The sequence below is a fragment of the Syngnathus scovelli genome, chromosome 3, assembly GCF_024217435.2.
Source record: "Syngnathus scovelli strain Florida chromosome 3, RoL_Ssco_1.2, whole genome shotgun sequence".
Lineage (NCBI taxonomy): Eukaryota > Metazoa > Chordata > Actinopteri > Syngnathiformes > Syngnathidae > Syngnathus > Syngnathus scovelli.
The window spans coordinates 9,697,767-9,766,886 of NC_090849.1; the positions used below are offsets into that span (position 1 = coordinate 9,697,767).

General features: G+C 43.8%; 1 protein-coding gene and 1 long non-coding RNA gene across 4 annotated transcripts; one reads left to right on the forward strand and one right to left on the reverse strand.

The window, feature by feature from the left end:
• The first annotated feature begins 30,551 nt into the window (after nt 1-30,551).
• On the forward strand, nt 30,552-44,916 carry LOC125965774 (uncharacterized). The gene is made up of 2 exons (XR_011086646.1): nt 30,552-30,815; nt 44,001-44,916. It is a non-coding gene; the product is annotated as an uncharacterized lncRNA (long non-coding RNA).
• lhx2b (LIM homeobox 2b) lies at nt 43,380-53,578 on the reverse strand. 3 transcript variants are annotated; one of them, XM_049716478.2, is made up of 6 exons: nt 52,923-53,576; nt 52,446-52,608; nt 51,329-51,531; nt 50,206-50,576; nt 47,494-47,699; nt 43,380-44,336 (listed from the first exon to the last, which is right to left on the reverse strand). In XM_049716478.2, exons 2-6 carry the CDS (start codon nt 52,563-52,565, stop codon nt 44,046-44,048), a joined length of 1,191 nt encoding a protein of 396 aa, XP_049572435.1. In that variant the 5' UTR covers nt 52,566-52,608; nt 52,923-53,576; the 3' UTR covers nt 43,380-44,045. The 3 variants fall into 3 exon arrangements, with proteins under 3 accessions (XP_049572435.1, XP_049572434.1, XP_049572433.1); XM_049716477.2 differs by having other exon boundaries at nt 50,206-50,573; nt 52,446-53,578; XM_049716476.2 differs by having other exon boundaries at nt 52,446-53,576.
• Between the last annotated feature and the right edge of the window lie 15,542 nt (nt 53,579-69,120).

The window sequence follows — 69,120 nt, forward strand, 5'->3', positions numbered from 1 at the left end:
ATTGTCAATTTCTCCACATGCCAAAAACACACAAAGAAACCGAAATTTCGTTCCCCCCTATCCCACGGTAACAAGACATGGCTCACAACAGACAAACAAGTAAACAAGTATAACAAAAGCGTGCTGAATAAATAATGAATAAATAACACAACAATAATAAATAAATAAGAGGAGCAGAAAAAAAAAGGAGCAAGTGCGCGTACAGTGCCGCATGCTACGCAGAAGGGGGTAGCGAGTTCAGGGCCCTAACAGCCTGGAGAAAGAAGCTGTTGGCGAGTCTGGTGGTGCGGGAGCGCAGGCTCCTGTACCTCTTCCCAGAGGGCAGAAGGTCAAACAAAGAGTGAGCCGGGTGACTCACATCTCTGGCAATCGAGGTTGCCTTGCGGGCGAGATGGGAGGTGTAAATGCCCTTCAGGGAGGGGAGCGAAGCACCAATAATCTTACCAGCCGTATTCACTATGCGCTGCAGGGCCTTCAAGTTCTGTTCAGTGCAGTTACCACCCCAGACAGCGATGCAACTGGTGAGGACGCTCTCAATGGTGCCACGGTAGAATGTAGACAGGACTGCCTGAGGAGCACATGCACGCCTGAGCTTCCGCAGGAAGTACAGGCGGCGCTGAGCTTTCTTTGCCAGTGACGAGGTGTTTGCGGACCAGGAGAGGTCCTCACTGATGTGCACCCCCAGGAACTTGGTGCAGCTCACCCTCTCCACCACAGCACCGTCGATGATCAGCGGCAGGTGTGTTGTGTGACCCTTCCGGAAGTCAACAATGATTTCCTTGGTCTTATTGACGTTCAGCAGGAGGTTGTTGTCCCTGCACCACGTGGTCAGAAGGTCAACTTCCGACCTGTACCGAGTCTCGTCGCCCTTCGTGATGAGACCCACCAGAGTCGAGTCGTCAGCAAACTTCACGATGCGGTTGTCGCTGTAGGTCGCAGTGCAGTCATGCGTCAGCAGGGTGAAGAGCAATGGAATCCGTTCTCCCCCCCCCCACCATTGACCCTTTCCAGTTTGCGTACCGTGCCAAACGGTCCTCTGAGGATGCCATCTGCTCTGCCCTCCACTCGGCCCTCACCCACCTGGAGAGAAAGGACTCATGTGAGATTGCTGTTTGTGGACTTCAGCTCTGCCTTCAACACCATTGTGCCGCAGTGACTCATCTGCAAACTCGACGAGCTGGGCCTCAGTACCTCCCTCTGCAACTGGCTACTGGACTTACTCTGTCAGAGGCCTCAGGTGGTGCGTGTTGGCGACAAAATCTCCACCAGCATCACGCTGAGCAGGGGGGCCCCCCAGGGCTGCGTGCTCAGTCCATTGCTCTTCACCCTGCTGACGCATGACTGCACTGCGACCTACAGCGACAACCGCATAGTGAAGTTTGCTGACGACACGACTCTGGTGGGTCTCATAACGAACGGCGACGAGACTCGGTACAGGTCGGAAGTTGACCTTCTGACCACGTTGTGCAGGGACAACAACCTCCTGCTGAACGTAAACAAGACCAAGGAAATCGTTGTTGACTTCCGGAAGGGTCACACAAAACACCTGCCGCTGATCATCGACGGTGCTGTCGAAGTTCCTGGGGGTGCACATCAGTGAGGACCTCTCCTGGTCCGCTAACACCGGGTCACTGGCAAAGAAAGCTCAGCGCCGCCTGTACTTCCTGCGGAAACTCAGGCCTGCAAGTGCTCCTCCGGCGGTCATGACTACATTCTACCGTGGCACCATTGAGAGCGTCTGAGTGGAAGCTCAGGCGTGCATGTGCTCCTCAGGCAGTCCTGTCTACATTCTACCGTGGCACCATTGAGAGCGTCCTCACCAGTTGCATCGCTGTCTGGGGTGGTAGCTGCACTGAACAGAACTTGAAGGCCCTGCAGCGTATAGTGAATACGGCTGGTAAGGTTATTGGTGCTTCACTCCCCTCCCTGAAGGACATTTACACCTCCCATCTCACCCGCAAGGCGACCACGATTGTGAGTGATGTGAGTCACCCCGCTCACTCTTTGTTTGATCTTCTGCCCTCTGGGAAGAGGTACAGGAGCCTGCACTCCCGCCCCACCAGACTCACCGACAGCTTCATACTCCAGGCTGTTAGGATCCTGAACTCTCTTCCCCCTTCTGCGTAGCGTCCTTATTTGTTTATTTATTACCGTATTTGCCGGTGTACAGGTCGACTCGGTGTATAAGTCGACCCCCTAAAATTCGACGGAAATTTACGATTTTATGATATATCCTTTGTATAAGTCGAGCTCAATTGTTGCATTATATTAAACTTCAAAATTCAATATGCGAAATTTATTGACGAAATGTGTTCAAATTCCGGTAGGCCGTGCGCATGCGGCTGTTTATAAGCACCGCGGAGGAGATCGCGGCCGGCGAGCTTGCGCACGCCGCCCGGCACCAACGGGAGGCCGGAAATAGCTCCAAGCCGAGCGGATCGGCACTTTATAAGCACCGCGGAGGAGATCGCGGCGCCTCATTCGACTTCCAGCGGCCGGCGAGCTCGCGCACCCGCCCGGCACATCCGGGAGGCCGTGCGCACTCGCCAAGTGGCCGAAAATAGCCCCCGCCGAGCGGATCGGCTGTTTATAAGCACCGCGGAGGAGATCGCGGCGCCTCATTCGACTTCCAGCGGCCGGCGAGCTCGCGCACCCGCCCGGCACATCCGGGAGGCCGTGCGCACGCGCCAAGTGGCCGAAAATAGCCCCCGCCGAGCGGATCGGCTGTTTATAAGCACCGCGGAGGAGATCGCGGCGCCTCATTCGACTTCCAGCGGCCGGCGAGCTCGCGCACCCGCCCGGCACATCCGGGAGGCCGTGCGCACGCGCCAAGTGGCCGAAAATAGCCCCCGCCGAGCGGATCGGCTGTTTATAAGCACCGCGGAGGAGATCGCGGCGCCTCATTCGACTTCCAGCGGCCGGCGAGCTCGCGCACCCGCCCGGCACATCCGGGAGGCCGTGCGCACGCGCCAAGTGGCCGAAAATAGCCCCCGCCGAGCGGATCGGCTGTTTATAAGCACCGCGGAGGAGTTCGCGGCGCCTCATTGGACTTCCAGCGGGCCGCGCACTCGCGCACGCCGCCCGGCACATCCGGGAGGCCGTGCGCACGCGCGAAGTGGCCGAAAATAGCCCCCGCCGAGCGGATCGGCTGTTTATAAGCACCGCGGAGGAGATCGCTTAGCCTCATTCGACTTCCAGCGGGCCGCGCACTCGCGCACGCCGCCCGGTTCAAATTTTCTAAGTGCAACGCACAATGAGATGCATGAGAAACGGCCTTGGTTACCATCACATTTGAAGCGATGAATACGAAGTTAAATTTTATGACTCGGTGTATAAGTCGAGGTCGATTTTTTTCGGTCGATTTTGGATCGAAAAAGGTCGACCAATACACCGGCAAATACGGTATTTATTCATCACTCTTATTTATTCATTGATTGTGCCTTCTTGTTTTATTTTTCTTGTGTTGTTTACTTGTACGTACATTGTGAACTATGTCTTGTCACCGTGGGATAGTGGGAACGTAATTTTGATCTCTTTGTGTGTCTTGGCATGTGAAGAAATTGACAATAAAGCAGAGTTTGACTTTGACTTTGATAATATGAATTGGGATATCAGTGTGATTAATATTAAATTATTATTATTATTAGTAGTAGTAGTAGTAATTTGTCCGTAGGTTTGATTGTATATGTGAATGGTTGTCCGTCTATATGTGCCCAGCGATTGGCGACTGGTTCAAGATGTACTACTACTGCTAAAAGACCACTGGGATAGGCTCCAGCACGCCTGCAACATTTGTGAGAATAGGAGGTACGGGAGATTAACGAATGAATGAACTAATGAATGAACGAACAAACAAACGAATGAGTGAGTGACTGAATGAATGAAATTATTTTATGAATAGGGAATCTGTGGCAAAATTTAATTGAGTTTAATGATAATTGTGACAACTATCATAATCACCCAAAACACTCAGTTTGTACAAAGGCATGTACTTAATCTTAAGTACTGGAATTATACACGGTTATACAATCGCAAATGAATGAAACTGTAGGCGTAGTTGTCATCTTAGGTTTGCTGTTGCCCCAAATGTCTGTCTTGAACGATTTTCATTTTTGCTATTGTTAAATTTTCATTGAATCACTAGTCCAAGACTTGGTCTTAATGAGAGTAGCGTCAGAGATAGCCTTTTCTCTGAAATTGTTTCTCGTGATTGAGTAAGAAGAATCGTGGGGAGGCCACAATTTAACGAGCTGACAGAGTGGTTCAAAACTGGAACAAGTACCCTGTGTGGTGCTTGTGCTCAATAGCTCCAGAAAGGATATTGCCCCCAACTACTGTGAGAGAGGCTCTCCTGAGTCAAGTGACTTTGATGAGTTGCCCCGAGAGCCCAAAGATTCTCTAGCATGGGAATGTCAGATGGAGGTCCTTGTGATGTGAGGAGAGGGTTTGAGCGCAGCCTTTTGTTCATAGTCCCTCTTCCGGCATGCCAAAGACCTACATCATCCCAAATCACTGCTTACAGGATGCTACAACCAACTTCTTCTAGCCTGTTTCAAATGGAATTGTCTTTAGTTCCTCAAAGTCTGTTTATGTTTTCTGCCTGGTTATTTTTGTATTTGTATTATTTTATGTATTGAATTGTATTGATATATAAAAATACAACTGTATTACCGTGGTGGTGGTGGTAGTAGTATAATACAAAGTAGAAACCTCTACAAAACCATTTTACAAACATTTTATATTTCCTAACAAAAGATGAATGAATTTCAGCCTCTCTTGTTTGTAAACCACTTTTTTTTTTTTTTTTTGCTGAGTGAACAGAGAATACACCGCTGAAATCACACTCAGTAAACATGTGCATCATTATCCATTCATCAGGATGTATTGGTTGTTTACTGTGGCCCCATTTCCAGAGAGCCAAAAACCAAGCCCAGTAGAGAGCGAACCCATGAACAAAGGCTTTTCTTCTCCACCCGCTTGGGCATCAGGGATGCTCCCCACTCAGCCGGCACAGAGTCTTTCACCAAGCTTTTGGCCGCTCATGAGTGACAGTTGAATCACCAAGAACCTTTTCTCAAGTATAGGAATTTGTTTATTACATGGTAAAATGTGTTTGAATTAATTAATTTGCAAAAATGCTTTATCAATGTTTTAGAGTGGATTATATATAAACAGTAATTAATCAGGCGCTTCATTTTAGTGACAGTTTACATATGTATTGATAATATGTGTATCTCACAAGATCGACCAATGCACGTCTTGTTTTTGTTCTGATCATTACAAACTATTTGTGTTGTGTGCTCTATTAAACCATTATAGACTACATCCAGCCCTCTTCTTTTATAGCATGGAACACCATCACATCTAGATAGCACAGTGGTTCATGAACATATTTAAAACATAAGGTTAAGGGTTAGGGTAACTCTAACCTAAGCTGAGGTGAAGTTTTACAGTGTGTGAATGAGTGTGGTTGTATGGAGTGCCCAGTCCAGCTGCTTTGCTGGGAGGTCTGCCTATTGTTTGAGCCACATAAAGGCAGGACAAGCTGGGAACAAGGCTTTTCAGCTGGGCTCGCCTCAGCTGCGTTCAGAATCCTTATACTCATGGACCATGTCATTGAAACATCAAGACAAGTAGTGTGATGCTCTTTGTAACACAAAGCTGTTAGAACCACAGAGGAATCTATGCTCACATGTGCATTTCTTCATAATGAAGCAATGAGTAATAATCTGTCATTTACATTCATCAAATTCAGGGACATTTCAGTTTGTTTCTTACATAAGACGGACCCGACTATAAACCGCACGTGCACAAGAGTTTTTTACAAAGAAAGACAGTACATAGAAAGCCTTTTTAACGTTTTAATAACATACTTGAACATGTCTTTCTAAACATTGCCTGTGACGCAGCAGTAGTACCGCAGCAACGCGGAAGTGTGCACGCTAATTATTAGCAAAGAAAGACTGGACACAGAAAGTTTTTTTAAAGCTTTAATAACATACCTTAACATTTATTTCCAAACACTGCCTGTGACGCGGCAGTAATACCGCAGCAACACGGAAGTAACACAGCAAAGTCACAGACGCGGCGGTAACACAGCAGCAACACGGTAGCACAGCACTAACAGGGCTGGTTAAAAAAAAAAAAAACATACCAGTAAAAGTAAAAAAAGAGCCGTCTTCATCTTCCTCCTGTGGACTGAAACCATCGAAGTCTTCCTCCTTAGTGTCCGATTGGAATAGCGTTAGATATCCTTCGCCTCACACTTTCTCAGTCTCTCTTTCGTCGTCGGTTTTATGCATTTCTTCGAGTGTGAAGAGGGTTTGTTCATGCTAATCTTATTCATGCACGAAGCGCTAAGTTACATTAAACTAGCAAGCGACACGTATAGCTTAAAAGCGGCATTGTATGCATTTCTTCTGTCCCCCATAATGACGGTTTGTGTATAAAAGCTTCCTGTCTTTGTGTGAATGCGAGTGTGTGCGTGATGCGCGAGACGATCACGTCTTCTTCGGCGCATTATCTCTTCTTCGTCTGTCTCGCTCTTGCTTCCTGCTAGAGCGCCCCTTGGAAACCGGAGGCCGTAAAAATCCATAAGTACGCTCCAGAGTAGACATAAGATAATGTCATCAACATCGACTGCCTTTGGCTTAAAAGCGGCATCATATGTATTTCTTTTGTCCTCCATGATGACAGTTTGTGTATAAAGGCTTCCTTTCAGTAATGTCCGACTTGATCGCGTTCTGCGTGATGCGCGAAATGTAAACACAAACTAGCGCGTCTTCTTCGGCGCATTATCTCTTCTTCGCCTGTCTCGCTCTTGCTTCCTGCTAGAGCGCCCCCTGGAGACCGGAGGCCGTAAAAAATCCACAAGTACGCCGCGCCGCCGTTTAAAGTTCAAAGTAACCTTCTGAATAAAATGCATTAAAAGTTCACATTCATTACAACTTGTTTTTGGTGATCAAAATTTCAGAAGAATTGAATTTAAATGCTGATTGATTGGGTTTTAATACAATGCAGATGGTCCAAACAGTGCCACTGCTTTGTGTAATCTCTGAGTGATATGGCAGAGTAAGAGAAAGGGTTTAGAGCACAGGTGTCAAACTCAAGGCCCGGGGGCCAGATACGGCCCGCCACATCATTCTATGTGGCCCGCGAAGACAAATTGTGCATCAGATTCGTGTGTCATTACTAGAATTGCAAATTGTCTTCACTTTTAATATCTTTTTTTAAAAATATTTGACCAGTTTTTACTCGTCTGATTTGAAAACGAGTTATTTGTCAGTTTGTTTTGTAGCTTTTACTGTATATAATAGTGTTAAGAGTATAAGTGATCAAGTCATCACAAAAATCACGAAAACAAATTGTATGTAAGCTGCACCTGACTATAAGCCGCAGGGTCCAAAATTATGGAAAAAAGTCACGGTTTATAGTCCGGAAATTGTTGAGTTGTTAGATGTGAAAGCCTTTGACAATCAATTGCATGTTTCTGTGTGCAAAGAATTTCCCATGTCACAGAAATATAATGGAAACTTCCTACAACTACATGCAGAGTGCAATTTCAAGTTCAAAATTGCAATTTCAAGAAATTTACCAACAATCTTTTCTGGAATTGACTCAACCTGCGATGTGGCAAAACTGAAACTGTTCCATCCAGGCCTATGTCAATTTCTGGTATTGTGGCCATTTTATTATTTCTCCTTATTGACATCACAGATATTGTTTTGTATGGCATCGCAATAAATTTATAATAAAGAATACAGAGTTCAACTATAGTCTTATGAAATACATGATGCAGCAGACTTGCAAGTTATCCTGCATTTACCGTAGTCACAACTAACATTGGTGATGAAAGAAAATTACTTCAAATCATGAACTAAGAAACAATATGTATATATTCTTCAATGATACTGCATAAAATGTTAGAAATTAATAGATAGGAGTTCCGTTAGTCAGCACAGAAAGAGTCACTGTGCCACTCTCATCTGTGGCCTTATTTTTATAGCATGTGCATATTCTCCCTGTGCTTGGACGAGTTTTCTCTGTGAACTTCGTCCCACATTTAAAAATATGTGCAACATTTATTGAACACAAGTGTGAATGTGAGTGTGAGGAGTTTCAACTTCAAATTTTGTAGGGACTGCTGAAGATAGAATCTTTGTGGGTCTCGGCCACATGAAAAAGGGGTTCAGGTATTCATAATAGTACAACTAATCCAATCTCCTCAATCTCTATTAATATCATGTCAGAACAACATCAGACCCTCAGAACTATCACGTCTCCGTTCCTCGGTGGCGCCGATCACCACATGGAGTAGAGCATCTCCACACCTTCTCCTCGTCGCCTCGTGTCACATTGCATGTTTGTTGCCATGGTGTCCGTTCGCGTCTCTGTCCCACGTCTGTGCACTCGCCCCACTTATGTTCTAGCCGTAATCATTGTAATCGCTGTCACTTGCCCCTTGTTAACCAGCTTGTATTTAGTCCTGTCCGCATGTCACTCCCTGTCGGATCGTCCTGTTTGCCCTCCCTGTTTGTCCTGCCTGTTTTCCCTGTTCACTCCGTCTGCGTTTCCCACATCTGGTTTGCGTCCGTTTCTGCTGCACGTACGTTGCCATGTTCTCGTGCCTGTTTGTTCCCCTCATCATGTCCTCCATCACCCCTTTCCCTTTAATAAACCCTGGTTCAAGCTGCATTTGGTCGCCCTGCTCCATTGCGCACGTGACAAGAATGTGACCTGGTCCTCTCTCTCATCCTTCTGAGTACTGTGAATGCTCCACAGCATGTCCAGTTTATTAATGACATCTGATTTCTTGAATCCCACATCTTTCTCTGTGCATTCAATAGATGTTGGGCTGCCCCTAAGCTAAAAAAACATTTCATGCCCGGCTCAAGTCTAACGGGAAGCACAGTGGTGGGGCATATCTGGCGTTTACTTTCTTTTGGTATTTTACTTGACTAGAGGAAATAAGAGGGTGTTTGCGCAATCGTGTGCCATTGTACGATGGAACATAGCCGACCCCCGAGTAATTGAAGCAGCTCTCTTCACTCTCTTTAAAATCAGGACGGTTGAGGCACACACAGTGCTTGACACTGGGCCAGTAGAAATTGAGGCGCTGCATGAGATCAGAGCATGCAAAATGTGTTGCGACAGACTGCAAGATCTGCTCTTGAAGTTAACATAGTCAGCTGTGAATGAGACGTGATCAATTGGATACTGTCTTGCACCCCTAATCGTATATCCACGTGAAACACTCAAATAGTCCCGGGTCCCAAGTTTGAGACCCCTGGCCTTATGTCGACTGAGTAAAGCTTCAGCTCACCGTTACCCTAATCAAGGACTCTACATATAACAATGTATTCAGGTGAATTAGTGATGGGTTTTCAAAGACAAAATATGGTTGTTAGCATCAGTTGTACAGTTAAGAGGTGTTTGACATAAACTGTAATAGCTATTTTAAGTCACGCAGAATGTCACAGAAATCTGTATATGGAAATGGAGGGGGGGGGGGGGGAGAGTTTGTCCCATATGGTGTGTCATTTGGTTTCTGAAGTCACAACTGCTTAGGTGATTCATGTGGCTTGTATCCCATGGCCTGCTTTCTGACCTGAATGTACAAACACAATGGATCAGCATGCCGCTAATAACGGGATCCTATGCTTGTGGCCTTTACATTTTGCAGGGAATAAAGTTCAGGTGTCAGTAGTTCAACTGATTTATAATGGTGAAGAGGCTGTGATTAAGTGCTGGTGTCATAGGATTCCTCACCACTCATTTGGGGAATCAAGTAGTTTGTATCCAAACAAGATAAACGACCCGCTGGCTGCTTGTAACCTTTCTTATGTGGACTTTCCCTCCAATCATGTGCCACTGCTCCCTGGCTTCATGACTAACTTTATTTATAACAAGGCCCTTTCGGCACGCATGGGTTGCCTATTTTGTGCATGTGTTGCATCTGTAATTTTAACTGTGGAATCACCGCTCATTTTCTTAATTTATTGTATTTGTACGGAACACAATGTACGCTAAAGCTCGTTCTACAGAACCAAATAATTAATGAAAAAACAATAGGTAGACTGACTGTGGGATACTCTGCAAAGGTTGCACTTATAGTTTTGCATTTGTAAAAAAAATATTTTAGTGGGAGCAGTCCTGTAAATTCCCCTCCGTGAGTCGTCACCTTATCGTGGTGGAGGCGTTCGCGTCCCCCTATGATCCTAGGAGCCATGTTCGGGGGCTTCATGCCCCTGGTAGGGTCACCCATGGCAAACGGGTCCTAGGTGAGGGGCCAGACAAAGCACGGCTCACAGAAGCCCCTTATTATGACTAAAATAAATGGACTTCGTTTTCCCTCGCCCGGATGCGGGTCACCGAGGCCCCCCTCTGGAGCCAGGCCTGGAGGCGGGGCTCGAAGGCGAGCGTCTGGTGGCCAGGCCCTTCGCCCATGGGGCCCGGCCGGGCACAGCCCGAAAAGGAAACGTGGGTCCCCCTTCCCATGGGCTCAGCACCTGTGGGAGGGGCCAAAGGGGTCGGGTGCAGTGTGAGTTGGGCGGCGGCCAAAGGCAGGGACCTTGGCGGTCTGATCCCCGGCTGCAGAAGCTGGCTCTTGGGACATGGAATGTCATCTCTCTGACTGGAAAGGAGCCCGAGCTGGTGTGCGAGGCAGAAAAGTTCCGACTAGATATAGTCGGACTCGCCTCCACGCACAGTTTGGGTTCCGGTACAAGCCCTCTCGAGAAGGGCTGGACTCTCTTCCACTCTGGAGTTGCCCACGGTGAGAGGCGTCGAGCAGGTGTGGGTATACTTATCGCCCCCCGGCTGGGCGCCTGCACATTGGGGTTCACCCCGGTGAACGAGAGTGTTGCCTCCCTCCGCCTTCGGGTGGGGGGACGGGTCCTGACTGTTGTTTGTGTCTATGTACCAAACGGCAGCTCAGAGTACCCACCCTTCTTGGGGTCTCTGGAGGAAGTGCTGGAGAGTGCGTGATTGGGAGGAACGGGCCTCCCGATCTGAACCCGAGCGGTGTTCTATTATTGGACTTCTGTGCTCGACACGGATTTTCAATAATGAACACCATGTTCAAACATAAGGGTGTCCATGTGTGTGTGCACTTGGCACCAGGACACCCTAGGCCGCAGTTCAATGATCGACTTTGTAGTTGTGTCATCGGATTTGCGGTCGCATGTTTTGGACACTCGGGTGAAGAGAGGGGCGGCGCTGTCAACTGATCACCACCTGGTGGTGGGTTGGCTCCGATGGTGGGGGAAGATGCCGGTCCGACCTGGCAGACCCAAACGCTCTGTGAGGGTCTGCTGGGAACATCTGGCGGTATCCCCTGTCAGGAAGAGCTTCAACTCCCACCTCCGGCAGAGCTTTTCCCACGTCCCGGGGGAGGCGGGGGACATTGTGTCCGAGTGGACCATGTTCCGCGCCTCCATTGTTGAGGCGGCCGACCGGAGCTGTGGCCATAAGGTCGTTGGTGCCTGTCGTGGCGGCAATCCCCGAACCCACTGGTGGACACCGGCGGTAAGGGATGCCGTCAAGCTGAAGAAGGAGTCCTATCGGGCCGTTTTGGCCTGCGGGACTCCGGAGGCAGCTGACAGGTATCGGATGGCCAAGCGGAACGCGGCTTCAGCGGTTGCTGAGGCAAAAACCCGGGCGTGGGAGGAGTTTGGCGAGGCCATGGAAAATGACTTCCGGATGGCTTCAAGGAAATTCTGGTCCACCATCCGGCGTCTCAGGAGGGGGAAGCAGTGCAACGTCAACACTGTTTACAGTGGAGATGGCGTGCTGCTGACCTCGACTCGGGACGTTGTGAGTCGGTGGGATCCAGGAGGAGCAGTGTCGCTTTCGTCCTGGCCGTGGAACAGTGGACCAGCTCTACACCCTCAGCAGGATCCTCGAGGGTGCGTGGGAGTTCGCCTAACAAGTCCACATGTGTTTCGTGGACTTGGAGAAGGCGTTCGATCGTGTCCCTCGGGAGGTTCTGTGGAGGGTGCTTCGGGAGTACGGGGTGCCGAGCCAACTGATAAGGGCGGTTCGGTCCCTGTATCACCGATAACAGAGTTTGGTCCGCATTTCCGGCAGTAAGTGGGATTCGTTCCCAGTGAGGGTTGGACTCCGCCAAGGCTGCCCTTTGTCACCGATTCTGTTCATAACTTTTACGGACAGAATTTCTAGGCGCAGCCGAGGCATTGAGGGGGTCCGGTTTGGGGACCTCAGCATCGCGTCTGTTGGCTTCTTCAGGCCGTGATCTCCAGCTCTCACTGGAGCGGTTCGCAGCCGAGTGTGAAGCGGTCGGGATGAGGGTCAGCACCTCCAAATCCGAGTCCATGGTCCTCGATCAGAAAAGGGTGGAATGCCCTCTTTGGATCGGGGATGAGATCCTGCCCCAAGTGGAGAGTTTAAGTATCTTGGGGTCTTGTTCACGAGTGAGGGGAGGATGGAGCGTGAGATCGACAGGCGGATCGGTACAGCGTCGGCAGTAATGCGGACTCTGTACCGGTCCGTAGTGGTAAAGAGAGAGTTGAGCCAAAAGGCAAAGCTCTCAATTTACCGGTCGATTTACGCTCCTACCCTCACCTATGGTCACGAGCTATGGGTCGTGACCAAAAGAACTAGATCCCGGATACAAGCGGCCGGAATGAGTTTTCTCCGCAGGATGTCCAGGCTCTCCCTTAGAGATAGGGTGAGAAGCTCGGTCATCCGGAAGAGACTCGGAGTGGAGTCGCTACTCCTCCACATTGAGAGGAGCCAGATGAGGTGGCCCGGGCATCTCATTCGGTTGCCTCCTGGACGCCTCCCTAGGGAGGTGTTCTGGGCATGTCCCACCGGTAGGAGACCCCGGGGACGACCCAGGACGCGCTAGAGAGACTATGTCTCTCAGCTAGCCTAGGAACCCCTTGGGGTCCCCCGGGATGAGCTGGATGAAGTGGCTGGGGAGAGGGAAGTGTGGGAGTCCCTCCTGAAGCTGCTGCCCCCGCGACCCGTCCCCGGATAAGCGGAAGAAGATGGATGGACTGTCCTGTAAATTGTCTGTAGTATGTTAGTGCATTCACAGCATTGGTGCATCTACCAGCTCAGTGGCCTAGTAGTAGAGTGTCCGCCCTGAGACTGGAAGGTTGTGGGTTCAAACCACAGCCGGGTCATACCAAAGACTATAAAAATGGGACCCATTGCCTCCCTGCTTGGCACTCAGCATTAAGGGTTGGAATTGGGGGTTTAGATCACCAAATGATTCCCGAGCACGGCACCGCTGCTGCTCACTGCTCCCCTCTCCCCCAGGGGATGGATCAAAATCACATGGGGATGGGTTAAATGCAGAGGACATATTTCACCACACCCAGATGTGTGTGACGATGATCATTGGGACTTTAACTTTATTCAATCAACCGTATTATTGTTTGAAATCGTATCCAGTTAATTACTCTAATTATGATTACTTATTAAAGTATTTGATTGACTTACTGGTGTCAGTAAAACATTGTCATTTTTTTTGAGCCAATAAAATATAGTGATTACATGTTTGTTTAATTTTAAATCATTGACAATATTTTGACTACATTATTTTCATTAATTATTATTATTATTTCTTTTCCAAATGTTTTTGTTTTTTTATTGGTATTGTTGCTTTTATTATATTGCTATTTTATATTCACCATCACCATAATCATCATCGTTATCATTAATGATAAAGACAAAAGGCAAGTATAAGTTCTGTTTCAAAATTTGTTTTTTATTCAACAGTGTTTGTCTAAGTTAAGAGTGACTTCAATTATACAGTAGGTCCAATGAAGAACACTGTTTCAACAGAGCCAACAGCTGAAACCTGTGTTTTTGTGTACGTGAGCATGTGATTCTATCTGTTTCATGTATCTTAATGTACGTACGTGTTAATTGCAACCTCACATATAGCAGTACTGCCATACACTACTGTTCTGTCTGATCATTTCTTTATAAAATTTGAAATTTTAGTTCCTTGTCAAAGACAAGAGAGCAATCTGTCACGTCTCGTCCCCAACTGCTCCACTATGTGTCTGTTGTCTTGGTTTCTGTCTGTGTGCTCGCCCCTCCCCTCCTGTGTGTCCATGATCAGTGTGATTATTCCCACCTGCCTCTCGTTACCTGTCATGTATATAAGTCCTGTCTGCCCCTCACTTCCTGTCGGATCATTGGTTGCTGTCGTGTCGTCTTCATGTCTTTTTGGTTCCTGTCGGTTTCAAGTATGTTTTGGTTGGAAGGTCATGTTGTTTTGTTAAGTCATGTCAGTTTACCGAGTCCGTATTTTGAGTTCCGCCAATAAACCTTGGTCCAAGCTGCACTTGGTCGTCCTGCTCCATGCTCCACCCGATCGTGACACAATCAGAATTTTAGCAGCCGTAATTTTAACTCCACGACTGCAACTGCGCTATCTGAGTTACTGTCACCGGCAACCGCCATGTTTCCCGCATACAGCGGCTCTATTGATAATCTTACAAATGAATTCAATGCGACATTATTAAAAGCCATCGGCTCTGTGGCACCGCTACGTCTGAAAACTCGCCGTAGATGGCCAACTCCGTGGTTCACAGATGAAACACGTACGCTTAAACAATTATGTAGAAACCATGAGCGCAGATGGCGTTTAACCAAACTTGGGGTTTTCCATCAGGCATGGAAGGACAGCCTCCTGAAATATAAAGATGCGCTTATTTTAGCAAAAACTCGTTATTTTTCGCAAGTCATTAATCTCAATAAAAACAATCCTAAATACCTATTTGATACAGTGGCAAAGCTAACTCTGCGCCAGCCGACGCCCGATAGCTCCTTCCACTCAGCTGACGAGTTTATGAAATGTTTTGCTCAAAAGATTGAGTCCATTAGGGACGAGATCAAGAATACCATTCCAATCGCTCCGCCGGTTACTAGCGCTGGGGATCATGCAATAACCCTCTCAAATTTTAAAAGCGTGTCCCTTGAAATGCTTACAAAATTGGTTAGTGCGGCTAAACAAACATGTTTACTCAACCCGCTTCCAGCCAAACTACTTAAAGAATTATTTCCAATTTTAGGACCGTCCGTCTTAAATATAATCAATCTGTCTGTTTCCTCTGGGATAGTGCCAACAGCCTTTAAAACCGCTATTATCAAACCGCTACTTAAGCGAGCAAATCTTGACCCGGGCTGTCTCAGTAATTATAGGCCAGTTTCAAACCTCCCATTCATAGCAAAACTTCTTGAAAAAGTAGTAGAGCAGCAGCTTATTGATTACATGGTCGCTAATAATCGATATGACTCTTTTCAGTCTGGTTTTAGAGCTAATCATTCCACAGAGACAGCACTTGCTAAAGTGACTAATGGTCTCCTCATAGCTATGGATTCAAATACGTCGTCTGTATTGTTACTACTCGATCTTAGTGCTGCCTTTGACACTGTAGACTTCGATATTTTATTAGGGCGTCTTAAAAGTTGTGTTGGTATCTCAGGGTCAGCACTCAGCTGGTTCAATTCCTATCTATCAGACAGGACGCACCGAGTGGTCCATGGCAATACATCCTCTGAGCTCTATAATGTTACGTGTGGTGTCCCACAGGGATCGGTACTCGGACCGATTTTATTTAATATTTATATGATTCCGCTTGGGGACATAATACGTAAATATAATATTAGTTTTCAATGCTACGCGGATGACACCCAATTATAAATGCCGTTATCGATGACAGATCCGCGGGACTGTTGTAATCTCGAGGCGTGCCTCGCAGAGATCAAGCAATGGATGTCTCTCAACTTCCTTCGTCTTAACCCAGATAAAACTGAGATGTTGATAATTGGTCCTACTCATTATCAACACTTATTTAAGGAAACCACTATAACTATGGATAACCGTACTATCACTCAGAGTGATACGGTAACTAATCTCGGGGTAATATTTGACCAAACGCTCTCCTTTCAAAAACACATTAAGAATATAACCAGGATTGCGTTTTTTTCACCTTCGTAATATTGCTAAGATTCGTCTTATCCTCTCGACCGAGGATGCGGAAACTATTATACATGCGTTCGTCACGTCTACTATAATGTATTATTCTCTGGTCTTCTTAAGTCCAGTATCAAAAGTCTACAGTTAGTGCAAAATGCCGCTGCGAGGCTGCTCTCACGGTCAAGAAAATTTTATCACATTACCCCAATATTAGCCAAATTACATTGGCTCCCCGTCTATTTAAGATGTGACTTCAAGGTTCTTCTACTAACCTATAAATCACTGCATGGCTTTGCGCCTTCATATCTCGTCGACCTAGTCATTCCTTATGTTCCGTCTCGTAACCTTCGTTCGCAAAACGCTAGTGTTTTAGTTACACCGAGGGCCAAGAAAATGTCTGCAGGGTCTAGAGCATTCTCTATTCGGGCTCCAGAGCTTTGGAATGCCCTACCAATGGATATTAGAACTACTACCTCAGTAGAAACATTTAAGACACGTTTAAAGACACATTTCTATGAGATGGCCTTTAACTAACTTGTAGTGGCCAATTTGGCCGGAGTTTGTTTTGTTCTCTCTGCCCACCCCCTCCCTGGCTGGGGAGGGGGTTAGGTGGCTCAAAAGCTGATAGCGGCTCGCTGGATTCTCGGGGACCAATTCAAGATGAAGAAAATGCACCTCAACCTCCTTGAAGACACTGCCAGGACAATCGAGGGCACCTCCGACATCCATTTTTTCATTGATTTTCATATTATGTATTACTTGTGCCCTCTCTGCATCCATTACAACCTGGTGATCCTGAAAGGGGGATCCTTCCATCTGTGGTCCCTTCTCAAGGTTTCTCATTTTCCCCTGGCAGGTTTTTTTTTTAGTTTTTCCTTGCCCTTTTGGGAGCTTAAGATCAGGGGATGCTTTGAGAATAATTGTCAATTTTGGCTATGTGAAGCCCTTTGAGACTGTTTGTGATTTAGGGCTATACAAGTAAACTTGACTTGACTTGACTTGAATTATATTAATTTCCTAACCCCTGACCTCACCCTAGTAAAAACAATGGGTTTCCTTGGAGAAAAACTAGAAAATGTGTGTGTGTGTGTGCGTGCGTGCGTGCGTGCGTGCGTGCGTGCGTGCGTGCGTGCGTGCGTGCGTGCGTATGTGCATGTGTGTCTGTGTTCTCAACGCATGACTATTGTGTTTTTGGTTTTATTAGATGATCAACAAATTCACAAAAACTTAATTCAAACGTCCCACTGAATGAGTTTGAAAAGTTAAGGAAAACCCTAATTGTATATTTTCAACTACAAAATCTCCATTTTTTTTTCTCAAAAATTTCACAAAAATGGCTAAATAAATGTGTTGTCTTTGTTGTAGTTGTGTCAATTATGGCGGAAGCATTATCAAAGTCAAAGCCAAAGTCAGCTTTATTGTCAATTTCTTCACATGCTAAAGACACACAAAGAAACCGAAATTTTGTTCCCCGCTATCCCACGGTGACAGGACATGGCACACAATAGACAATCAAGTAAACAACAGCGTGCTGAATAAATAATGATAAATAACACAACAAATAAATAAGAGGAGCAAAAAGGAGCAAGTGAGCGTACAGCAGACATTCCAGAAAATAGCGCAAAAGTGTAGCACGCTACGCAGAAGGGGGTAGCGAGTTCAGGGTCCTAACAACCTGGAGAATGAAGCTGTTGGCGAGTCTGGTGGTGCGGGAGCGCAGGCTCCTGTACCTCTTCCCAGAGGGCAGAAGGTCAAACAAAGAGTGAGCTGGGTGACTCACATCACTCACAATCGCGGTTGCCTTGCGGGTGAGATGGGAGGTGTAAATGTCCTTCAGGGAGGGGAGCGAAGCACCAATAATCTTACCAGCCGTATTCACTATGCGCTGCAGGGCCTTCAAGTTCTGGTCAATGCAGCTACCACCCCAGACAGCGATGCAACTGGAGAGGACGCTCTCAATAGTGCCACGGTAGAATGTAGACAGGACTACCTGAGGAGCACATGCACGCCTGAGTTTCCGCAGGAAGTACAGGCGGCGCTGAGCTGTCTTTGCCAGTGACGCGGTGTTTGCCGACCAGGAGAGGTCCTCACTGATGTGCACCCCCAGGAACTTGGTGCTGCTCACCCTCTCCACCACAGCACCGTCGATGATCAGCGGCAGGTGTTTTGCTTGACCCTTCCGGAAGTCAACAACGATTTCCTTGGTCTTGTTGACGTTCAGCAGGAGGTTGTTGTCCCTGCACCACGTGGTCAGAAGGTCAACCTCCGACCTGTACCGAGTCTCGTCGCCCCCCGTGATGAGACCCACCAGAGAGTCGTGTCATCAGCAAACTTCACTATGCGGTTGTCGCTGTAGGTCGCAGTGCAGTCATGCGTCAGCAGGGTGAAGAGCAGTGGACTAAGCACGCAGCCCTGGGGGGCCCCCGTGCTCAGCGTGATGCTGGCAGAGATTTTGTCGCCAACACGCACCACCTGAGGCCTCTGACAGAGGAAGTCCAGTAGCCAGTTGCAGAGGGAGGTACTGAGGCCCAGCTCGTCAAGTTCGCAGATGAGTCGCTGCGGCACAATGGTGTTGAAGGCAGAGCTGAATTCCACAAACTTGCAACCTCACATATGAGTCCTTTCTCTCCAGGTGGGTGAGGGCCGAGTGGAGGGCAGAGCAGATGGCATCCTCAGAGGACCGTTTGGCACGGTACGCAAACTGGAAAGGGTCAATAGTGGGGGGGGGGGGGGGGGGGGGGGAGAACGAATTTGATGTGCACCATGACAAGCCGCTCAAAGCACTTCATGATGATGGGCGTCAGGGCCACGGGGCGGTAGTCATTGAAGCAGGACGGTGCAGGTTTCTTCTGCACAGGAACGATGGTGGCAGCCTTGAAACATGAAGGGACGATGGCCTGCTGCAGGGAAACGTTAAAGATGGCCGTGAAGACACCCGACAGCTCGCCAGCGCAGTCCTTCAGCGCACGACCCGAGATGTTGTCAGGGCCCGCCGCCTTATGGGTGTCAATAGCGGCAAGCGCCCTCCTCACTCCGTCGGCAGAGAGGCACAGGGGCTGCTCGTGGGGGGGGGGGGGAGTGATCTTCACTGGGCAAGTGCTGTTCTGGGCGTCGAAGTGAGCAAAGAAGCGGTTAAGATCGTTCAGCAGACGGACGTCGCCCTCACAGCTCCGTGGCGCGGGCTTGTAGTCCGTGATGGTGTGAATGCCCTACCAAAGGCTCCGTGCGTCCTTGCTGTCCTTGAGCAATTATATTATATATCCAAATAGAGTCAATTTCATCTTTTTATACAAATTAAAACTAATGGTTCGTATCAACCTTTTAGTATGTAGTTTGAAAACAACTTAACCTTGCCAAACACTGCTGCTCTTGATTGCAACTTATGTTTATGTACCTTCATACAGCTCTTCCTTCTACATGCTCATTGTCCAACGGATTGTGTCAGACATTGGGAAAATACTACATGTTACAAAGTAGCAAAATAAATGTTAAAAAGGAAAATTAGTTATGGGGCCCGGCCGGGCATAGCCCGAAATGGAAACGTGGGTCCCCCTTCCCATGGGCTCACCACCTGTGGGAGGGGCCGAAGGGGTCGGGTGCAATGTGAGCTGGGCGGCAGCCAAAGGCGGTGACCTTGGCGGTCTGATCCCCGGCTGCAGAAGCTGGCTCTTGGGACATGGAATGTCACCTCTCTGGCTGGAAAGGAGCCCGAGCTGGTGTGCGAGCAGAAAGATTCCGACTAGATATAGTCGGACTAGCCTCCACACACAGTTTGGGTTCCGGTACAAGCCCTCTCGAGAGGGGCTGGACTCTCTTCCACTCTGGAGTTGCCCACGGTGAGAGGCGTCGAGCAGGTGTGGGTATACTTATTGCCCCCCGGCTGGGCGCCTGCACATTGGGGTTCACCCCGGTGAACGAGAGGGTAGCCTCCCTCCGCCTTCGGGTGGGGGGACGGGTCCTGACTGTTGTTTGTGTCTATGCACCAAACAGCAGCTCAGAGTACCCACCCTTCTTGGGGTCCCTGGAGGAAGTGCTGGAGAGCGCTCCTTCTGGGGACTCTATCGTTCTACTGGGTGACTTCAATGCTCACGTGGGCAATGACAGTGAGACCTGGAAGGGCGTGATTGGGAGGAACGGCCCCCCTGATCTGAACCCGAGCGGTGTTCTATTGTTGGACTTCTGTGCTCGACACGGATTTTCAATAATGAACACCATGTTCAAACATAAGGGTGTCCATGTGTGCACTTGGCACCAGGACACCCTAGGCCGCAGTTCGATGATCGACTTTGTAGTCGTGTCATCGGATTTGCGGCCGCATGTTTTGGACACTCGGGTGAAGAGAGGGGCGGAGCTGTCAACTGATTACCACCTGGTGGTGGGTTGGCTCCGATGGTGGGGGAAGATGCCGGTCCGACCTGGCAGACCCAAACGCTCTGTGAGGGTCTGCTGGGAACGTCTGGCAGAATCTGTCAGGAAGAGCTTCAACTCCCACCTCCGGCAGAGCTTTTCCCACGTCCCGGGGGAGGCGGGGGACATTGAGTCTGAGTGGACCATGTTCCGCGCCTCCATTGTTGAGGCGGCCGACCGGAGCTGTGGCCGTAAGGTCGTTGGTGCCTGTCGTGGCGGCAATCCCCGAACCCGCTGGTGGACACTGGCGGTAAGGGATGCCGTCAAGCTGAAGAAGGAGTCCTATCGGGCCGTTTTGGCCTGCGGGACTCCGGAGGCAGCTGACAGGTACCGGATGGCCAAGCGGAATGCGGCTTCGGCGGTTGCTGAGGCAAAAACCCGGGCGTGGGAGGAGTTCGGTGAGGCCATGGAGAATGACTTTCGGACGGCTTCGAGGAAATTCTGGTCCACCATCCGGCGTCTCAGGAGGGGGAAGCAGTGCAACGTCAACACTGTTTACAGTGGGGATGGCGTGCTGCTGACCTCGACTCGGGACGTCGTGAGTCGGTGGGGAGAATACTTCAAAGACCTCCTCAATTCCACCTACACGCCTTCCATTGAGGAAGCAGGGCCTGGAGACTCTGAGGCGGATTCTCCAATCTCTGGGGTCGAAGTCACTGAGGTAGTTAAAAAACTCCTCGGTGGCAAGGCCCCGGGGGTGGATGAGATCCGCCCAGAGTTCTTAAAGGCTCTGGATGTTGTGGGGCTGTCATGGCTGACACGCCTCTACAACGCTGCGTGGACATCGGGGACAGTGCCTCTGGATTGGCAGACTGGGGTGGTGGTTCCCCTCTTTAAGAAGGGGGACCGGAGGGTGTGTTCCAATTACAGGGGAATCACACTCCTCAGCCTCCCTGGTAAGGTCTATTCAGGGGTGCTGGAGAGGAGGGTCCGTCGGGAGGTCGAACCTCGGATTCAGGAGGAGCAGTGTGGCTTTCGTCCTGGCCGTGGAACAGTGGACCAGCTCTACACCCTCGGCAGGATCCTCGAGGGTGCATGGGAGTTCGCCCAACCAGTCCACATGTGTTTTGTGGACTTGGAGAAGGCGTTCGACCGTGTCCCTCGGGAGGTTCTGTGGAGGGTGCTTCGGGAGTACTGGGTGCCGAGCCAACTGATAAGGGCGGTTCGGTCCCTGTATCACCGATGCCAGAGTCTGGTCCGCATTTCCGGCAGTAAGTCGGATTCGTTCCCAGTGAGGGTTGGACTCCGCCAAGGCTGCCCTTTGTCACCGATTCTGTTCATAATTTTTATGGACAGAATTTCTAGGCGCAGCCGAGGCGGTGAGGTGGTCCGGTTTGGGGACCTCAGCATCGCGTCTCTGCTTTTTGCAGATGACGTGGTGCTGTTGGCTTCTTCAGGCCGTGATCTCCAGCTCTCGCTGGAACGGTTCACAGCCGAGTGTGAAGCGGTCGGGATGAGGGTCAGCACCTCCAAATCCGAGTCCATGGTCCTCGATCGGAAAAGGGTGGAATGCCCTCTCCGGATCGGGGATGAGATCCTGCCCCAAGTGGAGGAGTTCAAGTATCTTGGAGTCTTGTTCACGAGTGAGGGGAGGATGGAGCGTGAGATCGACAGGCGGATCGGTGCAGCGTCGGCAGTAATGCGGACCCTGTACCGGTCCGTTGTGGTGAAGAGAGAGCTGAGCCAAAAGGCAAAGCTCTCAATTTACCGGTCGATTTACGCTCCTACCCTCACCTATGGTCACGAGCTATGGGTCGTGACCGAAAGAACGAGATATCGGATACAAGCGGCCGAAATGAGTTTTCTCCGCAGGATGTCTGGGCTCTCCCTTAGAGATAGGGTGAGAAGCTCGGTCATCCGGGAGAGACTCGGAGTAGAGTCGCTACTCCTCCACGTTGAGAGGAGCCAGATGAGGTGGCTCGGGCATCTTATCAGGATGCCTCCTGGACGCCTCCCTGGGGAGGTGTTCCGGGCATGTCCCACCGGTAGGAGACCCCGGGGACGACCCAGGACGCGCTGGAGAGACTATGTCTCTCAGCTGGCCTGGGAACGCCTTGGGATCCCCCGGGATGAGCTGGATGAAGTGGCTGGGGAGAGGGAAGTCTGGGAGTCCCTCCTAAAGCTGCTGCCCCCGCGACCCGACCCCGGATAAGCGGAAGAAGATGGATGGATGGATGGATGCATTAGTTATCATGATAAAGTATTGCAATTCAAACTTTGGAAGTTAGGTGGTAGTGTTAGGTAGTATATTATATTTGGCAGCCAAAACTGATGTTTCATCTGCATTTCATCTCAAGCAGGTATTCGTAATATTTCTGATTTTGACTGATTTTACTTAACTATATCTATAAAGGGGATCATGCATTAAATATGTACAACTGCCATTAGGTTAAAATACAGTAATAGTAAGGTGAATGTCAATTTAAACACATGACAACTTTGTCATTTTCTTACTATATTATACATTTATTTAAATATGCTTGTATCATTTTAAAAGTGCGTTGAAATACCTAAAAAAAAAAGTGCTGTAAATGCTATAACTTGCCATGGGTGTATTTCTATATAATGGGCTTTGGTTATTGCGGGTGTTTTCTGGAAGGTAACCCTTTACAGTATATTGTATTAATAGATCAACATTTACAGCAAAGGCATCCCGTTTTACAGCAAATGTTTAGAGTATGGACCAACTGAGTTTTGTAAGAGTTCCATGTCCAATTCAGTTTCTGTATAATTGAAATTATAGTGATTAATTGAGCAATGTATCAAAAAAATAAAGTAAAAGTATTACATTCTCCTTTCCCTCCTTCACTTTTATACAACATGCTTACCAATAAACTGCTGCATTGACAAAACACGGATATGGTGTGTCTCTAAAAATAGGACTTCTTCCATTGCAAAGATAAACATCTCCACTTTCACTTAACTTGCATACTTGTTAGATGAAACACATGTCTCAAAGAGCTCTGCTCTTTAAAGCAACCTGTGAAAGTTTCTCATAGGTATATTCACATTTCTCAAGTGTTGAATTAACAATTATATTCAGGAGATTTTTTTCAACAATATTCAAAAAGGTGAATTTCCAACAATATTAGCGAATTGTTGGATTTTGTCAATTTACTGTGGAAATAAAGACTCATATGATAAATATGTACTAAATGTTGTATAGAATGTTATTATTATCAACATGCATTTGGGGTATCTTTTTCTCAAATTCCATCCAGCAACTCTGTTAGGGTTTTCCAGGTTATCTTTATCATAGGATTATGTTGGAATGCAACAGGTAATAAATACCTTACCTTGTCCTCCTTATCACAAGATCGTAAAACATCCCCTGAGATGTTTAGACTAGAGGACAAGGGCTTTCTATTCAGCCCACTCATACCCCCACTCTGTTCCTCCTAATAAATATGCCCTTGCAGGAAGGAAACCTTTCAGACTTCATTCGATAATCGCTGTTTAGACAGCGACGAATGGACTCTCCACCTGCAGGTGTCTAAAAGAACTTGCTTGTCTTCTGTTTGGTTCTTGCAAAATAAGTTGGAGTGAGCAAATCTCTAACATTTTGGTGCCGAAACCCGGGATCCTCATACCCACCATCTGACCGGCGAAGGAGGACGTGCTGCATTGTCGACAAGCCAGCGTCCATTAGGAGGACCTGGAAAAGAAAGTCCTGGGAAGAGAATTCTTCGCTGGGCCAGCATCTTAGGTCTGCCTTCGTCTGACAGAGGTGGATTGACGGGATCCGGCGGTGCAACGAACCAGGGGACAAGTAAGTTAAAGCGCTAAAGATACGGCTTTGGTTTGTCCGAGCTATGAGATTCGGCTTTGGTTTGTCCGAGCTATGAGATTCGGCTTTGGTTTGTCCGAGCTATGAGATTCGGCTTTGGTTTGTCCGAGCTATGAGATTCGGCTTTGGTTTGTCCGAGCTATGAGATTCGGCTTTGGTTTATCCGAGCTATGAGATACGGCTTTGGTTTGTCCGAGCCATGAGGCCTAAAAAAGCGCTGGAGTTAGTGTGATTGAGTGTGTGACTGGTAGGATAAATTGACTAAAAAGCAGTTCTAGCGTTGATCCATGGCAATAAAACAGGCTAGTAATTTGTTGAAAGGTCAATTTAAACCTGCATTGAGGATCCTCAAAGAAAAAAAAAAAAAAATTGAAAAAAAAAAAAATTGAAAAAAAATTGTAAAACCTTAAGCGACTAAAATTAAGATGGGAAATAAGAACGGTAAATCTCTTGCTCTGCTCTTCTTTAAAACGAGAAGTTCATGGCAAGTAGATTTCTTAATTGTATGCAATGCATGCTGAAGTGGAAGAAAATGTATGGAGTACAAGGAAATTTGACAAAGAATTCAGGGTGCATAGTGGCATCCCATTCAATGATACAGCTGAGAGTGCTTATCAACAACAGCTTAAAAATGCGCTCCTCACTAATTTCCGCCCTGAAATGGGCAGTTGGGTGAGGAAACACTTGGTGGAAGCGGACACTGCTTGGTTTACAAAAAACATGCAGTGGCCCGGAGACGCTGATAAAGGGATTGAGAAAGGCAAAAGTTCTGATGTATTTCATCTAGATGATGATAATGATCTAAATGAAGATACAACGATCTTCTTCCAAAGTTCCCAAAGGCCAGAGGAAGAGTTAGATACCAACAAGGTCGCAGGCCGCCATATAATTCAAAACCCCCACGAGATTCTGACAACTGTTGGAACTGTGGGAGACGAGGACACTTCGCACGAGAGTGTCGTTTTGCAAAACAATATCAATCAAAGGGTGGAGGAAGGAGCAGAGAAAAAGCCAAATTTTTAGCATGACAAGCTTCCTCCTCTTTGACCGCTTATGCTCATACAGAGAAAGAAAGAATAGATGCCCATATGACAGCAAAACATGTCATTGTCAGATTATTAGAATTTTTTTTTTTTTAGATTATTAGAAATCCTGTCCATCCAAGAAGTATGACAATGCTGTTTGTATGCCCAAATTACAAATGACTAGAGCTCAAATTGTGTTACACTGAAGTTAAAATATGCAAATCAAGTGGTAAAGGAATGCAACTTGCTTCTAGAAGATAAATAAATAAAATTAGAATGTGCTGTCCTCGTGTGCATGGGAGGGACCAGCTCATGATCGACCACAGGAAATGGCCAGCCTGTGACGAATCATTGTTGCTGAGACCTACCTTTTGCATGCGAGAGCTGTGCATGTGTGTGCGTATATGTTAAAATGATGAACATTGGCTAAAGTTTTAGTATAAAAATTTTTTTTTTGCTAGACTGTGGTCTATCCAATTTGCACCGCAGAATAGAAATGATTTTGAAAGATAAAAATGAGAGGAAAAAGAGAGAAGTCTGTTTGCGAGCAGACACTAATCCACACTAGTGCATGTAAAGTGTCGAGCCCACATGAGAAATTCGAAGAAAAAAAAAAAAAAAAAAAAAAAAAACCAACGACAGAACATGCTTTCAAGAATTGGGAGAAGCTAAATTGTGAATTTAAGATTTTGCAATGCTACATTTAATAGGAATAATTGATTGGTTGTGTTATAAGATTATACAAAATTCTAAATGCAAGCTAAATCTGAGAGATTGAGTTCTTCAAATTTAAAAACAAAGAAAAAAAATTCAGATTAATTTGCCAATTGTTTGTTTTAGTTAAGTTTTTTTGAATTGGTGGATTGTTCTACCAGGAAACCTGAGTTGAAAATGATATATGAATGTTGTGTGGTGAGCTTGGATGAATTGGGACCAATGTGATAGAAAGACTCCTTTTTGGAGACTGCGTGTGAGATGCAAATGAACATTGATGAATGATAGCCTGAATGAAAAGAAATTACAGGTTGAATGGTTGAAGTTGTTGGCGACTACTATAGAAAATTAGTAGAGCGACTTTGACGAAAGAGTGATTTTGAGCAGGTTGAATGTTAGAAAGAAACACGTAGCTTTTGGATTGATAATTAACTAGAAAAAACTGGAGAACCAGTAACACATGTAGAAGATGTGTGAACTGAGAAATTGAGAAGCGTTTTGGAAAGAAAGTCAAATTAAATGATGATGGAATCGTATGTAGTAAAGAACGCATTCTCCCAAAAAGTTTGTCAAGGTGTGAGGCATGGGCGTTGCCAAGCCTCAGAAGGGGGGGAGTGAGTAGGACTAGGACAGATAGTGGAAGATAGTAATAATACAACACTTTATGACAATGAATTTTCGAATACATTTGGTGTTATATTGTGGTAAATTTTTTGTTCTGGTGTAGATAGTTTAGCAACACGAGAGATTTAGAGGTTCAAAAGAAAGACAGTTAAAAGAAAACATTTTTGATTTGGACAATTGCAGGCTAACAGGAACATGAGAAAGATAAGAACTACGAGGTGGGATCCAATTTCATTGGGGAGATTGAGAATTCACAGCACCATACTCTAAGTCACATTTTTGAGCAAGCATGACAATAACATGTGAGAGGTCAAGACATACAGATCAGGGCTTGATGTGGAAAGCAGACCTCGATGAGTTGATTTTCAATAATGATACTGAAGACAACATACTGTCCGATTAAATTGGAACTATAGATAAAATGTAGCTCAAAAATAGGATGAGTTGCAGAATTTACGATATAAAAACGAGACCGCTGTTATTAGGAGAATTTGAAGTTTGGTAAATAAATGTTACCAGCAAATTGATGGAAGCAGCTACATTTGGAAATAGTCTTACAAGTGTTCAAACCAGCCTGTCATTCTCAGTGTCAGGGCCCCTGAAACCCAATCCAAGACTTCGCCTGCAGCCGTGAACAACCACAAAATGGTGCCTGGCTCTGAAGCACCTTTGACCTTTGGCGAAGGACAAGAAAAGACTGCTGTTGTGCTTGGAGGAGGACAAGTACACTCCGGAGGAAATACAACATCCTCGGGGACGAGAAAAGACAGTGAAAAGCGGAGGAACTCACAATGATGAAAATTGACTCATTTGAACAATAGACTCATTCAAGAGTGATGGATGGGGTCACTCTGAAGCAACAACAAAAGAACACCAACTTGATAGGGTGAAGTGCGGCAACAAGATATGGACTTGGAGTGTCTGACAACCAAATCGCACTCCTTGCTACGGCGTTCCCAAATTTGGTGGAGCTTTGTTCAAAGTGGAAGGGAGGTTCATTGTGCACTGAGTTTGACAGAACTGAGGAGATTTGATAAATAAATAATTAAAAATTTGAAAAATACGTAGGGGTACAGATTATAATCAGAGATTGAACGGATTTGGATAAAACAAATAGGCTAAAACGGTAGGAAACAAGAGCAAGATCTTATATTTTGGCTCATCAAGCTTAAGACGTAGAGGTCGAGTTCTATAAATTTTAGAACAGGACATTTGGCAGTCAGGAGGAAGCTAGGTTGCTCAATGTACCTACTCAATACAATAGTAAGTTTTTTGCACCACAGTGGAGGTTGGATGGTCAGAAAGTTAGGTACGTTCAATTTTTGACATTCACACAATCATGCATAGGAGTCACAAGGCAACAGTTAACAAGACAATGACTGCAATAGGGGCCACCTACGACTGCACCGACATGGAAAAGTAGAAGTGAGAGAGCAGAGTATGGGATTATATGCTAAAACGTCTGCTATACAGTTACCGATAGGAGATTCTATCAAGAGAAGCTACATGAGAGATGGATTAGAATCTCTTTGTCTGCGTGGGTGCGTGTGCGTGTGTGTGTGTGTGTGTGTGTTCACACCCTGTGTGGATGCGAGCGTGTGAGGAGAAAGAAGGCATGGGTAAGACAATCTCTTTTAAACCAGGAGGCAATAAATGGGAACGCCCCTGTCATAAATAGTTTTTGGTTAAAGGGAATCATTAGGAAGTGTTCAAACTCTTCCCGCAAACATTCCTATTTGCCAGTTAAATGGGCACTACAATTGACTACGAGAGTTGCAAACAACAGATGAAGAGCAGTCCTTGGCAGATTATATGATCAGGACGCTCAAACTGTGTCAAAGACAAATTTACTGCCGCTTGATCTTTCCTCCTCACAGGTCGACAACCCCATCAATCCAGGAGACTGGGTCTACATCGAGGTCATTAAAGGAAGGAACTGGGCCAGCCACGACGGGAGGGACCATTCCAAGTCTTGCTGACTACACATGTTGCACCCAAGGTTGCAGGACCCACAAATGCATTAACGATGACTGCTCTCCAGGAGGAAACTGGATGGGAGCTTTGGACATCACCGCTGTGTGCCAGGATGAGAGAGCCGTTTTCAAGGTGTAAGGGCTCTACTACCAACATGGCTGCACCATCGGACGGGACCTACTTCATTCAGAAGTTCAGAGGCACTGCCTCACCTGCATCCTATGAGTGCACGTGCCTGTTCAGTACGGATCATGGTTTTGTGGTCACGAGAGTTGTCCGATGCTGCCTGCCAACTGGACACGAGTGTGTGCGCCAGTGTGTGTGACAGACCTCACCTACAGACTAGAACATCAGCAGCTGACGAAAATGCGAGCACATATACAACTTCTTAGACGTGACAGATGTGATAATGATAATGAGACGTGGATTGCGTAGATGCTGTTCTGTTGAGCATGTATTACGGAAACTTGTTGATTTGACCATCAAATATGCTTCTCAAGTAATGGATACGCTGATGTACTGTTTCTTTGTTTTTCTTTTTGTTTTTATTGATAGCATTCTGGTCGCCTTAAGGCAAAGGGACCGTGTAAGAATTTTCCTGCTAATAACATCTGGCCAGCAGGTTTTTTGCTTACACAATAAGTTTGGGGTATTAAGGTAATGCCTCATCTTCACTGGAAAGTGTTGCTATCATTGTTTGTTGTTTTTATTTTTCCTATTCTTCTTTCTTCATTATACATATATATGTGTTTTTTTCTTACTTGTCTTTGTTGTTTGGGGTAGCATAATCATATGATAAAACAGGAGGGAGATGTTAGGGTTTTCCAGGTTATCTTTATCATAGGATTATGTTGGAATGCAACAGGTAATAAATACCTTACCTTGTCCTCCTTATCACAAGATCGTAAAACATCCCCTGAGATGTTTAGACTAGAGGACAAGGGCTTTCTATTCAGCCCACTCATACCCCCACTCTGTTCCTCCTAATAAATATGCCCTTGCAGGAAGGAGACCTTTCAGACTTCATTCGATAATCGCTGTTTAGACAGCGACGAATGGACTCTCCACCTGCAGGTGTCTAAAAGAACTTGCTTGTCTTCTGTTTGGTTCTTGCAAAATAAGTTGGAGTGAGCAAATCTCTAACAAACTCCACAAAGCAGACAAAGTAGCTAGAAATATGTGCATGAGTGGGGGGGAGACAGAGCTTGTGATTTCGAAGGGTTTTATGAAAATTTGTAGACGTCAATAATTGAAGTAATCCAGACAAAGACAAATACTACATATTTATTAATATGTTAAACTCATACACACATGGATTTCAAAGTGAAACATACTACAAGTGCATACAACCATGAATCTTTTGAGAGACTTATCTTTAAAGTCAAGACCAAAGAATCGTGTGATGCATGTACAAATGGTAAATGTATCGCTGCTATTAAAGAGAAATCATGCTTTAAATATGATAGTTTCATTTATATATGTTCGTAAGAGAAAACTATCAAGCAAAAAAAGAAAGAATGTTTGCTGTTCGTGAAAAACAGCATGTTTTGCTTAATTTTGTACCTACAAATATTCCAAACAATATATAGTTAAAATATGTTTGCATCGGCGTCGAATTTAAAAAAAAATGCTTTTATTTTTTTGTTTGTTAAGTGCAACATTTTTACCCAATATGCGGCCGGAGATTCTGCATGTGAGAAAATATGTTTTCATTCTCTTTTCTATGCACGTGTGTTCTAATTTGTCACATGGCCAGGTAGTTGGCCACATGCTGGAAGTCTTCAATTTGCAGCTTATGTGTTCTCTACAAACACTTCTTCACCCAGTGTTCCAAGGAAGCTAGGTGAACCAAAATGCCAGTGACACCTATCCTCGGCTCAGACGTCATCTGTGAATAAACAGCGTGTCAGTCTGGCTGTACTCCTGCTGCCTGCAGACAGGCTCTGTCAGCGTCAGAGCAGGAAATGCCACCTCTCTGCTGACAGCTGCCTGTGCTGCATTCCCACCGACATTCAGGGGGAGAACCTGGCAACTCCCCACATCCACTCCATGAGCTGCCATGCAAAGTTCACATCCTCAAACTTGCTACGCACAGCCGTGCGCCTCACATTCTGCCCTGACAGCACTTCACTGTATATCTAAATAGAGCACGAGCCAGGCCTGTCCCTGGAAAACTTTTACATTCTGCTCCATTCAGGGAGGATTTGTCACTTGGGAAGAAGGATAATGAAGCTGTGTTTCTTCTCTGGTTGCTCTAGGCAGTCTTTCCAGCAAACATGGGGATAGCTGGATTGGATTAAATGAGCTCTCCTTCCTGTCTGTCAAGGTGAGGACAGATGAGTGTATTGGAGAATCTGAGTTTTGTGCTGTGGGACATGATCAAGACACAGAAACATAAATTAGAGGGTCCGGTATTTGGAACAAATCAAGTGAAATTCAATGACAATCATATTGACTGATTTCGGAAGGAAAAGGGCTTAAATGAAATGCTTATTTTCAGAACAATAAAAAATTACTCAAATTCAATCGACCTGAAGTATTTACTATATAAAGTATGGAATGGAATGTAGAATGTCAAATGCACAAATGATGCACGTCTGACCATCATCACGAGAGACCAGCATATCACCACATAACATAATTGCCTAAGTAATATTTCAATGTTTTTGGAAAATAGGAAAAAGATTAGAACACACGAGTATTTTTTTTTAATTAAATCCTAACAAAACCTTTAACCAGATGGGTGGATAAGCAAGCGGAAGGTAAAAGACACAAAGAAAAATAACAATGTATCATCTAATAAAATGTTTGTTCTTGTTTTCCAAAAATATTAATGATGGCAATAATGGCAATTTGCTGACTAGATTCAGTAAGTCCTAAGCAAGAATAAAATGAGCAATCATGGCAGTGGATTTTACTCCAAAGTAATCAAATACCAGCCACACCAAGGCATATTAAGAGAAGTTTAAGATGAGGAAAGAATCAGAAAAAACATTGACAGTGAGGTTAAAGTGGGCTAAATCTCAGCCCCATGTTTTACAGATAACATTTGTTTTGAAATACAAATGAAAATGGGCGACAGACACATAATTGTGGATAGAGCACTGTTCCGATGCCCTTCTGCCAATCCATTAAATAGTTAATATTTGCGAGCACGCATTTGCCAACCGAAGGGCATTTTCTAATCACTATACAGTTGTGAACAATTGTTTTATGTTTGGTGGGCAGCTCACCTCTACGCCAGTGTCGCCAGTAGTATCTGTTGTCCTTGTTGCGATAATGAATGAATTAAAGAGGTCAATGTTTGTTAAAACAATGTGAATTTGTGATAATTGTAATGGCATGTCTTAATTTAGTGACTGAAATGGATAAAAATACTGAAGATTTTAGAAAAATACTTGAAAAACTAAAAAAGTGGACAAATTCTTTCCAAGTCAGCAGATAACATCTTAATTGCATTCTGCCATGTATTTATGTCTATATCTTTTCATTGGAGGGTTGCTCCCACTAATTGGTCTTAATTGTTGGTAATACCCCCACGTCATTCTCCTTTAGGTCACCCGGCATGCAGCTAAGGAGATGCCCTTTTTATTGATGTGACAGCGTTAAATTGAGAACCTTTGGCGTTGTGTCAAAGCCTAATTAATCACTCTAATTTCATCTCTACATGCATCCTTGGCTATTGAGTGAATGTGATCAGAGGGAGAGTCATAACTGTGTTAGCTAAGCCTCCTCATGCTAATTAGTTTGTAGCCCAGAGATGGAGAGGCCCTACGGGTGAAAGGCAAGATGGTAAAGCTGGCCTAAATGACCATGTAATGACCAAGGGAATGGTAATCGTAACCCAGCTCATTTTCATTACTTATTACATTCAAGTTCTTTACCCTTTTCACCTCCGCCCCCCTCCATTAAATGGCACAAATCTCTCAGACAAGCCAAGGATAATGTGGTAGTCTCGTCCATCCCTCATCATCCTTCAGTGTCCGCCAGCCGAGACACTACTTTACCAGACCACCATGTGACCAACAACAATCTTTGTGTAAGGAATATGATGGCAAATGAAAAAAAAAAAATCCTTTTTTGTCTTAGAAAAATGATAAAAATAATATTTAGCATTTTATTCAGCTGACTAATGCCCAATCCTATATCTCCCTCTTAAACCTTTGTCTCACCCGTTCCCCTAACTCTTTGGAGAAACAAAGACAAATGGTTAAAAAACATACCTCGTTTCCCTCCGGAGTCAGCCAGTCCTCCTTCAAGGCTCTCCAATGCTGCTGTTCGCCTCCTAATCGGAGCTCATAAAAGGGAGCCCAATTCTGACCTGCCTTCACTGGCTCCCAGTACATTTTAGCGTTCATCTTAAGATACTTCTGTTTGTTAGCAAATCATTAATATACGGCCTCACCCCATCTTACCTCCGTGAGCTCCACACCTGGTGCTTCAGGTCTGCAAATCAGATGTTCCTGGAAGTGCTGAAGACTGAGTGGAGCCTCTGAAGGGACCAAGCTTTTACTGTTGCCGGTCATTCCCTCTGAAAAGACCGTTCCTTAAATGTTAATTGTATTGTATTGCTTTTTATTGTAATCTATTGTTTTGTGGCGTAGTGTAGTGTCATGTCACATCATGTATCATATTGTAATGTATCGTATTGTATATAGATGGTATAATATAGTAGTGTATCGTATTGTATTGTAACGGGCGGCATGGTGGGGCTCTGGTTAGCACGTCCACCTCACAATTCGGAGGTGCGGGATTCAATTCCGGCTCCGGCCTTCCTGTGTTCTCCCCGTGCCTGCATGGGTTTCTTTAAGGTACTCCTGTTTCCTTCCACATTCCAAAAACGTGCATGGTAACTGATTGACCACTCCAAATCCTCCATATGTGTGAGTGTGTGTGTAAATGTTTTTTGTCTATGTGGGCCCTGGGATTGGCTGATGACCAGTTCAGGGTGTCCCCCGCCTACTGCCCAAAGTCACCCTATCCCACGCTTCAGCATGTTCGTGACCCTCATTAGGATAAGCGGTTCAGATAATGGATGGATGTATTTTATGGTACTAATTTACAGTGCATACCACAATTTAAATGTGTGTACCCGATTATGCATACTGGAGAAGCAAAACAAAACATTTTGTATAAGTTTAAATAACTAGAAAAATTAAAAACTAATACACATATTTATTTGAGTACTTGTTAATACTTTACTTTATTTCTCTATATTTACTCATATGATTTCATAGTATTAGTGCAACTGAACATAGTGTATAATTGTTGGTTTTATTTTAAAATGCTATTTTAAAATGTTTACAGCAAAAATTTCAAGGACACAGTACATGCTTCAGTTTCTGTTGCATCATCATCCATCCATTTTCTATACTGCTTGTCCCCAAGGGGGTCGCGGGCGTGCTGGAGCCTATCCCAGCAGTTATCGGGCAGTAGGCAGGGGACACCCTGAACCGGTTGCCAGTCAATTGCAGGGCACACAGACAGGAACAACCATCCACCCTCGTATTCACACCTACGGGCAATTTGGAATGCTCAATCAGCTTGCCATGCATGTTTTTGTGATGTGGGAGGAAACTGGAGTGCCCGGAGAAAACCCACGCGGGTACGGGTAGAACATGCAAACTCCACACAGGAAGGGTCGGAGGTGGAATCGAACCAGCACCCTCCTAGCTGTGAGAAAAGTCAAAGTCAAAGTCAAAGTCAGCTTTATTGTCAATTTCTCCACATGCCAAAGACACACAAAGAAACCGAAATTTCGTTCCCCCCTATCCCACGGTGACAAGACATGGCTCACAACAGACAAACAAGTAAACAAGTATAACAAAAGCGTGCTGAATAAATACTGAATAAATAACACAACAATAAATAAATAAATAAATAAATAAATAAATAAATAAATAAATAAATAGGAGGAGCAGAAAAAAAAAGGGAGCAAGTGCGCGTACAGCAGACATTCCCGAAAATAGCGCAACAGTGCCGCACGCTACGCAGAAGGGGGTAGCGAGTTCAGGGCCCTAACAGCCTGGAGAAAGAAGCTGTTGGCGAGTCTGGTGGTGCGGGAGCGCAGGCTCCTGTACCTCTTCCCAGAGGGCAGAAGGTCAAACAAAGAGTGAGCCGGGTGACTCACATCTCTGGCAATCGAGGTTGCCTTGCGGGCGACATGGGAGGTGTAAATGTCCTTCAGGGAGGGTAGCGAAGCACCAATAATCTTACCAGCCGTATTCACTATGCGCTGCAGGGCCTTCAAGTTCTGTTCAGTGCAGTTACCACCCCAGACAGCGATGCAACTGGTGAGGACGCTCTCAATGGTGCCACGGTAAAATGTAGACAGGACTGCCTGAGGAGCACATGCACGCCTGAGCTTCCGCAGGAAGTACAAGCGGCGCTGAGCTTTCTTTGCCAGTGACGAGGTGTTTTCGGACCAGGAGAGGTCCTCACTGATGTGCACCCCCAGGAACTTGGTGCAGCTCACCCTCTCCACCACAGCACCGTCGATGATCAGCGGCAGGTGTGTTGTGTGACCCTTCCGGAAGTCAACAATCATTTCCTTGGTCTTATTGACGTTCAGCAGGAGGTTGTTGTCCCTGCACCACGTGGTCAGAAGGTCAACTTCCGACCTGTACCGAGTCTCGTCGCCCTTCGTGATGAGACCCACCAGAGTCGTGTCGTCAGCAAACTTCACTATGCGGTTGTCGCTGTAGGTCGCAGTGCAGTCATGTGTCAGCAGGGTGAAGAGCAATGGACTGAGCACGCAGCCCTGGGGGGCTCCCGTGCTCAGCGTGATGCTGGCGGAGATTTTGTCGCCAACACGCACCACCTGAGGCCTCTGACAGAGGAAGTCCAGTATCCAGTTGCAGAGGGAGGTACTGAGGCCCAGCTCGTCGAGTTTGCAGATGAGTCGCTGCGGCACAATGGTGTTGAAGGCAGAGCTGAAGTCCACAAACAGCAACCTCACATATGAGTCCTTTCTCTCCAGGTGGGTGAGGGCCGAGTGGAGGGCAGAGCAGATGGCATCCTCAGAGGACCGCTTGGCACGGTACGCAAACTGGAAAGGGTCAATGGTGGGGGGGAGAACGGACTTGATGTGCTCCATGACCAGCCGCTCAAAGCACTTCATGATGATGGGCGTCAGTGCCACAGGGCGGTAGTCATTGAAGCAGGACGGTGCAGGTTTCTTTGGCACAGGAACGATGGTGGCAGCCTTGAAACACGAGGGGACGATGGCCTGCTGCAGGGAAACGTTAAAGATGTCCGTGAAGACACCCGACAGCTCCCCAGCACAGTCCTTCAGCGCTCGACCCGGGATGTTGTCGGGGCCCGCCGCCTTACGGGTGTCAATAGCGGCAAGCGCCCTCCTCACACCGTCGGCAGAGAGGCGCAGGGGCTGTTCGTGTGGGGGGGGAGTGGACTTCAGTGGGCAAGTGCTGTTCTGGGCGTCGAAGCGAGCAAAGAAGCGGTTCAGATCGTTCAGCAGACGGACGTCGCCCTCACAGCTCCTCGGCGCGGGCTTGTAGTCCGTGATGGTCTGAATGCCCCGCCAAAGGCTACGTGCGTCCTTGCTGTCCTTGAAGTGGGTGGAGACCTTGCACGAGAACGCCTTCTTCGCTTCTTTGATGCCTCGGGACAGGTCGGCCCTCGCTGTCCTCAAGCCAGCCTCATCCCCCGCTCTGAAAGCCTTGTCCCTGGCCCTCAACAGTCTGAGGACAGCCCCCGTCAGCCACGGCTTCCAGTTCGCGCGAGTGACGACGGATTTTGAGCAAGTCACATCATCGATGCACTTTGTGATGTAAGAGGTAACAGAGTCAGTATACTCCTCTATGTCCGTCCAATCGTTGTAGGTGGCTGCCTGCTTAAATAAGTCCCAGTCAGGACTTATTTGCACCCAGGAAGACGTGCTAACCAGTGCACCACCAAGCCACCCTGTTGCGTCATCATTTAGAACTAATTAGGTACAAAGTTTGATCCAAGTTGATCGTACTATGATCTTATTATCTTTTCATTCATTTGCATATACCTGAAAGAATTCACACTGTAAGTTACCAATGCTCGTATAAGAGCAGCTGCTTGCCAGTGCATTATGCTCCAATTTAAATATGATCTGATTAGTCTACTAATTATGACTACGACAGCTAGCAAAATTATCATTTGTGGGAACCCTAAATATTTCTAGCCTCGATTTTGCCAACGTCTTGGAAGAGGAAGAAAAAAATCTGAGCGTATTGGTAAATTGCAGTAAGGAAATACGTACTTATATATAGATACACGTGTTTGCATTTGGGGAATAATGTCATTATTCTCTGTGAAAATGAATATTATATAATTCACTGTTTGTTGTGTCGTTACCCTGCCTCTGCTTACTGCCAGTGGGTTTGTTTGTGCTTATTAATGTAAAACCTTTATGTTATTGCTGCAGTCCCTTTAAGAGATACTAGACAAGGCGTGACGGGCGTGAGAAACACGGAAAGCGAAAAAGAACGACACGTCGTTGCGTATCAAAAGTAGAAACTGCCTCTTGTCTTTTCGCTCTGCAATTTCTATAATATCGTTCATTTAAATTGGGAAAAAAATTGGGTCCATGACCAAACCATAGAAAGTCGTGTAGAATCAAAGCGTGTAAAATGAAGGTTCAGCTGTATTTCATTCAGAAATATGTGAACAACGGGCATTAAACCCTTTGTAATATATTGTAATTTATTTTTTAGAATAATCCCACTGTGTATTTTAGCTATGGTGAATTGGGGCTGGTTTCCAGGTGCCCACTTCACAAGGCAAATGTACTCAAGCCTCCCATCATGTCGAGACTCAAGTGCATGCAATTATGAAAAGAGCATTCTGTGTTATTAATGTCTGATGCAATTCTTGAAATAAATTACGGATTATTGAAATGGAGCTGTTGTTTTAAGGAACAGTTACTTCATTTAGTCACTTTTATCCCACAACAGTTTATGAGTAAGCCTGAGAATGAGTAAGCCTATAGTCTGTGTACACATAAAACATGAGCCCTTCAGTTGCGGGAACTGTTTTTAAACCTCATTTAATGTGACTCATAGAAGCTGACCTGCACCCATCCTCTAGATTTTTTTTCTTTTTCAGTTTAAAAGTCATTTCAATGTTGAATAACGTCTACAGAAAGCCAACTCAGCTTCTGACAGAAGAAATGAAATAAAAATCCAGATTTTTCGAAGAGTAATTAACAGTTCAATGCATGAATAAGATTTTGTGATTATAGTTAGTCAAGTCAAGTCAAGTAAAGTTTATTTGTATAGCCCTAAATCACAGACAGTCTCAAAGGGCTTCACATAGCCAAAATTGACAATTATTCTCAAAGCATCCCCTGATCATAAGCTCCCAAAAGGGCAAGGAAAAACTCAAAAAACCCCTGCCAGGGGAAAATGAGAAACCTTGAGAAGGGACCACAGATGGAAGGATCCCCCTTTCAGGATCACCAGGTTATAATGGATGCAGAGAGTGCACAAGTAATACATAATATGAAAATCAATGAAAAAAAAAAAAATGGATGTCGGAGGTGCCCTCGATTGTCCTGGCAGTGTCCTCAAGGGGGCCGAGCCGCAGCTCCCCCATCCCGAACTGGTCCCCGAGAATCCAGCCAGCCGCTATCCGCTTTTGAGCCACCTAACCCCCTCCCCAGCCGGGGAGGAGGTGGGCAGAGAGAACAGAACAAACTCCGGCCAAATCGGCCATCACAAGTTAGTTAAAGGCCATCTCATAGAAATGTGTCTTTAAACGTGTCTTAAATGTTTCTACTGAGGTAGTAGTTCTAATATCCATTGGTAGGGCATTCCAAAGCTCTGGAGCCCGAATAGAGAATGCTCTAGACCCTGCAGACATTTTCTTGGCCCTCGGTATAACTAAAAGACTAGCGTTTTGCGAACGAAGGTTACGAGACGGAACATAAGGAACGACTAGGTCGACGAGATATGAAGGCGCTAAGCCATGCAGTGCTTTATAGGTTAGTAGAAGAACCTTGAAGTCACATCTTAAATGGACCGGGAGCCAATGTAATTCGGCTAATATTGGGGTAATGGGTTGAACACTTTATTTTAATATTTTTTGCAGTTCCTTTTCTTTTCATTATTATTGATTGATTAGTGCTGTATGATCAAATAATAGCAAAGAAGGGACACGATGGAGAACAAAATATGTCATGTTGGGATAATAGTGGCTGAAAACAATCCATCCTATCCTTTGTAGTGATGTCGTGAATAGCTGAGTCTCAGTGCCAGATTGCCAGCTGACTTCATATGAAGGGCAGATGCCATCCTGGACTGGTTGCCACTCAATCACAGAGCAAATACAGAGACAGACAGCCATTCACACTCATTGACAGATGAAGCCAAGCTGTCTGTAGGGGCACATAAACAGTCATTGAAGTTTTCTATCATGTCACATAATGACCGATAATATTACGTTTCAGTCAGATAACATTCTCCTGTTGGCTGTCTTTTTTCCAATGAAACAGGATAACTAATCTAGTTAGACACATGGAAATAATAAATGATTTTTACCTATAGGTAAAATTAAACCTTTTAAAGTCTCTTGAGTCACTCACTTCACAGTTCCTTGTTATTACAATGTGCATCTTACTTTATTGTAAAGGATCTAATCCTGATCCCATCTGAACATAAGCAGGCAGCCTAGTAGTGGATTTTATAGCTACAATTATGTTTTGTATGTGTCATGGTTTCCCTTGTCTTTTCAGTCAATCTTGGCCAAGATGTCTAGGTATCTGGTTTGTTGGATATGATGGATTTTGCTGGGTAGCAGGTCCGCCTCACAGTTAGGAGGGTGCGGGTTCGATTCCACCTCCGGCCCTCCCTGTGTGGAGTTTGCATGTTCTCCCCGGGCCCGCGTGGGTTTTCTCCGGGCACTCCGGTTTCCTCCCACATCCCAAAAACATGCTTGGTAGGCTGAATGAGCACTCCAAATTGTCCCAAGGTGTGAGTGCGAGTGCGAATGTTTTTTTTGTCTCTGTGTGCCCTGCGATTGGCTGGCAACCGGTTCAGGGTGTCCTACTGCCCAATAACGGCTGGGATAGGCGCCTTGCCTACTGCCCGTGGGGACAAGCGGTATAGAAAATTGATGGATGGATGGATGGATGGCTGGATGGATGGATGGATGGATGGATGGATGGATGGATGGATGGATGGATGGATGGATGGATGGATGGATGGATGGATGGATGGATGGATGGATGGATGGATGGATGGATGGATGGATGGATGGATGGATGGATGGATTTTATGCTGTCCGAGAGTATCATACTATTGATGGCTCCAGTTATCAATCACTTCATCAGATTTTATTTACCGTAATTGCCGGACTATAAACCGCACCGGATTATAAACCGCACCAGCTAAAATTCGGGGATATTTCAGCTTTTTTTCTTACATAAGCCGCACCGGACTATAAACAGCACGTGCACACGAGTTTTTTACAAAGAAAGACAGTACATAGAAAGCTTTTTTAACGTTTTAATAACATACTTGAACATGTCTTTCTAAACATTGCCTTTGACGCAGCAGTAGTACCGCAGCAACGCGGAAGTGTGCACGCGAGTTATTAGCAAAGAAAGACTGGACACAGAAAGTTTTTTTTAAAGCTTTAATAACATACCTTAACATTTCTTTCCAAACACTGCCTGTGATGCGGCAGTAATACCGCAGCAACACAGAAGTAACACAGCAAAGTCACTGAGACGCGGCGGTAACACAGCAGCAACACAGCAGCAACACGGTAGCACAGCACTAACAGGGCTGGTTAAAAAAAAAACATACCAGTAAAAGTAAAAAAAGAGCCGTCTTAATCTTCCTCCTGTGCACTGAAACCATCGAAGTCTTCCTCCTTAGTGTCCGATTGGAATAGCGTTAGATATCCTTCGCCTCACACTTTCTCAGTCTCTCTTTCATCGTCGGTTTTATGCATTTCTTCGAGTGTGAAGAGGGTCTGTTCATGCTAATCTTATTCATGCACGAAGCGCTAAATTACATTAAACTAGCGAGCGACACGTATAGCTTAAAAGCGGCATCGTATGTATTTCTTTTGTCCCCCATAATGACGGTTTGTGTATAAAAGCTTCCTGTCTTTGTGTGAATGCGGGTGTGTGCATGATGTGCGAGACGATCACGTCTTCTTCGGCGTATTATCTCTTCTTCGTCTGTCTCGCTCTTGCTTCCTGCTAGAGCGCCCCCTGGAGACCGGAGGCCGTAAAAATCCATAAGTATGCTCCAGAGTAGACACAAGATAATGCCATCAACATCGACTGCCTTTGGCTTAAAAGCGGCATCATATGCATTTCTTTTGTCCCCCATGATGACGGTTTGTGTATAAAGGCTTCCTTTCAGTAATGTCCGACTTGATCGCGTTCTGCGTGATGCGCGAAATGTAAACACAAACTAGCGCGTCTTCTTTGGCGCATTATCTCTTCTTCGCCTGTCTCGCTCTTGCTTCCTGCTAGAGCGTCCCCTGGAGACCGGAGGCCGTAAAAATCCATAAGTACGCCGCACCGCCGTTTAAAGTTCAAGGTAACCTTCTGAATAAAATGCATTAAAAGTTCACATTCATTACAACTTGTTTTTGGTGAGTAAAATGTCAGAACAATTGAATTTAAATGCTGATTGATTGGGTTTTAATACAATGCAGATGGTCCAAACAGCGCCACTGCTTTGTGTAATCTCTGAGTGATATGGCAGAGTAAGAGAAAGGGTTTAGAGCACAGGTGTCAAACTCAAGGCCCGAGGGCCAGATACGGCCCGCCACATCATTCTATGTGGCCCGCGAAGACAAATTGTGCATCAAATTCGTGTGTCATTACTAGAATTCACTCTTAATAATATCTTCTTTTTTTTTTTTTTATATTTGACCAGTTTTTACTCGTCTGATTTGAAAACGAGTGTTAAGAGTAAAAGTGATCAAGTCATCACAAAAATCACGAAAAAAAATCTTATATAAGCCGCACCTGACTATAAGCCGCAGGGTCCAAAATTATGGAAAAAAGTCGCGGCTTATAGTCCGGAAATTACGGTATATAGCCCTTTACAACAGCCAACTGGGACCCGAAATGCTTTACAACAGGATAACTAGAAATTGTTTGGAGGCTTATAGCATCATTTAGATTCTTATAGCAAGTTGTTGATGGGCGTAGGGCTACTCTCGCCTGACGTGCGTGGGCAGCGTGGTATTGACTCCCACTCAGTGATGTTGTGGATGTCGGTGTGGATGATTGTTTGTGCCCTGCAACCAGCTGAGGGTGTAGGCCACCTTTTCCCCGAAGTCAGCTGGGATAGCAACCTGTCACCCTGTACAGGATAAGCGGTGTTGAAAATGGATGAATAGATTCATACATATTGTTATACACACTTATTTTACATTTTGAAGGCCGATAAAGTATTTTTTCAATTTATCTTTTATATCACTGACATGGCGGACACAGTCACAGTCAGGAAATACAAATTCAAATATTGGAATGCTCTGAAAATGGCATATTGCTTGCTTGCTCTGCTTGTTTAGGTTTATGCATGAAATTATTTTTCTCCTGCATCTCCAAAACATTTTTCTTAACTTTATTCGGCACTCAAAACTTACTACTGGCATGCATGATAGTTATTTCTCTATACAGTATGTACTCTACGATTGACTGGTGATCAGTCATGGGTTTACCACGGCTCAAGCATGTTGCAAGCTGGGATAGGCCCGAGTTTCCCGGAGCCCTAATGAGGACAAGCTGTATAGCAAATGGATAGCTGGATGTTTAACTGTGAAAAAAATATTACATCCCTCCACTACACACAAGTTCTTTGTTAAACCATTTAGCTGAACCAGTTTAAAAGCAATATTTTTAATGGGGAATGTTCCACCAAATACAATACCTAAAATCTCTGTTGTTGGTGCCCTGAGACACTTTTCATTTCCAGTGAGAGACTGGCTATGAACAACACCCCCTTTTCTTTAATGATTTCCTTTTATGGTGGGCTGTCAACCACTTTAGCGACTCAGCTTTGGCACAAATGCCCCAATAAACACTTTTTTTCTATTTTAAGAAGCAATTATCTTTAAATGAAAAGTAGCTTGCCTTTGTTTTGTTTTTTGTCCACAAGATCATTCATATCTAATATGTGATTCATGAATGTGATGTTATTACATTAATGTGATTTCCTAATCCTTTTGTTGCACCTAAATATTCTTTTGTATGATTCAGTCTGGCACAAGAAACTGGGAGGTACTTAGAATCGGTTCAGAAAAGGAGTGCTTTTACTGGCAAGTTGCAGTTTACTGTGAATTGCACAGACATAGTTTACTGTAAATCTTTTAGTCTGTAAGTTTACTTGGCTCTACATATTTCAAAATGGTGTACAATCTGACAATCTTTGTGTTTTATTTAGTCATGTGTTAAATACACAGAATAATTTGCCTCCCAAATTGTTCAGATGGGTACATTTGATCTCACTATGGAGATGTGAAGACAGATTTTCTAAGTGATGTTGTCAGTTTTGTTTGGATTTGGATAGTTTTAAATCAAGACGCTGGAGTATTTGTGACAATTGTGAGCTCAGTAATTAACTAGCCAAAACACTTTTGCTGCCCAGAAATAGATAAAAAAATACTTCAGAGATCCCATGTATCAAAATTATTTCAACTCATCATTTTCATTCAAGAACTAACTAATTCCATTGAGCAGTTTTAATAATTTCATTCTCGGTCTGACATTCACCTTGAAATTTAAATTAAGTTTACATTCACATCAAAAGCTCTTCAAATTTCTGACAGTGATATTATAGTGAGGGTTTCATTGCCATGATGTTGTTGAGTTTCATATGTCCTCATGTGAAGGCAACTTTGGGATTTGGTTAAAGATCTAATTGCAGCAGGGTAGGAAAAATATTTTAATTGTATTTTCACATCTCTACTCAAGCATAAACAATTTAAGTTAAAGCATCGCAAGATGTGGCCTCCTGTAAAGCAGTGCCGAAACAAAAACACACGTAATCACTAGCAATAAACACAGTCACCCATACACATAAGCCATGAAGGTCATTTTCTCTCCTGAGACAAACCATTCATGTCTGATCTTGCACATCACTTACACGAAATAGAATACAGGCACGTTGCAGTGCGAGGGTATTTTAACCGGTGTTTAATCTCAGATTTTCACAAAGAAAAAAAAAATTACAATTCATCTAACAATGACTCTTGTACAACAACATAAATACTGTTTTGGAAAAATTCCAAAAATTGAGCTGTTTTTTTCTCTTCTTAGTCACTTTCTGTAAACATTGAAAAATGCAAATCAAGTCTTCTCAGTTCTCAACAAGACAATATCTAAATAACAACAACAGTTCCATCCGTGAGGCTTGGCCGCCTCAGTCTGCAAAGTCGGTAAATGGGCTCAGAGAAAATGTTGACCCTTTCCTTTTTTTCTATTTTTTTGTTTCTGTTACTTTCACTTTTCTAATCTTAATGTTCAAAGGAGTCAACTTTGTTTTCAACTCAGCAGGGTGTAGCAGAGGAAGGGATGGTTGCAATCAGGCTCCGTTCATCAGAAAAGGCTAGTCAGTGTGGTCTGTGACGGGCTCCTACACTCGTGAACGTCCATGCTGCCTGCGACTGAGGTAAGCACAGACGTTACTGTGGGCATAGTGGGGTTGGTCAAGTCTGTCAGGGTGGTGGGGGTGCTGGAGGGGCTCATGGAAGCATTTGAGATTTCAGAGGCCGGTCCTGACGGCGTGCCTCCCGGCAGTGTGGAGCCGTCGGAGGTCTTGTCTGCACCAGTACTTTCTTGTCGCAGAAGGTTCCTCCTGAATTTGGCTCGAGCGTTCTGGAACCAGACCTGCAAAGTTAAATAAAATCATTTGCAGTACCGTCCAATGTATTTAGTAATCACATTCACACAGGTTCACAACATGTTTATATTTTTACAGTATCATACATAAATACACACGAATAGGATCACAAATTGTATCTGACTGCACCTACAAATTAGGATCACAAATTGTATCTGACTGCACCTACAAATATTTTCAATATCATCAGAACAATTGTTACAGCTGTAAAGCATGAACATGTGCACAATGTGCTGCTTTTTCCAAAACAATACAATCACATTTAAGTAGTTGTGGATGTGCAAGCAAATGTGACAAAAACAAATCAATAATTAACCTTGATAGCTGCAAGTAGCAAATGAAAATGCTGAATTACACTTCTATTCATGCTCTTTTCTTTCAAAAAAAAAAAAAATCCCTGTCTGATTTTCACTTACAACTGTACAAAAAGGAATTACGGGTTTTCAAATTAAGAAATGAGTGTCTTTCTCAGTGTGCTTTGTAATAGTGTGTGCCTCCCTATGCAAGACAAAGATGAATGAAAACCCTATACAGCGGAGGCTAAGAAATAAAGCGCCAGACTGTCTATTCAAGTGTGAAAGTGCCTTCATTTTCAAAACGCAAACCCATTCAACCAGTCAATGCACATAGCACCCATATCCGCAAAATCTTGGAAACATTTTCATGACAAAATAAACATGCACACATTTAGCAAGTATGAAACTTTTGAGCAGCTCAACATTGTTCAAGTCTTCTATGATAGCTTTTCAGCAGCTCAACATTGTTCAAGTCTCAATATATACTCTCAATATACGCTAGGCCTCATTTGCAACACAAACATGAACTCGTGCTTCCACACAGTCACAATTGACCAATGGCATGTGATTGCACACCTGACACCATCGGGCAATGTAACTGCAGGAGAAACACTTTTCACTTTTCACCCATACAAAGTTAGTCGTGACGAAAACGAGAATGTTGCCCTAGAATACAAGGTGGCTTACTTTACCCAAGAGTAAAAGACAGTAGTGATAGATGACATCACGCAATTACACTATATTAAGTTGAAGGGGACGGACATTGGATATTAGCATTAGCTATAAACGCTGTGAGGCTGTACGTTTATGCTTGTTTTTTAGTTGTCTATGTTGCAAAATATGTCCCTACACAAATAAACATGAAATGAAATTAAAAAAATGCCATTCTGTAACCTGCAGCGTTGCTATATTATGCAGCACTTTGTAATTCCTCCACAGCAACTCGACTGGTTAAAAGTTTTGATACACTAAATTGAAACTCTTGAATCGCGCTGGATTGGATAAAGACACAGCAATAATCATTTGTGAAAAGGGCCGTCGGTCTCATTCTCAAATAGCCACAGACTGCTACTCTACACAGTTTAAAAGCTCTACAACTATTACCAACACTCCTTTATTTTTTATAACAAAGAGCGGAATTCGATTAAATTGAAATTATTGGTGAAATAATTTCACTGATGATTCTAGTTGAAAAATCTATCATGTGTCTTCATCTTCTTCGACAAATCCTGCCATTATGGATGTAAAGCATGTTCAACCCTGTGTGTGTTAACTTAAATTCACAGACCAAGCAAACAAAAGTACATTTATCATTCCATTATCATTATGTTTTACGCTGTTTGCCCTCCTTTGGGTCAGGTTGTGCCTATCCCAGTTGAATTTGGGACAAGTCATGTTACACCCTTGACTGATCGCCAGTCAATCGCAGCTATAAACGGTATCCACTTCACATCATAAGAAGAAAAATAATTGTCTCAACAAAGCCTATTATTTTCAGACATCAAGGTAAATAAAATAGGGATGTAAGGTCTATAATGCAGCACAAATAAGACAGGAAAGATGTTAATAAATTCAAATGCAAATTGCACATCCTTCAGAAGTTGCATTTGAATGTTGAGGTATTGTTGCAAAATGTAAGTCACATCAAAGACGCTTGCAATAATTTGTGTAAATACTTGGTCCGCAACATTCACACCCATTTATTCACAGTTGGCAAGTTGCCAGTTAATATAAAACTTAAAAATTACATACACTATACAATTATAATCTTTCAAATGAAATGAAACGATTAAATTTGAATTGACCATTTTCCTTCTTTTTTCTCATTTTTGTCGTATCAAATTCATCATTTTCCGGTTATTCAGCAGCAGACTTGGCAACAGCCTCTTTGCCACTGAGAGCAAGTGATGGAATCATGCATGCAGCCATGGGAAACGAGCAGGGGGAGAAGCACATCAGCTGGAATAGCAGGCGTGAAAACTTGAAAGCATCAAAGCAAAACGACTGCTTTGTTTTCTGCAAGCGTTAATTAAAACAGTAGAATGAATTGTCAAATTGTCTCATCCCCGTGATGATTTTACCGCTTGCCTGTGGAATTCTGTTGTAATCCCTCTTCTGTGACATTAAACAGGTTTTGGTTTTCATCCCTCATTCCTCATCATATCACTTATTCCCTTGATATATTTCATGCTTCCCCTTTCAGAAAATTGTCATTTATGCTTCAACGTTGTGCAATTTAAATAGAACAAACTAAATATTTTTTTGCATCATTATTTGCTCAGAGTGCGGTTTTCACCACATGATTAGTAAATGCAATGCAAAAGAGATGTTGAGCCAGTTGTGCTTCTTTTCAGGACAAAATATTAAGAGTTTATTTAGAGTGCTGTTCTACAATTTGGCCCATCAGTGTTTATAATTTGTTACATAATGCGTTTCTCTGACTTTGCTTTTAAACACCAACAAAAACAGAAAGATTGAGACATAATGAAAGTCAAGACTAACACTTTTAATTTAAGAGCTTTCACAAAAAAATTGAAATTTACCATTTGTGCAATAAAGCTAAGTGTAAATTTAACCATTATCTGTCGTATTTGGCTGAAAATTATTGGCAGCCCAAAGACTGGAAGCAATGGAGATCACGTTGAAGATGTTTTACAGCAGACAACTTATTGCATAATGTATTTGGTTTTTGTCATGCAACACTTACTTTTGGCTTCAGTAAGTGAAAAGTATTCTCCGTTTGCTTGGTTTAAGACATCTGAATATGTGGCAGTGTATAAAGGCGATATTAAAAAAACAGCCTGTCCGAAACACATTTGGACCTAACTTAATTTATTGTAATGTGTACCTGTAAGACCCGCTTAGTGAGGCCTGTCTTCTGGGCGAGCTGCTTGAGGTCCTTGGCGTCTGGGTTATGGTTGATGGCAAAGTAGGACTTCATGGTTCTCAACTGGTGGTGTTTGAAGGATGTCCTCATGCGCTTGGTCTTCTGACTGGAGCTATACTGGGAATCCCTGTCCATAGACTCGCTGTCATTCTCATTGCAGCTCAACGCTGCAGGCCAGCAGGGAACAAGAAAAATAGATGACTACACAGTGGGAAGAGTGATCTGGTCATTAATTGTTGTCATTTTTATTTATATTTGTTGCATTCATTCCCAGCATCTCCTGGCATCTTATGGCTTTAATGTGCCAGTAGTAACAACACACTTACTCCCATCAAACAGTGTTCTATTTTGTGGCATTAATTCATCAACATCCTCTCAAGCTTGGCACATAAATCCAATAACCAAATACTAGAATGTATGTGCAGTATTTATGTAAACAAGATGAGCATGGGAAATATGTCATTTAGAAATGTTTTGAATCACAGTATTTTTAATTACCCAAAACAACCAGGTCCCACTTGAAACAGTGCCGGTGACGTTAGTTACAGCTACTTATCCTCTAAACCTTGTTGCTCTACATCTTCTTTCTGTCTTAACCAGGAAGAAGTGCTAGCCAAGCTTTAGTACACACTCGCTCATATTTGTCCCAGTCTGCAAATTTCTTGGCACTGGCCAAAGTGTTGCTGCGTGCATAACAGTTCGTGTTCAATATCTTAACGCTGCAAATGATGAATATCAAGTGAGTGAAAAGCGTCAAAACAACACGTCTCTTAATTAGTGCATAAACACCACGCAGAACAAATGCTGCCTTTTACAAAAAACATATGCTGCAGTATTTTTAACCGAAAGCAATCTAAGAGTGTGTCTGATGGTCGCTTGCTTCTGCGAGTCTCATCGAGTGTGTTCAGAAGTTAATGCACACGCGCCACGTGAACCCTCGTATATTCTACCATACAGGTAAAGTTGGATGTGGTTTCTGGTTCGAAGCAGAAGAGGGCGCGCTGCGTCTTTACTCTCATCGAAGGTTTTTTTAATCTCTGCTATAGTTTCTAGAGTCTTTTTTTTTTTTTATCTAAATGGACAAGAATATGTTTTCTGGCATGAATAATCTACATGACCAACGTAGGTATTTAATCGATATAATCGATTTTTTTAAAATGATAGAAAAACAAAGTATTTTTAACATCATCACTGTTTTTTTTTTTTTTTCCAATAAACATTTTTTTTTCCAAGAACACGCCGCAAACGCACGGACACGCCCGCGCACTTCTCATGTATAAAGTTGATTAAACTGTGTGCGCGTATATTGTATTATAAACGGTATATGACAAAACCGTGGCAATAATAACCTTTATCCAGCCATCCATTATCAACACAGATTGTCCTGGTCAGGGTTGCTGGTGGTGCTGGAGTCTATCCCAGCCGAAATCGGGCGAAAGGTAAACTAGACCCTAAACTGGTCGCCAGCCAGTCGCAGGGCACATCCAGAGACGAACAATGAACAGCCAGCAATCGATCCCACGCTGTTCACCCACAAATCAGGCGGATGTACCTCTACATCATCAGAGCTTTAACTTGGAATCCCTCAAGCAAATAGTGCTCTATGAAACTGATGAATAACAATGAGAAAGCACAATGAACAACATTGGCCACGTCCCAGTGCAAAAAGCCTGCGTATGCGTGCGCGCGCGTGTGTGTGCGTGCGTTCCCGTGTGTACGTGTGTGTGTGTGTGTGTGTGCGTGCGTGTGTGTGTGCGTGCGTGCGTGCGTGCGTGCGTGCGTGCGTGCGTGTGTGTGTGTGTGTGTGTGTGTGTGTGTGTGTGTGTGTGTGTGTGTGTGTGTGTGTTGGGGGGTCTGCAGATGTCTATGGAGCCAGACAAGTGGAAAAGTTGAATGCTGGCGCAACATCAAAAAGTTCCCCTTCTAATCCCATGGAGGACGATAAACTAATGCTAACTTTAAATCATACATATTCCTGTCTTGTTAGGTTGTTAGGCTAAGCATTAACTCTGTTAGTGTGGAGTTGGTTCTGTCTTTAAAATACCAAATAATGGTGAAATTGTGCGTGTTTCCAGAAATGTGTACTCATAATGCATTGGGCGACTAATTTATTTTGTAATATGGTTCTCGATTGTGCGTGTAGCGAAAATATTACTTTGCTTTGTTTGGACAGTTTATTACTGACGTCCATAATGCGACTTCAAAATCAAAACGTCGTTAGTATGAAGGCAGACGATGTCTGAGCTCGAGAACAACTAGGGCAAGTACCACACCGTAAAGGGCTGAACGTAACTTTATGGAAACTATATTGTCCACAAAATAAGACACGCCCTCTCAAACACGCCATTGTGAAGGAGCTGCTGATATAAATTTGACAAACACTAAGAGATAGGCTACTGCACTCCCCCATTCCAACTCATAAAAAAGTCGATTGATATTAGCTGGTCACGTAATAGCTCGAAGCGTAATAACCTACTTTGCCTTGACTTTCATTTGCATATCATTGGAAATAAAAAGGTAAATAAATAAAACTATAATAAATGTTGTTGAGTTTTCAGATTTTACTTTTTATTTTACTTACAAGTTAAATAACCTGCTGTTCCCTATTCGTTTTTTGCTCTTTATTTTAATTTTATTTTTTACTTATCAAAGCTCTTCGCGTGTCCTTCTTACCTGCGTTATATGCTGCCAGTTCTGCTCCGGGTCCAGGGCTCTTCCTTTTCCTGGGCCGGCCTTTCTGCACTGTCCCCACTCCGTTGAAGTAGGATAGTCCGAGCGTGTTGGCCGGGCCCAGGCTCTTATGTGGCACCACATCCGCGTGATTAAAATGTGTCTGATAGTCTCCCTGGATGAGAGTCTCGAAGTGCAGCCGACAGTACACCAGACTGTCCTTCATGCCAAAGTGGTCCCCGGTGGTGAGCATCTTGCTGCAGGTAGTGCATGTGAAGCAGTTGAGGTGGTAGACTAGATCCCGGGCGCGCATCACCATCTCCGAGGCAGAGATGCCGAGATGACAACGAGCGCATCTCTGCACCGAAAATCTTCTGCGGGCGACACAGAACCCCATCAGCGGCTGGAAACGCATACAATCGAGCTCAGGGGGCTACCGCTTTTACACGACATGCCACTGTGGTGCGGTCATGCAGCCAACAGGCGAAAGTTTTTTTCTTTAACACGCAAATTTTTAATTACTACAGCTTGAGGCAAATATATATAGGAGCGGTTTTGCAAACAATAAGAAAATATTCGAGTGAATAAAACTTTCTTTCTTTCTTTCTTTCTTTCTTTCTTTCTTTCTTTCTTTCTGTCTTTCTTTCTTTCTTTCTTTCTTTCTTTCTTTCTTTCTTTTACCTCAATGTGAAAATATTAACCTACGGGACTGCGAAAAGGTGGGCAGTCAAGGTAAGCCAGAACACAGTAATTGATCAAGTTTCAACTTTCTTTCATTTTGTATTTTGAAGCGTATTACCATTTGTTTCCCTGCAGTGTGTTTCAGACTAAACGGCACACAATAATGGCTCCCAAAATGTTCATTCATATAAACAACAGCAGAAACACTTTAAGAAATAGATATTTCACTCGTGCTTGTACTTTGACCTAATTTTAGACACAAATTGGACAGACCCACTACTGGGGCAATTCGGCCCAATTGGATCGTTTTTCAACCAAACAACTAAAATGTTGTGGTTGTTCTGTAAGACAAAATAATTTAAATGTTTTTTTTTTTTTTTTTTTTTGGCAAGACGAACAGCATGAGGGGTCTTGTGGGTGCAGCGTGGCTGCAGGGCCTTCCTACCTGTAATAGTCCTCCTTACAGTAGATGCTGCCGTCCTTGCTGAAGCAGGTGAGTTCCGACTCCAGGTTGAGTTTGCACTCGCAACACTTGAGGCAGCGCATATGCCACTGCTTGTCGACAGCCAGCAGGTAGTAGCGGTCCGCGATCTTCCTTCCGCAGCCTGCGCACAGGGCCACGCGCTCTGTTGTCAGGCACGGCATGGCCTGTTGTCAGCGGGGAACACGCACGAGGACGCAGTCAGCACGTCAGACACTTGGTGTGTTTGCAACATCTCGTTAAGCATGGACCAAAAACAGTAGACGTCGTTCGAATTTTGATTCAAACACTAACTAGTTCTTCACAATTATGAATTCTTAAAAAAGTCTTGATTTTTAAAGAGTACAGATTCAAAAATGTAACGCTCTCATATAAAATCACAATAATTAAACCTGCCAGACATCCATTAAAAAAACAGAATCATAATTCATGATTGCAGTCAATATTTACTTCATTGTTATCATTATATTGATGATAATTATTATAATATTTATTACTATTTGTATGGAACAAATTACTTGTCCCCCAAAACAGCACATCTCACATCTATATATCATTCGGAAATCGGATGTATAGTTCAATTTATATGTGACATTAAGTTGTTTTATAGAGGGACTATCATGCAACAAATATTATTGTCGATGTAAGTTATGTATTTCAGAATTTCCCAAAAAAATACAGGTATACAAATTACGTTAGTGTTCGTTTCTATTTTGTTCATGAATGTTTCTCATAGGAAAATCCACACATGCAGCTTTCCATTTTTTGATATTTGATTTATTTATTTGATCGATATATATTATTATTATTATTATTATTATTATTATTATTATTATTATTATTATTATTATTATTATTATTATTATAGTTGTAATGCGTATTTGTGACTTTATGCGAGTAAATATTTTTTTTAGATCGTTTTCGATGTCGAAGTCCGTGGTGGAAGTTTGCTGCCTTTGCATCCACGAAAGCACTGCAACATCAACTATTTGATGAAGATTGAAGTTTCTTCACTGAAATCTCAGAAGCCGCTATGCAGTGTGCAATAAACAACCCCAAAAATGAAAGAAATTGCTCATACCGTCTCCGACTCGCCCATATCGATAGCTGAGCTGATGGCCGCTGACTCGCTCTTTCCTCTCCGGTCCATTTCTTCCACCACGCCGTGCACGTCGCCTCCGGGGAGGCCATGGAAAAGCATTGTTGCCGCCGATGGGAGAATACTAAAACTATTCTCTTCGGATCTAAAAGCCAAGATGTCCATCAGAAGAAAAAGCCACTTGCGATTGTGTCTTTTATTTTTTCAGGCTTTTCCTTGTTGACACGACAAGTTAAAAATCCAGATCAGGGAGGAAAAAAAAGAGGGAAAATTTGACACGTGTTCTCCTTACTACTTATGATCCGCCAATGGAAACTCTTTTCTGGATATCATTCATTCTGATTCAGATTATTCATTCGCAATTAACAGTGACGTTTATGAATTTTGTCTCCGTAGTGATCCACATTTTTTCTATGACTAACTGATATTGCGAACATTTCTGCCATAAATAAAACGTACCAAACGACCGGGCTATGTTGCTCTTGGTTCCGATGTCTTGTCCACTAAACCAGGGAGTGAGATTTCAGAATTCGAGTCTTAAAATTCCTCCCCTTCACTCTGTGCAGTTTGAAGGGAAGCAGCGGAGACCCCCTGCATCTCCCAATTAAAAAATAAAAATAAAAAAATAAAAAATAGAACAAAAACAAAAAATAATCCAAAGGATTTGACAATGTGGGCGCAGCTCCCTCTTCTTTAGGTTCAACAGTCCGGATGTTATGGCAAGCTATGTGTAGATGACATTAAAAAATAAAATATATAAAATATATATATATATTGTATTGTGCAGTCCCCTCGGAGACAAGCGTTGTTTTTTCCTCTCTTCACGGTTGCCTGTTTACATTGCTGTTATGTCTCCTGCCAGAGAGGCCGCATAACACGTGCGTACAAGAGGAGGAGCTGTCTACTTGTTTCTTGCCCCCCTAAATCGCCGAGCCTCTTTCTCACATCTACTTTAGACTCCTGCTCCTTATCAACGAGGCCTAGTTGCGTCATGACGCACCGGGTGAGTTCATTGGCTGGGCCGCCGTCATCGAAGTATACGCCGAGTTACTTGAACGAGCGAGAAGCCTGGGAGCACCACGTCTCGTCTCTTCTCGGTTAAAATGCGTGGACCGCCACACACACCATGAACTGGAGCTCAAATCCTGCGACGAAATAAGAGACGGGCTGTGCGCACAAAACAGGTCTGTTGGGACCTTATGACGCAAAGTTTCTCCCAGCAACCTCACAGCAGCAGTACTTGATTAATTCTTCGTTAGTTCCCCCCCCCCCCCCTTTGTTTGCATTTATTTTAAAATTTCCTTTCAAACAGTCAAAAACACATGGGCTGTGTTATTATCTTATATTATACAAATTATTCTTCTAAATATTCCAATTATGATGATGAAGATTATTATTATTATTATTATTATTATTATTATTATTAGTATTATTATTATCAATGTACAATCACTCACCAAGTGTCTCAATATTAGGACGCCCCTCGATCCCTCCTCAAAATTTCCCTCACAAAACCAACGAAAAACAAGAGGGGGCGGGGGACAGTCACGTCCTGGACTTGATTTAATTGTCATTTGTGCATTTGTGAGCAGACAGCGAGCACTTGGTTTAGCAACAGGGACTACACCACCGAGAGGAACTGATCCACTCATTCTAATTAGCTCTCCGCTCTTAATTGGGCGGGGACGAATGGACCTGGTCATCAGTGCTCTCAAGGAGAAGTTTGATCCGGCACGCATAGGGATAAAATTATTACATTATTACAGTTATATACAGTTATTACATCACCGCTTTGCCTTTTGTTCACCTATAAAAAGGTACATCGACCGTATAAGGCTGATATAGTATTTTTGTCTGTCCATTCTTCGGCGAAAAGAGTAATAATTCACAGTTTTCCTGGTATTTTCAAATCCGTTGCTGCCCCTGGCCTTTTTCAGAAATAGTCTACCCACTGTCACCCCCTCCTCCACATAAAAGCTCGCATTTTGGCTATTGTGAGGTTTTATAGCACAAATATGATGTTAAGATCCTAAATCCTTATGCAAACTACCTGGTGTAATACCCCTAATTGAATACATGCATATGTATCATCTGAATGTTCGAGCCGCTAGATGGCTGGCTTTATATATTAAACATAGCGGGACAGGGCATGTCTGTGGGCGTGTATGAAATATGACATTAAGTTGCCGTGGAGGATTCAAAGAATGTGAGACATTTACGTGTATTTGTATCCTACGAGTCAGATTTGCTTGTTTTCGAGGATTAAATTTAAGATCGGAGATTTAAAAAAAAAAGAAAGCCACGTTTTACAACTGTTAGTATATGCGATACATTAGGATAATGTATTGTGATTCAAAATATGATGATATCTCAACTGTTTCTATATCAAGCTTGAGAGCAGAAGTTTAGTGCATCAAGACATTAAAAGTTATAACCCCTGATGTGTGCGTCTCTCTCTCTCCCTTTCTGTCTGTCTCTCTCCCGCTCTCTCGCGCTGTCTGCCTCTCTCTCTCTCTCTCTCTCTCTCTCTCTCTCGCTCGCTCGCTCCCTCTCTCTCTCTCTCTCACTCTCTCTCTCTCTCTCTCTCTCTCTCTCTCTCTCTCTCTCTCTCTCTCTCTCTCTCTCTCTCTCTCTCTCTCTCTCTCTCTCTCTCTCGCTCCCTCTCTCAAACATAGCACATTGGCCGCATTCTATGACGGAATGTAAGACATTTCAAAAGGTAAACTGTTAATAAAAATTGTCTCTGCGCGATATACACTTTTTTGGTCAACATTAATCACAACTTGACATACATCAACACACACCCCGCACACAAAAATAAAATAAAACTAAGCGCATCGGACATATAATGCATATTTCCTATTTTTAAATGAAATCCCGTGGGTGCAAGCCATTTTACGTATAATCACTTACTGGCTCGATGAAAGACCGAAATGACATTCATTCATTCTTCATTAATATATATATTTTTTGCCAACACAGGAAAGGAATTAAACCAATGATAGATTAACATCAATTCCATAAAAAACTGAAGGCTCACGCAGGCGCGCGCGCAACACGCGTTTTGAATTGGAACTACCAGAAAGATAATTGTGTTCACTGGAAGAGAGATGGGGTTTAAGCGATTCTCTTCACGTTCTTTTCTCGGTTTTGTCATATTTTTATTCAACAACAAAAGTTTGTTATAGTAAAAAAAAAAAAAAAAGAAAGAAAACGGCTCAGTTGCCGGCTGTTCTACCATGAGGAAAAACACCTTCCTTCTTTTTGTGAGCGGATCTGATAAAAGTTTCAAAAAGATGAGCTGATATATACTTTGTTTTTAGTACACCGTAAAGATGTTTAATTGGGTAAATCTAAAACCATGCCAGAGAGTACAAGCCCTAATGACCACTGTGCAACTAATAAACTAACAGCGTGAGCAGCTATCTTAAAACACCGAGGAAAGAAGTGTGTGTGTCTGTTTGTGTGTGTGTGTGTGTGTGCGTGCGTGTGTGTGTGTGTGTGTGTGTGTGTGTGTGTGTGTGTGTGTGTGTGTGTGTGTGTGTGTGTGTGTGTGTGTGTGTGTGAAAGGGGTCAAGTGTGTGTGTGCACGTGCGTGCTTGTGCGCGCGTACGTGAGTGTATGCGTGCGCATGCCTACATGTTGTGGCAGTGTTTGGGCTCGTCCACGACTAAAATGCTGATGCAGCTTATTACTCCTTGTCCCATAATGATTTACAAACAAGGCAGCCATCAATAGCACAAATCTGCATCTCTCAGAAAAACATCACCCTCGTCAAGCTCCTGGGATCTTTTTGATCTCACCAACATTTTTAATTGTATTTTGCATAAAGGTGCCAAACTATCGGGTGTGTGGCCTTAATGGGATGCCGCTGTGGAAGTGGGGGAGAAGGTTACACACTCTCTGAGGAGAGTTGCACTGTAATTAACAGGGGGAACAAAGCAGAAAAACTAAAAACACATGAAAGGCAAGAAGCAGATCACCTTAATCACTGTACATACTCAGTCGCATACACTTTGAAAACAAGCATATAAGCAAGCTTTCATAAACACAAACACACAGGAGTTCAAACATCACACATGTGTCTTAACACATCAACCTCCCAGGAGCAGTGTTGTTTCTCATAGGAATACCATGCATACTGTAAAACTGATGTCCAACTCTTGAGAATGCACATCTGTGAACTAAAAAGTCATTCCAGGTCATAAAACATCATACACCTCATAAAGCTGACTTGAGAAAATACCAGAGCTGTTATATAGGCAAAAGGTGCTCACTTTGAAGATTCGAAATCAGGGATGGTCAAACAATCAATATGTGTCTCATAATTTAGATTATAAATTAAATCATTGATTGTTTTTGCATTTTTGTGCTTACTAAATAATTATTTTACTATTTCTTCATGATGTTGATGACTTACATATTAATCTACACTGAATTAGAGGATATTTCCAAACTTTTTATTGGCACCGTATATCTATATATACAGTCAAACTTAAACATACGATTGCTTAAACATACAGATATTTTAAAATACTGTACATACGTAAATGTATTTACACACATATATATATATATATATATATATATATATATATATATATATATATATATATATATATATATATATATATATGCTTTATAGTTTGGCTGTCCAACCAAATTATTGTTGTTAAAAAATAAAAGAACAACAAAATCTTTTGTTGAACAACCCTTTTGAGACAATCACTGCAATCATACAGTTTCTGACAGAAACATGTGCCACTGTCATCACGCATTTTTGCTCACCTTTTGTCCACAATGTTCAAGTTGTCTTAAATTTGAAGGGTCTCCAGATGATAAATTGCATCTCCTTGCACAGATAGGATTTAGATCAGTGCTCGGAGAAGGCGACTTCAGAAGATTCCATTGTCTTGCTGGTATCTATCGTTTACGCTGGGTGTATTTGGATCAACATCCTGTGGAAAGACCCATAAACTGCAATTGAGACCACGTTTTTTTGACACTGGGCAGCACAATTCTCTCTAGAATACCTTGATAGTCTCAAGATGCCATTGAGCCCTGCACAGATTAAAGAAACCCAGAGCCAGATTTTGCAAAGCAGGCCCAGAACATGACTCCCACGTTTAACAGAAGGGACACCGTTGTTGTTTTTTGCACACGAGGCACAGGAAATTTGTGAGTACCTTATCAAAAAACAAAGAACCCACACTCATTTCGGAAATAACATAATTTTGAGACTGAAATTTGCTGAAATTCAAATTGACAAGCCACAATGCTCCTGGGACACTGTATCTGTGACCTGTGTGGATTTGGCATGTTCACCCCATGTTTATGTGGGTTTTTGGAGGTGTTCAGCTTTCTCCAACATAGCCAGAAACATGCATTTTAGATCAATTGAAGACCTGGGTGAAGGAACATTTGATAACACTGATAATGAAAACAAGAAAAAAATACACTATATAGACTTATGATCTGTTAATTTAAATTTGTACATGGTTTTTTTGTTTTTGTTTCATGTATGTGTTATGTTGTGTTTTTGTGCTGCATGTTTTGCTTGTTAGTTTCTTTTTTGTTTCCATCTGTGCTCCTCAATTTAGTCCCATTTTTATATCAATCTGCTCCCTCAGCGACTCGTGTCTAGTCCAGATATTTATCGTTGTCATGTCAGTTTGTTTGTGTTTAGTTACCTGGTTTCGTTCAGCCCTTGTCGTTTCATTGTTTGTTGCTTCCATTTTTGTCAATGTTGTTAAGGTCTGTTGTTATTTACACTTCCCAGGTCATGTTTCCATGCGTGGTGAGTGTGTTTGTTTTGTACTTTGATTTGGATTTGTTGTTCTTTGTTAAAGTTGTACTTTTGGTCACTCTCTGTTTTGTGTGCTGTTTATGTTTTGTTTAATAAATTCAATTTGAGTCTCCTGCAACTAATTCTTCCACTGCGCCTTACCTTTTTGTCCCCAAATAATTTATGCCTTTAAAGTTGTTATCATATCTCCAGGGCATTAATGAGGCCAAGGAGGAAAGCTGTGATGATGACCATAGACCCATGAATTGAGCTTGCAAGGTAGGGGAACGGTATGTGTTTCTCTATCTAGGTTGCTCAGTGTACAATGAGTCTTTAAATGGTGAATAGAATACACATGACAATAAGTCAACATCAATAAATATAATAAATAATAAAAATAACTGAATGAACACCAAAACTGAACTCTGAAGAGGCTTCCAAAGCCGAAGCAGTAATCTCCATCTGCGCAATTTTCCACTGCCTCTGCCTCCATCATGCAATATCAAAGCTATGGTTGAGTACACAATTCATTGTTTGTAGTAAAGAATTTTGATGCCATCCAATTTATGGCATCAAAACTCAAAGATGATTCTCTGTAGTATGTGCTCACTGCTCTCGGCTCCAGCGACGCAGCCAACAAGGTTCCTACATTTATCAGAAATACCGTATATTTCCTTACTACAGGTCGATCCGCAGTACAAGTCGCACCAGCCACAATCAATCAATCAATCAATCAATCAATCAATCAATCAATCAATCAATCAATCAATCAATCAATCAATCAATCAATCAATCAATCAATCAATCAATCAATCAATCAATCAATCAAATATTTTATTTGCCAAGTTTGAGCATGCTAAACAAGGAATTTGACTTCGGTAGATCTCGGCCTCTGTACAACATTTAGGTAGCTAACAACATTCAGGACGACATGGGCAAAAATTATTCTCAAACATCCCCTGATCTTAAACTCCCAGGAGGGCAAGGAAAAACTCAAAACTCCTACTAGAGGAAATGAGAAACCTTGAGAAGAGACCACAGAGGGGAGGATCCCTCTTCCGGGATGACCAGGCTGCAATGGATGGAGAAAGGACATATAGTACACATAATATGGACAATCCAAAGGTAAAGCATCAAGAGCAGGATGTTACTGCACAATAATGTCTCTGAGACTCTATGCGTGGTGTGAGTTCATCAGAGCGACAGCCTGGGGGAAGAAGCTGTGTCTGTGTCTGCTGGTTTTGGCGTACAGCGCTCTGTAACGCCGTCTGGAGGGGAGTAGTTCGAACAGACTGCAACCTGGGTGAGAAGGGTCTGTAGAGATGTTACTTGCACGTTTCCTGGTACTGGACAGATGGGCGGTTGGTCCCGATTATCTTTTCTGCAGTCCTGATTGTCCGTTGCAGTCTGTGCTTGTCTTGTTTGGTGGCTGATCCAAACCAGACAGTGCAGAGGATAGACTGGATGATGGCAGTATAGAAGATCTTCAACAGCTCCTGTGGGAGGTAGAACTTCCTGAGCTGTCTCAAAAAGTACAGCCTCTGCTGGGCCTTCTTCCGGACAGAGTCTATGTGGCTGGTCCATTTCAGGTCCCGAGAGATTGTGGATCCCAGGAACTTTAAGGTGTCTGTGGAGAGAATAGCATTACGGTGGATAGTGAGGGGTGGAAGTGGTGAAGGGTCCCTCCTGAAGTCCACTGTCATCTCCACGGTCTTGAGCGGGTTCAGCTCCAGGTAGTTTTGGCTGCACCAGTGGACCAGCCGCTCCACCTGTCTGTACGCAGTCTCGTCACCGTCCCAGATCAGTCCGATGAGAGTGGTGTCGTCGGCATACTTCAGGAGCTTCACAGAAGAGTCACCTGAGGAGCAATCATTACTGTAGAGAGAGAAGAGCAGTGGGGAGAGGATGCACCCTTGGGGGGCGCCAGTATTGGTGGTCCGGGTGTCGGATGTGAAGTTCCCCAGCCTCACATGCTGTCTCCTGTTGATCAGGATGCTGGTGGAGGCAGGCACCGCAAGCTGGATAAGCTTCTGGTGGAGGATGTCAGGACCGATGGTATTGAACACCGAGCTGAAGTCCACAAACAGGATCCTGACGTACGTCCCTGGGGTGTCCAGGTGGTGCAGGATGTAGTGCAGTCCCATGATGACCGCATCGTCCACCGACCTGTTTGCCCGGTAGGCAAACTGCAGGGGGTCGAGCAGGGGGCCCGTAATGTCCTTCAGGTGGTTCAACACTAACTTCTCGAAGGATTTCATGACCATAGATGTCAGGGCGACAGGTCTATAGTCATTCAAACCTGTGATGGCGGGCTTCTTGGCCACCGGTACAATGATGGAGCTTTTGAAGCACGAGGGCACCTTGCACAACTCCAGGGAATGGTTGAAGATCCGTACAAAGGTGGGTGCCAGTTGTTCATCACAGACTTTCAGGCAGGAGGGCGACACGCCGTCTGGGCCTGCTGCCTTCCTGACCTTTTGTCTCCGGACCATCTGACACACCTCCTCCTCGCGGGTCTGAAGTGAGGGTGCGGCTTCTGTAAGAGAGAGAGTAGGTGATAACGATGATGGAGGTGTGGACAGGGGGGTTGTGGGGGGGAGGTGTGTATGGTGTGTATGTCAATTGTGATGCAGGAGGTCCTGTTGTGTGGGTGGACCGTTCAAACCTGCAGTAAAACCAGTTTAGCTGGTTTGCGAGTCTTGGGTTCTCCGCAGGACGGGGGGTTGGTTTCTTGAAGCCTATGATGCTCTGCAGACCTTTCCACACTGTTGAGGGATCAGGATTGGCAGACGGGTGTCTCTCCAGGCTCTCCCCATAACACCTCTTGGCTTTCCTGATCTCTCGGTTCAGTGTGTTCCTGGTCCGCCTGAACAGGTCCCGGTCCCCACTCCTGTAGGCCTCCTCCTTGGCTTTGCGCAGCATCCTGAGGTTTGGTGTAAACGAAGGGTTATCGTTGTTGTACGTGCAGAAGTTCTTAATCTGCACACACAAGTCCTCACAAAAGCTGATGTATGATGTGACAGAATCTTAGAAGTTTTTAATTTCTGCCTATAGATTGGGATCAGATGAACTATACAGTGGTCCGAGTGTCCTAAAGCTGCACGGGGCACAGAGTGGTATGCGTCCTTTATTACGGTGTAGCAGTGGTCCAGTGTCTGTGTACCTCTGGTGGGACACGTTATGTGCATAATATGCATAATAAAGAAGAAAGAGACGCACTGGCTTATGTCGTAATTTTGGGGGAAATGTATTCGATAAAATCCAACACCAAAAACAGACATGTCATTTTGAAAGGCTATTTAAAATAAAAATATAATATAAGTCACACTGGAGTATAAATCACATTTTTGGGGGAAATTTATTTGATAAAATCCAACACTAAGAACAGACGTCATCTTGAAAGGCAGTTTAAAATAGAAATAGAATAGAGGCAACAACAGGCTGAATATGGTATGCTCATGTTACTTGACACATAAACACTGAACTGAGAACGTGCCCGAAGTAACATATTACGAGTTATTCACATAACTATAGCATAAATAACATGCTAACAAGTTCACCAAATAATCCGTGTCACTCCAGATCACTAAATCCAATGAAATTCTCTTCCTCTGTGTAACTTTTAAACAACTCTGCTAATACCAGAAGTAGAAGATGCGGTGCTTCCCCTTTTATGTTGCTTACGTCAGACTCATCATCAGTTACAGTTCCAATTATTTCACAGGCCTAGAGCGCTGTCTTGCGGTTTAGTGTGAAAAATAACGTGAAATTATATAATGTGTTTATAATTTCACACATAAGTCGCTCCCGAGTATAAGTCGCACCCCCGGCCAAACTATGAACTTTTGGAAAACTGTGTCGTTATTTAATGTGTCTTGTTCTCTCATTCTTGCTTTCTGTCCATGCCTCGCACTTTTACCATTCAGTCCAATTGGTTAAGGCAGATGACTGCTATACACCATCACAGTTCAAGGTTCCTTCCTTGTCGGTTTCTTGCCAAAGTACTTTTCCTGCTCAAAGTGTGGTTCAGTGTGGTTTTCTAATTTTCACAGACTAAACGACTGTGTTCCTCTTTTGCCTGCCACCTGTTACTTTGCCAACCAATTTGAATAAGAATGCCTTTCAGATTCAATCTAAATTACCTGCAAAAATATTGATCTTAAGAGGCACTGTCGTTTTATTTACATCTTACTTTGAAATGTGTTACCTTGTTTTAACATGTTTATTAGGATTATAAACTGTTTCTTGAAATTTGCCACTAAAGTTGATCGTGTTTTCATAACAGTTTGACTCTGGAATTAAATACTGTATTTGCCGGTGTATTGGTCGACCTTTTTCGATCCAAAATCGACCGAAAAAAATCGACCTCGACTTATACACCGAGTCATAAAATTTAACTTCGTATTCATTGCTTCAAATGTGATGGTAACCAAGGCCGTTTCTCATGCATCTCATTGTGCGTTGCACTTAGAAAGTTTGAACCGGGCGGCGTGCGCGAGTGCGCGGCCCGCTGGAAGTCGAATGAGGCTCAGCGATCTCCTCCGCGGTGCTTATAAACAGCCGATCCGCTCGGCGGGGGCTATTTTCGGCCACTCGGCGCGTGCGCACGGCCTCCCCGGATGTGCCGGGCGGCGTGCGCGAGTGCGCGGCCCGCTGGAAGTCGAATGAGGCTCAGCGATCTCCTCCGCGGTGCTTATAAACAGCCGATCCGCTCGGCGGGGGCAATTTTCGGCCACTTGGCGCGTGCGCACGGCCTCCCGGATGTGCTGGGCGGGTGCGCGAGCTCGCCGGCCCCTGGAAGTCGAATGAGGCTCCGCGATCTCCTCCGCGGTGCTTATAAACAGCCGATCCGCTCGTCGGGGGCTATTTTCGGCCACTTGGCGCGTGCGCACGGCCTCCCGGATGTGCCGGGCGGGTGCGCGAGCTCGCCGGCCGCTGGAAGTCGAATGAGGCTCCGCGATCTCCTCCGCGGTGCTTATAAAGTGCCGATCTGCTCGGCTTGGAGCTATTTCCGGCCTCCCGTTAGTGCCGGGCGGCGTGTGCGAGCTCGCCGGCCGCTGGAAGTCGAATGAGGCTCCGCGATCTCCTACGCGGTGCTTATAAACAGCCGCATGCGCACGGCCTCCCGGAATTTGAACACATTTCGTCAATAAGTTTCGCATATTGAATTTTGAAGTTTAATATAATGCAACAATTGAGCTCAACTTATACAAAGGATATATCATAAAATCGTAAATTTCCGTCAAATTTTAGGGGGTCGACTTATACACCGAGTCGACCTGTACACCGGCAAATACGGTAATTGTGTTATACAAAACTGGAAAAAAATGTTTCCACACCTAAACAAATGAGATTCAGTGCCCTGGAATTGATTATGCTTCACTTCCCTTCAATGTGAGTGGCAAGCCTTATAGGGGCTGTGCAAAATGTTTAGGTTTCTCAATTCATTTTAAAAACTTAATTTTAGTGATATGCAAAAAAGATGGTCCATCATAGCAATGTAGATTTTTTTTATATAATCATACGTATAATAAATGCTAATTTTATAACGTGTGTGCCACACCCTACATGATCCTGTCATGTCTCACGGCTATCTTCCTGCTTTGCACACACAAAGGAGACAACCACCCTGTCACAAACTTGGTGGATCGATGATGACAGAAACAAATGCAATGCAATTACTTTGTCACTTGAGGGAATACTAGAAGTTTGTGATGACAATTTGCTTAAAGCTCTGCTGAATAAATTGATGGTAGGCTTGCTGAGGACACGCGCGTCAAACTTAGGCTGTTGCATTCTATCATTTCACCAATAGATGGCAGAAAATCTGACACACTGTCTCTTTAAGCATTCTTTGCTTTGCCATTATGATCAACTATAATTTAGGTTTATTACTCTAACTTCTGGAAACCTCAAAGACACTTTGGTGTTTCTGTTGTTATGCCTAGTCTGAACTAAACCAGAATTTTCCTACAACTTGCATCTACATTTTTGTTTAATATGTTCTTTAAATACTCACTATACACAAAAGAAGTGATCAAATGAACTCTTATTTTTGCATTGAATATTCTAGATTATCTTTATTTATGACTAAGGTTACATGTGTGCCATTAATGTAGTGATTGCCTGGTTGATTCCAACTGAATGACCTCATCACATTCGACCTGTGACTATGTTTCATGTAGTCAATAACTATTTTAAAATATTGGCAGTATTCGGATTTTCAAAGCCTGTATAAATGTGCGCAAAAACACGATAATGCTCTTGAGTACACCTGGGTTACCCCTTTCCAAAACCAAATGTTGTGTCATACAAAGGCGATCTGTGTCTAGACACACGTGTGTATACAGTAAGTTCATAGCTTGGGTTAAACTTAGCTTCTCCTTGACAAAAGACCTTAACTTCTCAAATGAAATTGATCTCTTCAATATATTTCCTTGAGATGAATCACTATTATTTCCGATGAGCCAGCACCGTTGGCCTATCGCTTGGCATCTTCTGTAGAGATATACAGTAAGTCCATAGCTTGGGTTAAACTTAGCTTCTCCTTGACAAAAGACCTTAGCCTCTCAAATGAAATTGATCTCTTCAACATATTTCCTTGAGATGAATCACTATTATTTCCTATGAGCCAGCACCATTGGCCTATCGCTTGGCATCTTCTGTAGAGAGCATTGTAGAACGAACACACAAAAAATGTGAGTAGCTGAGGATAAAATACACAGAAATCAACAGGAATATTTGATACAAATACATTTGTGAATCGCGAATCACAAGTATGCGGCGGTCCACTGTGTTGCATTCAAGGTCACATTCAAACACTGACACAAAAATGATTTTAAAAAGGCTTTGCATTTTTATTACAAATGCATAAAATATTTTTAATGATGTATTTTAAAACATACATATGAATTAATAATAGCAAATATACACGTTATATTTGTACTTATGAAAAGTAATGAGTCCGTTTTCTTGAAATATTTTCTTTTCTAATGCAATATAATTTGCTGACTACGCACCACCTGCATCAAACGACACTGCCATCTTTATTTTCTTCATATTTAATGCATAACAGCAAGCAATAAATCATAAAATGGTGACTCGAGTATGTTAAGTGCAATGAAATGCAATATATCCAGCCACATAATCATTTCCTTTTTGACATTATCAATTGAGTGTCTTCTGAGATCACAGCTGTATCCTGGCAGGAGATAATATTAGCTAAATCATCATAAAGAAAATTTGCATTGTCGGTTTGTCGCTGTAAAGTTTTGCACTGTTTTGTTTTGCACCATGCTCCCATGTAAGCCCCTGCAATCAGCCTCAGACTGCGAGGGTTACAAAAGAAGCTCATTCTGCCACAGGAGCCCCTCTTTGGAGAGTAATTCTAAAACTTACATGCCTCTTATTTGTTGGGTCAAAGGTTAAATTGCTGACCCTCCCCTCCATTCCTCCCTCTCACTCTGCTCACCGTGGCCAAGCTGTACCCTGAGTCTTATATTTACATGGATTAGAGTCCTTTCACGCTGAAGAAAGGGGCTGGTTCACAGTCAAAGCCCGAGGAGCAGTCCATGCTGCCCGAGTGGCCACATTATTCACTGGTAGACAATGACCATATTGTAGTTATGTGAAAAAGGAGGGGGTAGCAGGAAAGAGAAATCCCCCCTTTGCCATGGCAAAGTCCTACACTTGTGCCACAGAGAGGAGGGGCTGAGCCCCAATCGCTTTTTCAAGCAGAACAAACAAAGGCTGCCCACTGTGAACAAGATGAAGATGTCAAAAGCTTTTAGGCTGGGGGGTGAGATGGGGTTTAGGGGATAAACCAACAAAACAAGTGAAAAGGTCTTTTCTCAAATAGATAAATCCAGCTAAGACTACATTTCCACATCAGATTTACACTCTTCTGAACGTCATTTCACCTCCCACTTGCATCACCGCTATTCTAAGGAACCTTATAGTACAATGGTGAAGAAGGGAGTTAAGCTTTGGCCAGCATTGTTGCTTATCATACTACAGTGCAGCATATGCAGCATTACACCATATTTGGACATCTTTTAAAATTCGACATGCAACTCAGGCCTTTAAAAATGTACAACAATCATCTTGCATTTAGAAGGCAAAACTGCAAAAGCAAATGATGTTAAAATGATATTGACAAACTCTACATCTAAGATTTTGACTGAACAGACTTAGAACAAAAGCAATTTTATGTTTGAGGTTTGCTTTTTTTTTAATTTTTTTTTTAGAATGTACATATATTGCTCCAAAACCTCAGAGGACAGAGGCCTTGTAGATTGAATGACATAAAAAGACCTGGTATACAACCATAGACAATTCATATGCAAATGGTTTGCCATGCACTGACTCTGATTAACTCCCAGTGAGTTCATAGTTTCTCTGTTAACAAAGATTTAGCTCCTTTTGAGAGAAGCAGTATATTAAGTAGGGAAAGAGAGAGGGAAAGAGAACTGGTGGAGACCCTTACAGTAAAGCCCCCTCGGGACATAATACAACCTTCATCCTATCGGCCTAATCCGTCTTGCAGATGCAGGATAGATTCAGACACGGTACAGGGAAGGAAGAAAGGAGACAAAAGAAAGCAGCAGTTTTGTTTCAAATGCAATCCCAGCAGCAAAAGTCCTCCAAAACCCCATGACTGAACTGAGTGAATGACTTGGGTTTGAACCAGTCAAGAGCTGTGTGCCCAGTGGACCTTATGAATAAGAATGAGTCACGCTGCTCTATAACACTGCCTGTATTAGGTTTTAAGGAACATTCATATAGTACTGCCGTACCTGTGACCTCAAACTGGAAAAAGGAATGAAATTCAGTTCCTGTTAATGTCATAAGTCTGTATGTGTGGGTGTGTCTCCCTCTAATTCTCTCGGGCGGAGGTGGTCCCCTATACGTGGACTTTAGGGGAAATGTAAGTCAAATGAACATTCACCAATTTCAACTGACTACATAATGATGTAGGAAATAATTAATCTTCCATAATACCTCTTGGAACACGTCGTGTTTGCATATGCTGGTCACTGGTGAAAGGAAATAGACGTGACAGGGCACTTTGGCTGCAGACAGGCTGCTCATTTCTCTAAAATCAGCAACAGAGAGGCTCATCCTTGTGATATGTTGAAGTAGTCATAAGTAGATATGTCCATGTAAATTTTGGTGGCAATTGATAGCTGGTTTAAGTGATAGTCTTTATAATGATTTCCAATTGGGAAATTATGATCTCTTCCGTCCGTGACATAGTCAGGCTGATGTGTCAAATAAAGCAGACTCCACCCAAAAAGCGGGCGTCACTAAGTGTACTATTCTTCTGTTAATAAATGGGGTTAAATCTCTCATGAATTTTTTTTCAGGGGGGGAATAGAAGAACTGCCATCATTTTTCCTATCACATAAGTGCCAATGTTGGGCTCGTTTTACTGTCCCTTTAACATTTAAATGCTACACCCACTGAGTTTCAGTCCACTGAATATTCTTTTTTGCCTCTCTTTCTTCTTAACATGCTATCATTTGAGGTCAACTGGTGTGATGCTGACATTGATGTCTTGCGGTATTCTCACGTCTTGGATTATGCTTGACATTTGCTGAGTCTTTGGAGGTTCTGTACAAATTTGACAGCACATTTTAACCCTTGCATGGTGTTTGGGTCTGTGAAATCGGTTTTCGGTTTTGATCAAAAGAAAAATGAAACAATGAATTATTTCATCCTGAAATTCATTGGCGTTGGCTCATTTTCTGTGAATAACATATCAAAACTCATTTTTCAATGACCACATGATGTACACCTCTCAACGCATTTATACAGGGTGTTTGGGTCCACTGTACCCGGGGGCTAATAAAAGTGTGAGAGTGTAGGTCCTTTGTACTTTTACTCTGTCTTCTACCTTTCTGGGGCTACTGTTAGTGTTTTATGCACTTTCTGCTCCTGTACAAAGTTGCAAGACTATTGAAAATTCGACTCCCAACATCATCTGCTTTTACATTCCCCCCTGCACATTTTACCCACTGTCTTGCAGGAACCAAACTTTAATTTCGCGTTCCTCATCCCACCGATTAATGAGGATGTAACACTATAAATGTGGCTTTGCAAGTGTGGATTTCTTACAATTGATCAAGTTGGCCAGTTTATCGGCTAAGAGGGCCTTGCAATTGAATATGGAAAAGAGTGAACTTTCTGATAATGATGTTGAGAAAGAGATTTCTTTTGTGAATATCACATTTCTGAAAATTCTTAGTCTTCCCAGTGACTTTGAAGAACAGGATGAGGTTGAGTACCAATAAGTACCAAAACAAAGACGAAGGGCTTGTATCAACAGTCAGCACCTGCCCAATACCACAATACCATCTGCCGAGCCTGAAGTAAGTGTGTGATGCTGTTTTAGTAAATATCAGACATTTACCATATTTTCCGGAGTATAAGTCGCACCAGCCATAAAATGCTTGAAAAAGTGAAAAAAAAACATATATAAGTCACTCCGGAGTATATACTGTAAGTCGCATTTTAGGGGGCAATTTATTCGACAAAATCCCACACCAAAAACAGTCATGAACGAGCAACAACAGGCTAAACGATAGCAACAACAGGCTAAACGATAGGTATGCTAACGTGACAAACACAAACAAAGAGCTGAGAACGGGCCTGACGTAACATATAGAGTGATTAAGGACAACTATAATCGTTCGATACGATAGCAACAGGCTAAACAATAGGTATGCCAACGTGACAAACACAAACGAGGAGCTGAGAATGGGCCTGACGTAACATATAGAGTTATTAAAGAAAACGATTACATGAATAACACGTTTATAAAATCATCGGTGTCACTCCAATTCATTAAATCAATCGATCGTTCTTTGTCAA

What these genes read in the sequence shown, in the direction of transcription:
- lhx2b (XM_049716476.2), bottom strand. Translation starts at nt 52,628, where the DNA reads ATGGACATCTTGGCTTTTAGATCCGAAGAGAATAGTTTTAGTATTCTC. An exon ending in ACTGGCAGCATATAACGCAG is followed by an intron (nt 47,700 to 50,205) that starts GTAAGAAGGACA and finishes GCTGGCCTGCAG; the next exon opens with CGTTGAGCTGCAATGAGAAT. An exon ending in TCACTAAGCGGGTCTTACAG is followed by an intron (nt 44,337 to 47,493) that starts GTACACATTACA and finishes TTAACTTTGCAG; the next exon opens with GTCTGGTTCCAGAACGCTCG.